The sequence below is a fragment of the Desmodus rotundus genome, chromosome 2 (genome assembly GCF_022682495.2).
Source record: "Desmodus rotundus isolate HL8 chromosome 2, HLdesRot8A.1, whole genome shotgun sequence".
Classification (NCBI taxonomy): domain Eukaryota; kingdom Metazoa; phylum Chordata; class Mammalia; order Chiroptera; family Phyllostomidae; genus Desmodus; species Desmodus rotundus.
The window spans coordinates 161,325,472-161,396,666 of NC_071388.1; the positions used below are offsets into that span (position 1 = coordinate 161,325,472).

General features: G+C 46.4%; 2 protein-coding genes and 1 pseudogene across 5 annotated transcripts in view; all 3 read right to left on the reverse strand.

The window, feature by feature from the left end:
• Nucleotides 1-20,997: 20,997 nt before the first annotated feature.
• LOC112305856 (U2 spliceosomal RNA) lies at nt 20,998-21,218 on the reverse strand (annotated as a pseudogene).
• A 1,035-nt stretch (nt 21,219-22,253) lies between these two features.
• Nucleotides 22,254-39,067, reverse strand: CHRNA1 (cholinergic receptor nicotinic alpha 1 subunit). Its single transcript, XM_024561551.4, has 9 exons — nt 38,948-39,067; nt 33,199-33,344; nt 33,045-33,089; nt 31,859-31,968; nt 29,991-30,186; nt 29,073-29,310; nt 26,046-26,269; nt 24,639-24,878; nt 22,254-24,087 (listed from the first exon to the last, which is right to left on the reverse strand). Exons 1-9 carry the CDS (start codon nt 38,988-38,990, stop codon nt 23,956-23,958), a joined length of 1,374 nt encoding a protein of 457 aa, XP_024417319.2. The 5' UTR covers nt 38,991-39,067; the 3' UTR covers nt 22,254-23,955.
• A 30,517-nt stretch (nt 39,068-69,584) lies between these two features.
• Nucleotides 69,585-71,195, reverse strand: part of CHN1 (chimerin 1) — a 156,340-nt gene continuing 154,729 nt past the window's right edge. For all 4 annotated transcript variants that reach the window (XM_053918791.1, XM_053918793.2, XM_053918792.1 and 1 more), the window contains one exon: nt 69,585-70,459. In XM_053918791.1, the coding sequence (XP_053774766.1) occupies nt 70,288-70,459 (172 nt within the window). In that variant the 3' untranslated portion in view covers nt 69,585-70,287. The remainder of the gene's footprint in view (nt 70,460-71,195) is intronic.

Below are 71,195 nucleotides of genomic sequence, written 5' to 3' on the forward strand. Positions count from 1 at the left end.
AGAGCCTTGGTAATATGACCAGTGTTTCCAATTGTGACCTGTTACAGGAGGACAGATTCTTACTGTATTTAGTAAATAACCACACAGCCAGGAAAACAGGAATAACACACTTACTAAAAGTTTCCAAATTCTGGAGGGATCAGATAGGAAGAAAAAGATAAATGTTTCAATTCTGCTTACAAAGGTATAATTTACCAAATTGCTATAGGTCATAGGTAGCTTAGGAGAAAAATAAAGATAAAAATAACCAGTAATAATTCAGATAAAGTCATAAAAATTATATTGCCCTGGCCAGTGTGGCTCCGTGGGTTGGGTGCTGTCCTACAAAGTGAAAGGTCGCCTGTTAGATTCCTGGTCGGGGCACATGCCTGGGTTGTGGGTTCCATCTCTGGTCAGGACATGTATGGGAGGCAACCGATTAATCAATGTTTCTCTTCCTCTCTCTCCCTGCCCTCCTCTCTAAAAATAAATAAAATCTTTTTCAAAAATTATAATCATTTTTATCATTTCATCCAGTCCCATGTTGTTAATTCTTATTGATCTGAATCTTTTTGTGAGCAGTTTTACGAATCCAGTTTTTCCTTAGAGTTCTGCACATCCTCACCCACTTTCATGGTCACATCTGAAAGTTTGTCAGAAACCTGTGTTTTACAGTGAGTGACAGAGTCCTCCCCATAAATCCACCTGAAGATGAAACATTTGTGAAAGCATCGGAGCAAGACAATGACTCTGTACATGGCAAAGACTTAAAATGACATGGGTAAAAATCTGATTACAAAGCAATTGACATTTGTTTTTCTCTGCAACTCAGAATATTTTCAGGTAACTAGAATTACAAATGAAAACATTATGTCAGTACATTTCAGATTGTTAGAAACTTCACATAATTTTTAGAACATTTATTTTAATAACAATATATGCATATAAATACAACATAGTATATCTTATTTAACAATGCTTCCCATGCAATTTTAGCATATCAAATAGGCCTAATTAGTTTAATTTACCCCTTTCATTGAGAGAGAGAGAGAGAGAGATCCTTTGAAATGTTTCAGGGATCATTTAAAATTCCAAAGTTATTTTCCTGTTAAGAAAAAACGCTATTTAATTTTTTAAGCTTGGAAAGTTTGTCAAAAAATATATATGAAAGGTTTTAAAACACTCAGTCAAATAGGATCATAGGTCATGTGAAACAATGTAGTTATCCATTTAGCCTCGGCGATAAAGACTTTGCAGACAAACACGGAAAGTCACACAGTCGTGAGCAAAATTTAGCTCCTTTAATATTAAGAGGACTCAATTTACCCAGGTAATCAAAAACCTGATGATAAAGAACACAGGAAATAATTTTAATAAAAGACAAAATCTTTGCTTTCTTTATAATCTCTTGTTAAGAGCATATCAATAGTCAGGAAAACTTTGTCTTTTTAGCGGATTCAAAAAACATTAAGTTTTATTGATAGTAAAACTTATACTGAGTTCATTTAGTCTTACTCAGCTTGATTACATATAACATTTCCTTTCTCAAGATTCCTTTTCACAAGCCTTCTACAACTTTCCATGTCCAATTTAGTTTGTCTTGTGCTCTCCTACCCATTTAAAAATAATCCACTTATTTTAGGAAAAACCATTTCCTTTTAAATTCCCTCAAAGAAAAACATCTCCATACCTTATACCTTCTCTTACTGAAAACATCATTTTTCTCTCATCTTATTTAGAATTTTTAAGCCTTAGAAAACCTTAATTTTTAGTCAAAACTAAAAGCTAAGTAATTATGAGTAGTTATTTCAGCATTCTATAGATTGGCAAATCCAATCTAATTTCTTTGTGTAAAGAGCCCAACATAGGTAAAGTTATTTAGCAATTAACATTTCAGTGTTTTTTTCTTATTTGGAAATGATCTAAATACTCAATAAATTTCAATTTAATTTAGCTAGCAAAATTTTAAAGCTTCCAGTTACCAAAAGATTTCGGGGAACTATTTTTAAGTATATATACCATAACACATGTGGTTATTACACTAAAAAGCTTCACCAAAAACCCTTTTATTCCATATTCCATGTACACCTATTTAATTCATTAGTTCTTAATGATTAGGTCTAGATTAATTATGAGATGTTCAGCATATTAAGTTATTTTCATGCTGACAAATTTGTAAGCCTAGATAGAATAAAAGTGTTATAATTAATACTGATAACTTTAGAGACATGTCTCTTTAAATTAGCTTTAATGCCAAATATTTTCCCAGAACCTGAAAACGTTTGGGTTATTTTTTGTTATATTTCTTAATTTAAATAAGTGCTTAATTTCTTACAGCCAATTAAACAGAGCTCTTTACAAACCAATTTTAGTAATATCCTCTGGAGACAGACATATATACACATATATAAACAGACACAATCAGAGACCTGATAGTTTCTTTTTAAAATTTCAGCCATGAGACAGGTACAATCATGCAAAACCCACTGGCTTGTAACATTCATTATAAGTTAGTAAGTTTCATCATTTAGATGGCTAAGGCTTTTAGTGTTTTTAGAGAAGAGTTTTAAGGCTTGTATTTGTCTTCGACAAACAATATTTAGGGATGGGAAGAGGAGGTGGGGTGGGAGGGTAGGGAAGGGGCTGCTTAGGCAAAGGGAACCTTTCAGCTGCTTGTGCTTTTAAAGGTTCTCTCCTAATTTTTTTCCCTTTGGCTTGCTCAGTCACAAGCAGTTGTGAACTGTGTTTACATTCCTGATTTTTCACAGGAGGGCCTGGGAGAGTTGCTGAGGAAACCTTCAAAAAATTTCTATCATACTTTTAATTCTACCTACTTTCTGATCATGGCATTATTAAATTCCTTGAATTATCTTGTCAGGTCTCAGGTGGGACAAACAGCAAATATTTTTGAAGGCACAGAATGAGCCCATGGACCCAACAGTGTGCAAAGGTCACAACCATTCAGAGTCATTTCCTCTGGTGACTAAAAGAAAGAACTGACAGCTGGCAGGTCCCTTAAGCCCTTAGAACACAGAGGAGGGCAATGGCTATTCCTGGGAGAGAGAAGATAAAAAACCAACTGATCTTATCGTCTTGTTTTAGGATCCTCTTATATCTTCAATTTTTCATTAGCCCTCTCTAGGAGATGTTTGCTTTTAACCGCCTGAGTTATAATTACCTGCGCAGATGGGCGCAGTTTCCTGTAGATCCTTGTAGAGCTGTTTTGAAGTCATTTTGTACCTTAGAAGCTCCTACATATCAATCATGGAATGCATTCCATTGTTCCCAAGATATTTGAAATTCTTTCCTTAAGGAAAGGCCATTGAGGTAGACTTAAAACTAAGGTGTTCCTAAATTACTTTTGCTACGTTGGTCCATTGTATTAAAAAGGCACAAGAGGACAGAGACCAAAATGTTTATACATCTAACTTGCTAAATTCCCAAGGAAGGAACTTTGGGGGAATTTTAGAGGGTGAAGATCACTTGTTAAAAAGACTAATTTCCTGAAAGCTTTAAAGGATGGACAGAAAGTCAAAAGAGATATTAATCTAAAGCCACAGGTAGCTCTGGCCGGTGTGGCTCAGTGCATCGGGGGTGGTCCCATAACTGAAGGGTTGTGGGTTTGATTTCCGATCAGGGCACATACCTAGGTTGTGGGTTCAATCCCTGGTCTGGGAACATACAGGAGGCAACCAATCAATGTTTCTCTGTCTCCCTTCCTCTCTCTCTCTGCCTCTCTCTCTAAAAAGTAATGAGAAAATGTCCTCGGGTGAGGATTAAAAAAATAAAATAAAGCCACAGGTAGCTTGACTACCAAATGCACACTGGTACATACATTTTCTGGATGGCAGGGATCAAAAGGGAATTTTGAGGATAAAAGTAAAAGTCCATGTTATTGATTTATTTAATCACATGCATGTTAACAACTGAAACTTGGGTTCTTTGGAGCCACACTAAGATCTAAGAGGGATGTACCATGGGGTTGTGGAATGTGTACCCTTTTTAAAATTCTCATTGCAGGGAATTTTTCTTGAGGTTGTCATTTTTCTTGAGATTTCTGGTGTCAATCTAACCTATTCTGTGACAAAGGAATTTCTATTGGTGTTGATAAGTCAGGAATTTCTGTTGGTGTTGATAAGTTATGGAATGAACTTCTAGAGTGACCAACTTATTCTATCACGGGAGGCTTTGCTTGAGGTGACAAGTGTCCTTAAGAGTCTTAAATGCTGGATCCATGCCCATCAGTTTATGGTGTTGACTTCCAAGATTTCCTCCCTCAGTTGCCTCCCTCACACGCCCTGTCCAGGGATCAAACCTGCAACCCTGTGGTGCATGGGACCACGCTCCAACCTAGCCACCAGGCCAGCGCTGGAATCTCTTTCTTAAGACAGTACAACAGACAGAGTCGAGGCAAGGAAACAAAAGAAAAAAACGCACCCAACAAAATGAGTACTTACCCAAAAGGGATAAAACTCCTGTGAGCCGTTTACCATCCCCCCTCCCACCCAAGGGCACTTCTTACCAGCAAGACAGCCATGAAAAGTGCCCCCTGAGGCAAAAAGACTCTTTCAATGCAGTAGCAAGCTCCGAGTTGCTCACATCCCAGGAAACCTTCACCAGGTGAAGGAGGAATCCCCTGAGGGAGAAAGTCTCACGCCGTAGCAAACTCCTGGGGCAGCAGCCACACGCCAACACTGGGACAAGTGTTCCTGGGGCCATTGCCCTCTTTGAGGGGGATCCCGTTCCAATCCCAAATAGAGGCACCGACCTCAATTTAAAAACTTCAATCAAAAAGGAGGGAGGACTGATTCTGAGAGGGTTTTATGGTTGGGAAGGCTACGTACAGTTCGTGGAAGCGGTTCATGGTTCCAGGGTTGCTGGTCCGTGATGGCAAGGCTGCTTTAGCGCCCACTTCTGACACTAGCCATGTTAACCTAAAAATAAAAGGCCAACGTGAAAGTCAACAAGCATTTGATTGAGATGCAAAAGAATGGCTATTTATGAAGCACTGTTTTAGATGGAAACCCAAATAGTTTTCTGGTTTAGGGGGTAAAGGCAAGGGGATTTTGAAGAGAAAGGAATGGGGAATAATTACATTTGTAGAAGGAAGGAATTTCTATTGGTATTGACAAGTCATGGAAGGAACTTCTATAGTTACAAATAAGCTGAGTTGTTCTTTAGCTGTACACAGTGGTACTAATTCTAAAGAATGCCTTTAATTTTCAGTCTGGTAATCAGAATATCTGCTTTCCTGTTAGCTTTCCATATAGTTGTTAGGAATACACTGTTGGTTTGGGCCAGTCCAAGGTTATTTTGCCCAGTTTAAACATCCCCAAGATTTGAGGAGCAAGGCAGTTCCTCTGGATGGCAGCTCTGACTCCATTTTGAAGTGGCTCCATTTACATTATTTTTCATACCACAGAGGCCCAAGGTCCACATGCATCTGTCTGCCTGGCCCACTGCGTGGGGACAAGAGTGTTGTTCCTCCCGTGAACAGATGCCGGTTACCCCCACAGAGAGGTAGGGAGTCTTTGGTTAGTTTGTAGTCTGCTGCCAGTGGGGGCAGATTTATCGTCAGCCACCCATATCCCCAGGTACAATAGCATCAGGAGCAAACATCTGGAGAAAGCTGAGGCTCCACTCTGTTGCCAGAGCTGACTGTACTGTCAGGCTCTGACCAGCTCCGAAAGCCCAGCTCCTGGCCACAAAGAAAAATTGCCACACACTAAGACAACACAGATATTAAAATATGTGTGTTTGAAAAGAACAACAAGTTGTGATGAATATAATAACCATTTAACCATGTTGTTTAAAAACCTAGGCTGTGTATTCCTTTGAATAAAAGCATAAAAGTGGGAATATGTGCACTTTGGAATTGATGTCCTAGGCTGAGGAGGCTGTTCATCCTTGACTTCAGGCTGTCTCTGCTCCTACACCATTCCCAGGAGCACACCTGCACCTTGACATGCCCTTAACAGATACAATAACCCCTCTGGGAAGGAGATTTTGTAGCATGGGTGAACTCTTCTCAATGACAAACTTTTGTCCCTAGAGGTACCCATCTTTTTTTTTTTTATTGTTATTCAATTACAGATGTATGCCTTTTCTCCCCATCCCTCCCATCTTTTAAAGGTCCTACATATATATTTGTCTTTTAAAACCATTTCCATCTACTGTGCACCTGTTATGTTTTATATAAAATGAAGACATGTTATTTTGTATACCAATTTTTGTATTATTCCAGTCTTGAAAGCAAATCAGTAGCACTGATCACAGTGTGGCGTGGAAGTTAGCCCAGGAACTTCCCGGTCTCCTTGCTAGCTCTCTAAGCCTAGCTTTCCCTTCAGCCCAACAGTTCTTACCACCTAGGGTTGCAGTAAGGATTAAACGTGATAATCCCTCCCAAAAGGACCACAGCAGTGGCCCACCGTTTGGGCAGGAATCTTTAGATATCTTTGATTCCCCAAAACTCAGCAGAGCTCCTGGAACCTTTGAAGGAATTGATTGAATATTCGTTGGGGTAAGAACTCTCTTGAGTTTATGTCTTTCAAGAATCCATGTAAATTTTTTGCGTTAGTATTCATAAAGTAAAATTAGGAAGGTAAAATACATGCCCCTCCTATCATTTCATCATCGCAAGCCAAAAGTAAATGGTGTTCTGAATAGTCCACTGTTTTAAATCACCCATAAGGCAGGTCATCCGTTGTCCAGAAAGCCCCCTGCTCTTTCCCCTCAGACCCAACACTTCTCTCCAGTAAGGTCAAAACCTGAGTAGGATTTTATCAGTGGCACTTTTTCTAGTTTCAATAAGTTGGGTGTGGTTATATATGTATGACATTAACCTTTGGGAAAGGGTACATCTAAACATTTTTTAATGTTTTTTGCAACTTAATTTTAAGTTTGAAATAATTTCAAGCTGAAAAAGTTTAAGTTTCTTCTATTAAAAAGATCAAAGCCTAAAATTTTACAACAGATACCTCCTTCCCTTGGGTTAGGTCTCTGTTATACCTTAATTATTATGCCAAATTAAACCTTAAAATGAAGGTACTGAATGAAGTTAGCAGTGGGCAAAGGCATTATGCTAAACCTTTGCAGTCATGTGCAATACGCTTTGATACGAACGAGGTGACAAGAAAAATGGCTTCTGGAATGCTCATTGAAGACAAAGATAGGCTAGAAATGTTACTCTCTTGGGAAAGCTGGAGTAGGGAGGGAGAGAGAAGGACATTGTGATTAGCAATACTAAGACAAATTTATCAGAGCACAGTATTACTAAATATATATTTGCTTTTTTTTATAGCTATCATTTTGGGACGCACTCTGACCTCTAAGCTAGCCCCATGGTGCCTTAGAACGTCTCCGCTTTTACTATTTGTTCACTGCAATTTGTTGTTGAATGCCTGTCTTGTCCCATTGACAGTAGTTCCAGTTTGGGGACAGGCGTGTGAAAAAGGAACTGCCTGTCTGTTTCAGCACAGTATTCCAGACATCTGGCACATTCTCAGTACTCACTGACAGTTAATTAATGAATGCTGAGCACTGAGCTAGGCCTTTTTACATGTATTGACAGCATCTCATTTAAATCTCACAGCAACTTTGTGAAATAGACATTTGTCGCCATTTCGCAGATGAGGAAACTGTGACTTGAAGCGCTTAGGTAACCTGCCCAAGATCACTCAGTTTGTGAACTTCAAAATCCAGGTTATTTTCACCCTAATGCTCTTGCTCTAATTAGTATGCATTCTGTCTCTTGACTTTCTGTTTATTCCACCACTGAGCTTCTGCTGGTGTGAATGACCTGAATTGACTAGCATCTAGATTTCTTGGTGTCAAATAGCAAAAGAAGAAAATACTATATTTATCTTGGTAGAGAATGATGGGGGTTTAGGTTGGTCTGATTAAAGACTTGAGTAATGTGGCTGCTCTCTTTTGAAGTAACGCGGGGAGGAAATGGAACGCAGTGTGGCGCAAGAGCGCATGCTCAGCCCGGGGGTGGTTTAGAGAAGCAGGGTGTGTGTGGGCTGAAGCGGGTCATCTTCCTTACTTACTAAAAATGTTCATATTCTAAACAATTCAAGTATTCATAAGCATAAATATTATATATAAAGTGAAAGTCTTCCATATCTTATTTTCAGAGATAACCACTGTGATAGAGGATATACCAATATTCTTCTCCATGTTTTTTCTATGTATCCTCATTTAAAAAAAATCAACAAATACTTATAGAAAGCCAGGTAAATGGGATCCTACTATACATCTTCTGTAATTTACCCTCTTTCTCTACTAAATAATCTATTGCTTTAGGTTTTTGTGGCTTTGAAACAAATTACCATAAATTTATCAACATTGTTTATTATTTCGTGGTACTGTAAGTCAGAAGTCTGGACATGGGATGGCTGGGTTCTCTGTTCAAGGTTTCACAGGCTGAAATCAAAGTTTGAGCCTGGCTGAATCCTCTGGAGGCTCTGGGAAAAAATCCACCTCCAAGCTCATTCAGCTCATTGACAGAATTGAGTTCCTCCTGGTGGCAGGACTGGGGTACCTGGTTCCTTACTGGCTGTCAGCTCCCAGAGGCCACCCGGCCTCCTCCACCTGCACAGCCAGCAGTGGAGAACCTCCCTCAGAGTGAATCCCTCTCACACTTCCAGTGTCTGGTGCCATTCCCTTTCAAGGGCTTAACTGATTATGTTAGGTCCATTGAAGATAATCTACCTTAAACTCAACTGATTTGGGACCTTAATTACATCTACAAAATCCCTTCACGGCAGCAGCACCTATGTTAGTACATGACTGGACAACTGGGAGAAATTTTGTGTACAGGGCAGGGGGAGCAGGAATCTGGGGGGCCAGTTTATAATCCTACCACAGATATCATGGGTTATCTTTCCACTTCTCTAACTATAAAATGATGTCATTCTATTTAATAACTACATAGTCTTTCACTGTGTGATATGTTATAATTTAAACCAATCCCTTATTAGTGGACATTTTTACTACTTCCAGCTATTTGCCTTTTAAAAATGCACAATAAACATTTCAGTTCTTAAATGCTTACATACCTATAAGTTAGCATCCCAGAAGTATTGGGTTGGCCAAAAAGTCCATTAGGATTTTTTCTGTATGATGGCTCTAGTAGTGCTTAGCTGTCTTTTAACTTCGTTTGAAACAGATTGTATTGTGACAGCTGTCATATCATCATGCGTTTTTTAAAAAACTTATCAAAATTGGTGATTTTTTGTGCAGCCATTTTAATATTAAAGATGCAAGAAGATACATAACATTTTTGGCATATTATGCTTTATGATTTCAAGAAAGGTAAAAACACAACTGAGATGCAAAAAAAAGATTTCTGCAGTGTATGGAGAAGGTGCTGTGACTGATTGAATGTGTCGAAGTGGTTTGCGAAGTTTTTTGATACTATTGACATTTTGGCTGAGTAATTCTTTGCTGTGGGGCTGTCTCGTGCATTGGAAGATGTCTAGCAGCACCCCTGGCCTCTACCCACTAGCACTCAATAGCGGGAGAGAGCCGACATACTCAAAATGCCCAATCAATAAAGTTATTGGTGAAAATGAAAAATGTATCTTTTATTTTAAGGGAAAAAACAATATGGACTTTTTGGCCAACCCGCTAGAACAGCAAGGTACAGTTCTACACCTTTGATAGATACTTCCAAATTGCTCTCCAAAATGAGAATATCAATATCTATGTCCGATGACATTATATAAACATGGAAGTCACTAATTCCTACATTTAAATTCCCTTCAAAGACTGTTTCATCAGGAGGCTGAAAGTGTAATGGTTAAGGGCATGGATTCAGTCTGTTTGTCTGGCTGCCAGTCTTGGCTCTTTGGTTTCCTAACTACATGATTTAGGAAAGGTGGCTAAACCCTGGCTTCTGCATCTCCAAAATGAGGATGTGGGGGTGGGTGGAAAAGGTGAAGGGGCCCTAGCTGATGTGGCTCAGTGGATTGAGTGCCGGCCTGAGAACCAAAGGATCACTGGTTCAATTCCCAGTCAGGGCACATGCTTGGGTTGCAGGCCAGGTCCCCAGTAGGGGGTGCACAAGGGGCAACCAAAAATTGATGTTTCTCTCCCTCTCTTTCTCTCTCCCTTCCCCTCTCTCTAAGAATAAATATATAAAATCTTTTTTATAAAAGGTGAAGGAATTAAGCAAAAAAAAAAAAAAACCCCTCATGGACACAGACAACAATGTGGTGATTACCAGAGGGAAAGAAGGGTGCGGAGGTAGAGGAGGGTAAAGGGGGCATAAGTGGTGATGGAAGGAGACTTGACTTGGGCTGGTGAACACACAGAACAATATACTGATGATGTAGTATAGTATTGTACACCTGAAACCTATATAATTTACAACCTTCTGCAATGTCGCCCCAATAAATTCAATTAAACAGTCTAAATAAATAAACAAAATGAGGATGATAATAATGACGTTTCTTTGTATTACTTATCAGTTGCTGTGTAACAAATTACTCCAAAACTTAGGGACTTAAAACACATCATTGTCTCATCATTTCTACCTGTGGGCTGGGAACCTGGGTGTATCCTCGCTGGCTGTGTCGGTCACTGTGCCTCACTGCTGCGGTCACCGTGGGCGCCCGGGCTGAGGTCATCGCAAGGCTTGGCTGGAGGAGGAGCTGCTTCTGAGTGGTCCTCGGGTGGTCTTGGTGGTCCTCAGGTCCTCTCTGCCACCTGGCATCAGTTTGTTGCCACGTGGGTGTCTTCATAGGACAGCCTACGACATGATACCTGTTTCCCTTCAAAGTGAGCAAGACGGAAGCCGCAGTATTTTTGTAACCTAATCTTGAAAGTGACATCCCATCTCTTTGCTGGGTTCTAGTCATTAGAAACAAGTCACTAAATCCAGCCCACACTTAGTGTGAGGGTGTGACACAGGGTGTGATTATCAGCGGGCAAGGGTCATTGGGGTCATTTTAGAGGCTTACTAAGCCTAGGCGGGAAGGGGAGGGAATGGTACCCAGAACTTGGAGAGGGGAGCTTCAGTTTTGGGGAGGGGTCACTGGCAGGAGTTGTGACCTTCAGAAGAATAGTGCCCAGTGGGGCAAGACTAGAGGAATAAATACCCTGACTTTTCTCCTCTCTTGTGCCCCTCATCCTGTGAGCCCAGTCAGGAGCCAAAGAGCAAGGCGCCATGCTGCCTGTGGCTCAGCCCCCCAGGACTAATGGGCGAAGGAAAAATGTCCAGCGTGGGCAGACACAGCTTTTCACTAATGAGATATTTCCTGGGGACATGACACCATGGTCCCTTCACATAAAAGGAACTGAAAAACAGTTGATCCTGAGTTTCCAGGGTAGGGGTTGGGGAGGGTTGGCAGTGGGAGCACAATGTCAGGGAGTTTATGGTGCCTCTATAGCGGCTTCCATCTGGGCCAGTGACGGACGTACAGGGATTTAAACTCAGAGCTGGCAGGCGGGTCCGGAGTAAATGTCTCAGGAAGCCAATGTGGGATACAGGTTTTATTTATCTGGGGAATGGCCTTAATGACATGAAAGGCGTTTGTTCTGCTTGCTCAGTCTGATGACTCCGACCGATGATTAAACTTTGTTTCGTTGGTCAGGTGCCAGTGCAGGTACCTGAGAAGACCTTAGGGGCTTCCAGAGACGCAAGGTTTTCCAAATGTCATTCTCCTCCCAGAGCAAGGTCCAGAACCTCACTCCAGTGAGACAAGGCAGCGCAGCTGGAGGAGAGAAACCTTCATACCATAACCAGGAAGTGGGATGAACCCAGAACTCAGGGTGGGCCTTTCCCTTCCCAGCCACTGTGTCCACAGGAAGCTCCTGTGGAAGTCTGGGTGTGTTTGAACAGTTGTTTCCAGGCTTCCAGCTTGCTGAAGCGGAGGGCACTGGGCGGGGCAGGGAGGCTGCATTTATTTAATACAGTTTTTGTGGCAAATTTATACTTATTTTTTAAAATGCTTTACAAAGATGCTGCTAAATATTATAGATCTGAAAGACAACTTTTCAAAAGATGATGAGGGGACTTGCTGAGACGTCCCAAGGACATTTTGAAGAATGATAATGTGTCACAGATCCAGAAGAGTAATGAACTCAACCTTCTGCAATAATGTTTTAAAGATTACAAAAGTAAAATATATATTAAACTATAAAACATCAAAATTGCAATACTAACATTAATAAACAGAACTTATTAGATGGGAGTGGCTATAAAAATCTATAATTTGCAATGAGTTCTTATCTGTGTTAAAGTACATAAAGGTGTTACTAATCATAAAATTTTTAAAAACCTTGAATGTATGTAATTCTTGTTTTCTGTGATGATAATGGTGGTTAGCAGTATGCTAATTAAAAATATTTAATGGAGCATATCCATTATAGTCTTTTTAGAAAGAATGCTTTTATTGCATTTTTAAGTTAGAGTAAAAGTTTTTATACCATTAATGAATAAAACACTGTAAAATATTGTTTACCTTTAACTCATTTACTTTAGTTTATATTTTTGTGTATGTCTAATAATGTTTATAACAGATTATTGCAGTAATACGTGGTTATAATCTATAAATCACCCTCAAACATTTTTATTGTTACTGTGCACCTTCAAAATACATGGAGCTTTCTGGACTAATGCCATCCTGGGAAGAAAGTAAGCTTCCTGAGGCTCCTCCGTGAGTCCCTTGGGAGGCAGTGCTGGAGGGCGAATTGCCAGTTGCTGTCGTGGGGGTGGAAGCAGCACCTGAGTGTGTGAAGCCGAGGCAGACAGGGCAGCAGCCATGGTGAGAGGCTGAGGGCCTTGGCTGATGTGAAGAACGTGGAAGAACCAGAATATTCACGACCAGGTGACATACAAGCCCCGGAGGCAGGTGTGGAGCACTGGAAAGCCAGGTCCTCGGGCAGGAGGAAAGAGGAAACCAGCTCACCCGGCTGAAGTAAGTGATAGTGGGCACAGGGAGGCCAGCAAAGCTTTAAAATGGATAGATTTCATTGGAGAGGCCAGTTCTGGTGTCGCTGTGGGGCCTGTCAATGCCTGTAATCTCCAGCTTCGCATCAGGGGTCACTGGAGTGACAACCCCCCATGGGCTGGCCCTGAGGGAGTGGACTCAGAGGAATCTGAGGGGCCGCTGAGGCTGGTGAGGCTTGTGGGGTCAGTGGGTCCACCCGGGTTAGCCAGCCTGGGGGGAAGAAAGCAGCTCCAGGTTTCTGATCACAGAATGAAATTAGGAAATGAAATGGCCACTTCCTGGCCTGTGGGGAGAAAGCATTCCTGGGGCATCCCCAGTTGGGTAAAACCCCAAAGGCAGCCTCTCCCCTACCCCTGAAATCCGGAGATCCTCTGAAATGCTGCCCCATCGGGTAATGTGGTGGCTTCACAAGTCTCTTGACAACTGAAGTCTTTCTTTACTCACTGCGTGCAGAGCACCATATACGTAAAGCAGACCAGGGCACAGCTGCCCTGGGGTTGGGGGTGGGGGGCAGCAAAGCCTACAAGGTGGGCACTCAGGTGTCTGTCCATGCTTGGTCTTCCCAAATGGTCCCCAAGGCATGATTTGAGAAATGCTGGAGAAGCAAGTCAATCTTCTTGAGGTGACATTCAAGGGGACTCCCTTGACATTTCCCCTATTTTATTCTCCCATCTTATCTTTGGCCACCCCTTGCGTTGCACTTTATACCCCAGAGTATAGAACTGCATCAGCACATCTGAGCTGTTTCGTGCCTCCATGCCTTTGCTCATTCTGTTCCTTATGCTTGGAATGCCTTTCCACCTACCACCTCTGGCTCATCTTTAGAATTCACCCTTGATAGCATCTCCTCTGGTAAGTCCTCTGGGCTGCCATGGGATAAGCCCTTGAGGTGCCTACCTATGAGAATTTACCTCTCTGCTGAAATTCTTCTGTATGTGTTACACTCATAAAGTGTATCTTTCCCAAGGGCAGGAACCTTTTGAATCACTGAGTTCTTCATTCCCATTCCCAGCACCTGGCTCAATTGATGCAATTGTTTAAATATTATCAGTTTGGAATGCAAAGGATCTTTCCTGAAAAGCAAGTTTGAGAAAAGACGGGAGGAATGTACAATCAGGGAGGGGCACAATACCTGAGGAGAGAAAGGAGAGGAGCTGAGGACGAAGGGGAGGGCGGGACTGGAAAGTAACTGTGCCTGATGGTACTTAGTGTCCCTGGAAGTTCACAAAGGGCCTTGGGCTCAACGCACCTGGCAGGCTGCAGCTGATTGAATGCATGATAAGTAATGCTGGGAAGATGCACTGTGGTCTGCAGAGGAGGGGCCTTGCAGGAGCTCTGGAAGCTTCTGAGAACTTGCCTGAGACGCAGCAGGCCTCTGGGTACTCTAACCAGTATAATGGACTTTGCAAAGACAGACAGCGAGCTAGGAAAGTTAGTTCAAGTCCCTGGGGGGATGATGAACTGGTTAAGGACGACCTCAGATCTGTCTAAAGGAAGAAATCTCTTCCTGGAATCATTTGCTCACGGTTAGGGAGGGGGAGATGAAAAGGCATGGGATTTTTGTGTTATGAGAACCAGATGTTTCCAGGCCTTACTTTAAAACGCTGAATGCACTCCACCTTGGTGTTCTCCACATTCACAATGAGTTAGCAACACTCCCACTTCCTCCTTCTCAGGCACGTTGCCACTGGCTGGCTTTGTGACCTTGACCAAGTCATTTAAATTCTCTAGGCCTCGGTTTTCTCATATGTAAAATGGGGACATTAATTGTCTCCTACTTCATTTAATCAACGAGATGACCCATGGAAAGTGCTTAATACAGGGACTGATATAAAGTAGATGCTTAATAGTCCTGGCTTGTGTGGCTCAGTGGATTGAGTGCCAGCCTGCAAACCAGAGGGTTGCCAGTCAGGGCACATGCCTGGATTTCGGGCCAGGTCCCTAGTGGGGGACACATGAGAGGCAATCATACATTGGTGTTTCTCGCCCTCCCTTTCCCTCTCTCTAAAAATAAATAAAATCTTTATTTTTTAAAGGTTTTTTTAAAAAGTATTTATTTTTAGAGAGGGGAAAAAGAGAGGGAGAGAAACATCAATGTGTGGTTGCCTCTCACACATACCGCCACCCCCCTCACCTCCACTGGGGACCTGGCCTGCAACCCAGGCATGTTCCCTGACCGGGAATCGAACCAGCAACCCTTTGTTTCATAGTCTGGCACTCAATCCACTGAGCCACACCAGCCAGGGCAATAAATAAAATCTTTAAAAAAATAAAGTAAGTGCTTAATAAAAATTTGCTAAAATGATGACCGCTGATACCCTGAGCCATTTGGAAAAGCTTAATGGAGGATAAAAGGTAGTCAAACTATCCATAAGTATAAAGCCTTGCTACTCAAAACGTGACCATGGGCCAGCAGCTTTGGCATCTGAGGGCACTTGTTAGTGCACTCAAAGGTGTTCCTGTCCTACAGGAGCTCACTGCCTCTTGCCGCCCAACCAACACGTGCAGGAACTCCCTGGCTAGAACCCTTACACACAAGGGAGGGTGAGAAGGCAGGCTGGGCCAGGAGAACACATCAGCCTGACCTCTCCCTGGGTGACTCACCTGATTCTCCACTGGACCTATGATGGTCGGACCCCCTATCTACCTCATCAGCAAGTTTGGGGGTATCTAGTGTTTTGCCTGCCACGTCATGACTGCATACTCCAGGGTTTCTGTGAGGATAGATCAAAGACAGGCGAATTTGTGGTTATAAACATGATGACCAAAGGGGAGGCCCTTCCCTGTCCTCCGTCTGTCCCGGGCCTGCTACACTGTGCCGCTGGGGCTGAAGGGGGGCCTCCATGTTATGCCCTTCGTGGTGCTGCCTCTAACACCCTATGCTCACAATTTCTCTGGGTGATTCTGGCGTCACCACAAGAGCATGTTCTTTTAAGGTATGAACAGTCTCCCCAAGCCCCAGGTGGGTTCTTTCTGTGAGGTTAGCCCAGAACCTTTCATCTACTTCCAGCTAAAATGGGCGGAGGGTGGAATCCCATTGCTTGGAGAAGAAATTGTTCAGTTTTGATTCCAAGTTGGGAAGGAAGGGAATGTAACTCTTCAAGGGGCTGAGTCCCTGTGGAGGTCAGGGACTTCTGTCTATGCGATCTTCGCAGCTTCCCTCCTCGGGGGGACGGCGTCCAGCTGAGAGGGGCTTTGAGTGGCCAGACCTGCGCTGGGTTCCTGGCCCTGCTGCTTCCTTGCTTCCTGCGTGACTTCACACTAAATTATTTATTTCTCCTGAAAATCGATGGCCTTGTCTGCAAAATGTAGATAATAAAACCTCCTTCACAGAGTTATCATGGGGGTTAACATTCAAATGGAAGATGGTATAAGTACCCAAAATGGGACACTGGAGAGCGTCAGTGGGGGTGCTTTCCATCACTGCTTTGGGGCCTCCAGGCGACCACAGCGTCCCTCACAAGGCAGCTCGTAGGGGCTCCCTAATTAAAGGCACGTGCTAGGTGCTCTGTGAGTGATAATGTCATGTGTACTGTTCCATCGGCTTGCCATGCGATGCCAGTGCTAGCAAAGAAGACTGTCTGGGATGCTGCCTGGAATGTACTTGTACTAAAATATTTTGTGTTTATCTGAAATTCAAATTTAACTGGACATACTTTATCTGGTAACTCTTGTTTATGAACATTGGGTCACAGGAGGTTAAATTATAAAGGGAAAACTCTGTTACAACAAATGCCACTAAAGACATTGCCTACTATAAACAAACTGTTGCATTGGAATTTTTTCTCCCCAGTAGTAACCGGGGTTATTTCAAAGTTGGCCTTAGGAGAAGCGGGGGAAGAGGAACCGGATGAGGGTGAGGGAGGATGGTGGAAGGGGACAGAGAGCCGGAGAAGCCAGAGGGCAAGGTGACTAAGAGATGTGCTGAGGAGCGAAGGAACACACTCTCTGACCCTTTCAGGGCTTGGAGGTTTACTGAACAGACTAAGGGCAGCATGGCACCCGTGGGGGAACGATGAAGAGCAGATTGGACAGCCAAGAGTCCAGGTGAAGGGTTGTGTTTTCAATGCCCTGAAGACACAACTGAGAGCCTTTCCCCTTGCCAGTGAGTCTGCAGTGGGAGCAAGAGAAAGCCAACCTCAGCCCCTTCCTGGAATCAGATGGCCTGCTTGTATGGAGATGACCTGGTGCAACAGGCTGTTTGAAAGGCTTTTGTAAAAGCAAACCAGGAGACCACCACCCGCTTTTACTCTGTGCTGTTTACCTGATGGTCCGGAGGAGAGAGAGACCCCGCTCGCAGCAAATGGGGTCAATTCCTTTGTCTCTCTTTCCTAGCCTCTCCCCACCCCTGCCCCGCACCCGCGTGCAAGGCTGTCCCACACACTCCCCTACTACCCGAACAACCCGTGGTTTCCACTCTTGCTTCTGTTCCTGGGGACGGGAGGAGTTGTTCATTAGCACACACCGGAAGGCAAACCTGAGTGAGAGAATTAGCGAGTGAAAAGAAACTCTTGAATCCAATGGAGGAAAAAGGTGGGCTGAAGACAGGTGTCAGGTGTGAGCCTTCCCATCCACCCTCCACATTCTTTCTCCAATGTCTTGGTCCAAGTGCATGGTCTAGGGCTTGAGTGTAAATGTGTTCAATAGAAGAAACTTCTTTATTCTGAGATGGTGACCTTCCTGCTTTTTGGTGTTAAAATGTCATGTTTTTTCATAAATAAAGGTCATAATAAATGATCATTTTTAAAACTGCACAGTTAGCAAAATAAGATTTTGGCAACCTCATATCAGTGAAAAATGATAAATGCTTTAGGAATATTTAATGTGAAATCCCCAGATCTGAGAAGCGCTGATTTGGAACCTTGGCCACCCCAGATGGCTCGGCCAGAGCAGGTTTGCGTTCAGGTCCCTGGCATGGAGCCCACAGGGCACCCAGCGGCCCTTCACGACCGGCAGCAAGGCGATGGAGCCACCTCTTTCTGACACAGTGGAGCCCAGGAGGAAGTAATTCTTACCTTCTATTGGTGGCCTTACTATACCACAGACATTGATGAGGGAAATTCAGCATGCGTTTTGACAGCCACACAACAGTGGCTACGTATGCCATTTTTGAGAGTTATATGTTCAAAGCAGCTGAAATACAATTCTCTCCAAGGACCTGTTTTTAATTAGCTCTGGAGCCCTGCTGCTTTTTATTTTGGTTTCATTACATTAAATTGAACAGATACGCATTTGGAGACCAACTGGACAAGCGCAGCACAAGGAGCTGTGGGAAAGGAAGAGCGGGCCAGGGGAGGCTGCTGCCTCCTCAGAAGCTGCAGTCCCGCGGGAGAAAAGACCAGGAAATGACTGATGATTGAGAAGGTGGAGCTGACTCAGTCCCTGGGGCTGGGGGGAGGGAGATAGGAGACAGATGGGAGGAGGCAGACAGAGGTCACAGGTGACAGGGACCCGGAAAAACGTTCTGAGAGAGGTGGCATTTAGATGGACGAGACCATGCGGGCAACTGGGGAACAGTGACTGTGGGATCACCCCGGTGGCCCTGGTAACTGGCACCCAGTAAGGGCTCGATACCTGTTCAAGGAATTAGTTAAATAAATACTAATGGCAGTGCATGTGCTATTTAAAATAGTGTCTAAGCACCATGCTTCTCGTAGACTGAAAGCATTTGGGGAAAGCTCTTAGTTAAAGCAAGTTTTATGTGTGTTGAGGGATGCTTTCCCCCATTTTAATTCAGTGGCTGCAGTACTTACTTTTAAGCACAAGAGAGAGCTGCTGCCCAGTGTATGTAACCAAGATAGTATTTCTTTAGGTTTGCTCACTTCTTCCCAAATTAAGTGTAGTATATTGAGCCCCTTAACCATCTCCCCCCCAAATAACCCACCAACCAAAAACTCTGTTATAATACACTAAAATTATCTTTTACAAATCTTTTTATTTTTACTGATTTTAGAGAGAGAAGAGGGGGAAAGAGGAGAGAGACAGACAGGCAGACAGGCAGACAGACAGACATCTATTTGCTGTCCCACTTATTTACGCACTCATTGGTTGCTCCTCGCATGTGCCCTGACCAAAGATCAAACCCTCAGCTCTGGCGTATCGGGACTATGCTCTGACCAACTGAGCTAACTAGCTGGGCGATAAATTATTATTGGTGGTGCACCATTTTCTGAGAGGAATTTCTCCTAAGTTACCTGATTAGTAGGGGAAGAAAGGTAACATTTAAAGTGTTTTATAAATGGATGTTCTAGACCAGGCCAGAGGGTTCTTCAAAGCCCTGACTAGACTCAGGGTTTCCCAGTGACAGAAGCCCTACGTATAAAAATGCGTCAGAGCCTCGCGTGTGGGCAGCAGATCTGAGATAGTAGCATTTTCTAAGAGTCTAAGGTCTCACGGGGGTCGAAGTCTGGCTGAGATGCTGGCTGAGTCCAGGCCTTCAAACTTAGGACCTGCAATTTCTTTTCCAAAGTGCTGCAAATAATGGACTATGAAGGAGCTGGAATTCAGGTGTCTCTTAAATAAGAACACAGAACTTAGGGGAAAGTTAGCAAGTAATTAAGTGATTTTAAGGGACTTCTTGCTTTACTAAATGATTCTCCACAGATTTCTCCCCATAGCAAGCTCCCAAGTGACTGTACATTTTTTTAAAACTTAAGTTACCAAAATGAAATCCACTCACCATTTCTATCAAATAAAGTGTAAGATAATTTAAATATGGGAGGTGGTATTATTAAGGTAAACAGTGATCAGTGTGCTTTCCGCTCTCTGAGAAGAAAAGAAAAGAGCTTAAAGTGAAAGAACATTTGCCTAATTCATGACCCAATTCAACCTATGTTAAGAAGCCAGCACTAGCTGGTGTAGCTCAGTGGATTGAGTGCTGGCCTCTGAACCAAAAGGTCGCTGGTTTGATTCCCAGTCACAGCACATGCCTGTGTCACAGGCCAGGTCCTGAGTAGGTGGCTCTCCAGAGGCAACCACACATTGATGTTTCTCTGCCTCTCTCTCTCTCTGAAGATAAAGAAATAATCTTTAACAAAATTTAAAAAAAGAATCTGAATTTTATCTTAGAGAAAAGAACTATTTCATTATGATTCTTCTTGTAATGCTAAGTCCCAGCTTTCTGCCATCATCAGCGGCCAGACTCCCAAGTCTGACGGCCCGTGTCTGGGCGTCACCCGCCACCTGCGCTGTTGTTTCACACTGTCACTTCTGGAGGGTGACCTCGGGCCTTCTGGGGTTTCGCGTCACCTGCATAGCCTAGCCTGGGGCCCGCAGTGGACAGTTCTCTCACAGTTAGAAAAAGTAACAGCCAAGGGTGACTGATAAATATGGGGGGCGGGGAACAGGTTCTTAATGCTTAAGGGTTATATGTTTACTTGGTTTTGGCTAGTTGTTTGTGAAACCCTCGTGCTCTGGTCAGGAGGGAGCAGGAGTGCTGAGGAGCATGGACTGAAGGAGTCTTGGGTTCAAATCCCATCTCTGCCACTTGGAGCTGCGTGGTGGTCCTGGCAAGATTCCTGCCTTTCCACGTCTCAGCTTCTCCATCAGTAACAGGATGCTGATGCTGATGAAACTTACCATACTGGGTTTATTACTCATAAAGTACTCGAGATGGTGTCTGACATACAGTAATTACTATTAGTGATTGTAAAGTAGAATAATTATATTTAGTGTAATCTAGTCAAAAGATAACTGATTCATCAAAAACAAAATAAAGCTTAAAAGAAATATAACACATGGGTGGATGAAAATGCACTACAATTATACAGTGATGATGGTACACTGCCTCATGAATATACTAACAACCACTTTCACATGGTGAGTTTTATGGTATGTGAACGTCTTAATAAAATGTACGGAGGAAAATTCGACAAATATTTGTGGACACAGTAGGTAATGCAGCCTCTCCTGGGTTCGGTGGGGGATAGAAAGCAGTTCAGGGCATGATCTTTGCCCTGAAAGGTGTGATTTAAGGGGCCTCTGCAGAGTGTCTCCGCCTCCCCAGGGCCTCGGAGAAGACGTCTCCATCCACATGTCTTACTCTGAGACCCAGCAGGGTTAAGTAATTTGCCCAGGGTCCCACAGGAACTATGGGTAGCAAGACCCCAGCGTCCTTTGTCAGGTAGGGACAGTCTCATTGAAGACAGAAGTTGACATCCATAAAGTAATTAGTGAAGCGGACATCACAGGGGCTCATCAGGTCCCATGTATGTGATAAAGAAAATTTTAAACTGATAAGAGCAGATACTACACTTGATCTTAACCAAAAGGCCGAGAAGTGATAATAAAGGAAATTTTAAACAGCCTGGCCCAGCATGGGCAGCCAGCGGTGGGGAAAGTTTTCTGGAGGCAAAGGCCTTTACAGCTGGGTAGGGCTCTGACATGTAGGGCAGCTGTGCTGGGAGAAGCTGTCTTTAGAGATGTGTGGGAAGTGCTCACAGACTTGCTTTGCCTAGAATTATGCACATTCTCAGGTTGTGAAGCCTGTGGCGATCCTGTGAACAAGCACAGAAGTGTAAGAAACTCGTACTGACACAGCTGAAGCCATTTGTTTTCACCAATTACACCAATCGGATGTTAACTAGAGAATGAGGGGGCTCTCAAGACAATTTACACTGCTTACCACTCATTCGCTTATCTCTTAATGTATTCAACACATTTTCGAGCATTTACATAACCCGAGGATATAAACATAAATAAAATACAATCTTTGTTCTCTGGGAAGATTCTAAGTGGGGAAATGAAATTGGGCTCACCAGAAAAGACTGTAAAGAGACACGTGGTATGTAGCAGAAGGCTACTGAAAGGAGAGTGGAAACCCAGGCTTAAAACTCTATGTTTGGTTGATGTTCATAAAATAAAGATTGCTCAAGAGGTTTATTTTTCTGGCTAAAAAAAACCAACACAAAACTTCTACACAAAGCACCTTAGCAGGGCTTCCCTGGCAGATAGAGAGGAAAGAAAAATTGGGGGGAGAGGTGCCCCGAGGGCTGGGCAGGGACAGGGAGCCCCTCACTCTGCTCACTGTGCCACCCTCAGGGTAGCCCCCCGGGTGGTGGATGGGCTGCTCTCCCAAAAGTGGTTTAAATTTGAAGGGGGGCGATTTCCCTGTTCTCTGTTTCCAGGCTGACCCTCTGAGGGAGAACCTGTTGGGACTTGGTTCTAGGAGGGAGCTAGAGCCCTTACGGATGTTGTGGAGAAGAGGGGAATACTCCTTCGAGATGAAACTATTTTCTCTCTTGGTGACCCATTTTCAACTAATCCTCACCCAGGGACCAGTTTTAAGGATAAGCAAGGAACAGTTTGGGATTTTTTAAAAACAACACTTTTTATTGTGGTAAATATTCATAACACAAATTTTATCACTTTAACTGTCCTTTACTGTACAATTCCGTGGCACTAACTACATTCAGGAGGTTGTACAACCATCAGCACGACCCATTTCCAGAACTTTCTCAGCATCCCAAACCGAAACTCTGCCCATTAAGCAATAACTCGCCCCTTCTGCTGAACCCTGGTAATCACCACTCTACTTTCTATCTCAAAGAATTGCCTACGCTGGGTACCTCATGTAAGTGGAGTCATATGCTATCTGTCCCTCTGTGTCTGGCTTACTTCATTTAGTACGTTTTCAAGGCTGACCCATATTATATGTCAGAATTTCATTCCTCTTTAAGGCTGAATAACATCCCATTGCGTGTCTATACTATATTTTGCTCATCCACTGATGGACGCTTGGGTTGTTTCCACCTTTTCACATGCTGCAGTGAACACTGGCACACAAGGGTCTGTTCAATTCCCTGCTTTCAATTCTTTTGGGAGTGGAATTGCTGGGTCATATGATAATTCTGTGCTTGGTTTCTTGAGGAGCCACCAAACTGTCTTCCATTTAGTTTAAGATGGAGGCACTCAGTCTTGCCATGGGTGCATGAGCGGGATCCCCACGGAGAAGTGGGTTGAGGCCTCCTGGGTTCTGTCAGGCCACCCAGCAGGGCAACCGCCCGCTCCCCTGATATGGGCAGATGTGTTCTGCTGCTCTGAGCCCAGAGCGGCACATATTCTAGTTCTGGGTGAATTACATTGTGGCGAGAAGGTCGCTGTGGAGAAAAACAGGCAGGAAGGGTAATTGGGAAGGCAGAAAGATGGTTGACACTAACGCCAAAGCTCTGGAGACACTGACCAGTTACAGAATGGCCTAGGTTGAGCCAGGGGTAGCCAGGAGAGCAAGGAACAGGTGAACTGACTCAGCCCAGAGCTGCTTGGAACACAGATTCATTCTAGGTTTGAATCCCAGCTCTTTTCTTTGATAGTTTAGGCAATGAACTTAACCTCCCTCAAGTTCAGTTTTCTTATTTGTATGATAGTTGTGAGGATGAAATAAATCGTGTACGTGAGACAATACCCTCAGGGCCTGGCCCTTCCACTCCATACAAACCCAGAGCGTCAAACTCCGGTGCCGTGTTAGACTGAGAAACACGTCCCTCACCTCCCAGTCCTAGACATGTACTTTAAGACATGGGGGTTTGATGCAATTTGCATTTTAGTGGCCATTCTAGAATTCACCTATTGCCTTTCTACTGCCTCTTTTCTCTCCAGATCAACTGCTTTATCTATTTGGGACTGGTAAATGGGGCTTTCCTAGTGGGCATAAAACTAGCTTTTAAGCAAAGGATACATACTTTGCTTAAAAAAAAAGTAGAAAAACAAACCAACAGAAAACCTCAGCTATTCTGGACAAAACTCTTCCAGATGCCATTGGCAGTGAATACTTCTTGTAGGGACCCTGTTTCCTTTATTGAACAGGGTTCACTCTCCGGGCTGACTCAGATTGAAGGGAGAAGCAATGTGAAAACACTTTGAGGCCACAACCTCACGTAAGTGTACATTATTATCATTAATCATAAATACAGAAAATGTTCGATAAGTGAACTGATATCCAAGTGGACAAGTCTTCCTGTTTGCCCCGCCTTTCTCTCTCTGCCTGGTGCTGGGCGGAGCCGGGCTCAGCTGAGCTCTCTGCTCATCCTTGCTGATTTAATTCAATGAGCCGACCTGCAAACACAGCCAGGGTTCCGATGATACAGACGAGCATGAAGACTCCAAGGAGAATGTGGTCCATCACCATTGCAACATACTTCCATTCCTCGGCCGCCTGGGGGAGAAGGGAGTGTGAGAATCTCCTTGAGGTGGTCATTAGGCTCACAGTGTTCGTCTGTGCATCCTCTCCAGCCCGCTTAACCATAGATCTCAAAGCCCTCGACATCCTTTGGCTGGCATTATGCTCTTTATTTTTTTTTAAATATTTTATTTATTTATTTTTAGAGAGAGGGGAAGGGAGGGAGAAAGAGAGGGAGAGAAACATCAAGTGTGGTTGCCTTGTACATGCCCCCACCTGGGGACCTGGCCCACAACCCAGGCACTGGGTTGTGCCCTGACTGGGAATTGAACTGGCTGACCCTTTGGTTCACAGGCTGGCACTCAATCCACTGAGCCACACCAGCCACGGCAAGATCTTTATTCTTTGAATAGATCATTCACAATGATGACTTACCAAGGTGGCCTAGAGGTGGGCCCCAAGGCTTATCTTGGGTCAGGTGCTGCCTCTAAGACCCCACCCTGTCCATCAAGCCAAACCCATTCACCTGTGCTCAAGCCTTTGGTTATTCAAACCCAGAGGTGTGGGCTTCATGCCACAAAGCTTACATTGTTGGACTCCTGGTCTGACTTCATGGTCTCCGCGATGTATTTGACGCCCTCGATGGCGCTTTTCACCTCGGGGTGTTTGATCAGGGGAGAGTGGAAGCCCATGGGGGGAGGCCCAGGCTTCCCAGAAATGTCAGAAATATCAATGTCTTCTGTAAAAATCTTTTTGTCTTGTTTTTCTCTGGATGGTCTTTTCATTGTGGAGAAGAACATGATATTTGGGATGGTGTCGATAAAAACCTAACATAAGAAAGAAATCCACTTATGAGAATAATTGCTAGCGGGGTGAGCATCAAACTCTGACTTTGAATTAGCAATGTAACTTTAGGCAAGCCGTTCGGCTTCTCTGCCTCAGCCTCTTCGTCCTGAAAACAAAAGGACTATACCACACTTCCTCAAGGATTCCTTCATATACCTAGCCTGTGGCCTGCCAAATTACTATGGTTAACAGTGGTGATTCTGTCATGTGAGCCTTTCACCACTGGAGGGAGCATGTGCGCAGCTCTCGAACTCAAGAAACCAAAAGTGCTGGTAAGAAACCAGTGATGCCTAGTTTGGGAACCCCCTACAGGTATCTGCTTCTTTCAAGGCCACGAGCTCTCCTGATCCTATGGTTAAGGAAAGGGCCCCTCGAGCTAAAAAATGTATAAGGTTCTGGCCCCACAAAACAGCTGGACTATTTTCTTTTGTTTCTTGTTGCTGAAAAAATGCAACATAGGTATTGCTGGGAGTCACTTAACAGTCTTAATAGAAACAGGGACTGTTTCTTCTTCAAAAAATACATTGTGAGCAGTAGTTTCTCTGTCAATTCATGACAAATCTTTTGAATTTTACACAAAAGATCCTAGTTATTTGTGTGTCTGTGAAGTTTTATTTTTTAAAAAACCTGACATATTTGAAATTTAACATATTTTAAATTTCAAAAACATAGATACTTGAGACCGAGATCCCCACTAAAACTCACTTTTGGACAATCTCTCAAGCCTCTCCTCCATTTCTAGCCCTTATTCTATGCAGATGATTGTACCAGCAAAAATCAAGCAACCTGTTCACAGGCCAGAAGACATTCACGCAGAAATCTCAAGAATTTCACAGCATTTCAATAAAAAGACAGTTATTTGTATCTTCTCTAATCAAAGAGATTCTTTAAGCTTGAATTACAGGTGAGCTTTGTTAATTCTGTTTTTCTTCTCTCTCTGAGGAAGCTACATAAGTTCTTTATCTCTAGAAAGGGGCCCAAGAAATTTCCTTCCAAAAATCCCCTAGAGCCCAGAGAGGACTTTCAGTTCCGAGCACCACAGGGATGGCCAGAATTCCGCAGGCCATGGTGTTTGGGGTGGGGAGCCCACAGAGTCCTCGAGGGAACGGCTGCCCTGTGCAGAGTCAGCAGGGGCCTCGCTCACTCACCCTCCGCACCCACTCCGGCATGACGTGGGTGCTGGGGGAGCGGTGGTGTGTGTTGATGACGATGACAGTGATAATGATGGACGCGATGACAAAGACCATGGTGAAGAGCATGTATTTCCCAATCAAGGGCACGGCACTGGAGGTGGAGGGGATCAGCTCCACGATGACCAGAAGGAACACGGTTAAAGACAGCAGGACGGAGATGCTCAGAGTCATCTTTTCTCCTGGGCAAAATGAGGAAGAAACACAACAGCCACCCTGTCATGGCCCGAATGGTTACTCCTCCCCAATTTAGGCGTTGAAGTCCTAAGCCTCCTCCCCTCAGTGACTGTACTGGGAGATATGGCCTTTAAAGAGGGTCTCAGGGGTGGGCCCTCATCCAATGTGGCTGGTGTCCTTATAAGTAGAGGACATTAGAACACAGATCCACGCAGGGAGGGAAGACCAGGGGAGGACACAGGGAGAAGACCAGCGCCTGTAAGCCGAGGAGAGAGACGAGACCCCAGAGGAAACCAACCCTGCTGATACCTCAATCTCAGACTTCAGCTTCCGGAACTGTGAGATCCTAAATTTCTCTTTTTTCCAGCTACCCAGTCTGTGTCCTTTGCTATGGCTGCTCTCACAGACTAAGACACCACCAAAACCCCAGGGTGAGAAGAATGTGACAGGCTCTTCTCAAATCCTCATTCTGGGGAAATTTGTTGGGTAGAATTTCCTGTGACACCTTGGCGCCTTAACTCTGCTGACAAGCAGGAAATGACTACTTCATCTCATGCCTCAGAATTCTATTTCTTTTTTTAAAATAAAAACAAAAATAGCCCTGGCTGGTGTGGCTCAGTGGATTGGATGATGGCCTGCAAACCAAAAGGTTGCCGGTTCGATTCCTCATCAGGACAGATGCCTGGTGTTGGCCTGGTCCTCAGCTGGGGGCATGTGAGAGGCAATCGATCAATGTTTCTCTTGCACATTGGTGTTTCTCTCCCTCTCTTTCTCCCTTCCTTCTCCTCTCTCTAAATAAATAAATCTTTAAGAAAATTTTAAAAAATATGTTTATCAATTTTAGAAAGGAAAGGGGGAGAGAAAGAGAGAGAGAGAGAGAAACATTGATTGGTTGCCTCCCCTACATGTCCCAACCAGGAATTGAACCCACAACCCTTTGGTGTATGGGATGATGCTCCAACCGAGCCACACCGACCAGGTCCAGAATTCTATTTCTTGGCAGAGCCCAGAGAACCGAGTTACACAAGCTGGGTGGCATGCTAGACCCCAGGTGGCAGGTTTTCCATCTGCAGCAAAATGTCATAATAAACCTCACAAAACTGAACCGAAGCCTGGCCTCCTTGTGACCCTGCAGATGGGTGGGCAGTCCAGAAGTGCCTGTACAATTTTCTCATTATGGGAGCAAGCTGTAAGACCCAAGCTGAGAAAATGAAATCAATGATTTCACACCACTTACTTTCCTTTGAAGAGGATAATTTGGTTTTGGTTCTGTTTTTCATAGTAAGGAACTAGAGAGTCCCCTGCCCCCACCTTTTCTCCTGGCCCTGCAACTGCAGGATCAACAATTCCCTGTTGGAGTCTTAGTTAGGCTAGTGTGGCAGACAAGAAGGGCAGGGACTGACTGGCAGTGAGATGTTTTTGTGGGGACTGACCACCTTAGAGGCAGAAGAGAGCCATTGGTGGGGACTTCCCTCGGCTCGTCTTGCTGATTGTGTCCTGGGAAACCCTGCGTTTCCCTGCTTGCCAGTATGGAGCTCTGCCCCCGTCCTGGATGCTTCTAGATGCTAGGAGTACAGAGCAGGATACAGAGCAAGTGCAAACGAGAAATTACCAGTTCTACCTAGTGAGGAGAAAAGCCTTTAAAAGTGAAAATGAAGACAGAATTATAAATATTAAATATTGATCATGTTCCATTACGTTTCTTGAACAATAATAGCACTAATAGTAATAGCTACCATTCGTGAAGCAGTCTCACTGTTCTAAATGCTTTCCAAGCATAAACCACTTAACATTTATAGAAACTGGGATTCACTTCCATAGTGCCCTGACTAGTGTTTTCTCTCTTCCCTTTAAGGTGCTTTGTTTGATTAGAAAGCTGAAAAAATACTTGTTTGTGATCATGTGTTTAAAAACAGATACAATCGCTAGAACATACTTTCTGTAGGGGCAAATTCTGCCTTGTTTTCTACGGTATTCCTGCTACGTAACAGTTCTTGAGCAAGCGCTGTGTGTCAAGTGAGTGAACGCATCATCTTTTTTTCCTTGTCGGAAAGTCGGATAAAGAGTTGTGTGAGGTCTTTTTTTTTATCACTTTGATAAAATTGTGACCTGTCGTAACTTTGAGAACTGTCTGTGCCTTCTCTCTGTCTTCCCCACACGTCAGCCACACGTTGTTCATGAGCAGGGGCTCGCTGGCAGGCATACATCCCCTCCCCCTGTTTTCTGTGCATCGTTGTTGTTTGGTGAAATTGTGTCACAGATGTGATGACTCAGTAGGAGGTGCGGCATCGTTTGGGCTGATATGTGAGAAAGCATTGCCACTTGGGAAGTATGGTCTTGTGTATAAAGATGCTGCCATCTGGAAAACAGACAGGCAGAGGCTACTTTCAAGTGGCCAGTGGTGAACAAAAGAGGCAAGACCCGGGTCAGTCAGTAGAGAGCAGTGACCGCAGAGTGGAGGTGGCGTGAGGAGTGCCTGTGATCCAGCACATGTCCGGGCACATGGTAGGTGTTCAACAGATAGGTATGGGTGGCTATTCACGTTAACTAGACTGAGCTATACATGTGCATCTTCAGGGTCATGCTCAACTCTCGGCCTGCTCTGCAGTCTGCTCCAGCTGTGAGCTCCGTCCACGGTGGCTTTCTCCACTGGACACGGCCACTCGGTAAGTATGTCCTCCCAGTGATGAGGATTTCTGTCTGTCTGCCTGTACTTGCTGACTAGCCTATAATTATTTCTGGCTTTCCCCAAAACAGCAGCCCAAATCTGTTAGCATCAGCAGTTGCAGCCATGGCAACTGTACCCACCTGAGTCTGTGGGCAGGTAGAACACCAGGCCAGTTAAGAAGGAGAAGAGCAGGCAAGGAATGATGACATTGACAATAAAGTAGAGGGGCAGGCGCTGCATGACAAAGTGGTAGGTGATGTCCAGATAGGGGGTGGAGGGGCAGCAGGCGTAGAACACCCAGTGCTTCCAGCCACGGGCCTCCTTGATCACCCATTCCCCGCTCTCCATGAAGTTGCTCAGGTCCGGCTGGTCGCTTTCCTGAGAAGATGAAATGAAACTTTCAAAACCCAGCCATGTCACCCTGAGGAGGGGCAGGGTTTCGTAGTCATCTGTGACAAGGCAACAGATTCCAGTGCTCTCTCACACCCAGGTGGGAACCCGGGTCACTTCCGCTTTGGGGGCTCAGGTTACTTTCCTATAAAATAAGGGGGTTGGAACTACTGGGATTCAAGCCACCTTAGGAGCTTTAAAACATATTGGTGCCTGCCCTGGCTGGTGTGGCTCAGTGGATTGAGTGCCAACCTGTGAACCAAAGGGTCACCAGTTCAATTCTGAGTCAAGGCATATGCTTGGGTTGCGGGCCAGATCCCCAGGAGGGGGTGTGCCAGAAACAACCACACATTGATGTTTCTCTCCCTTTCTTTCTCCCTCCCTTCCCCTCCCTCTAAAAATAAATAAATAAAATCTTTAAAACTTATTGGTGCCCCAGCCTCACCCCAGACTGATTAAATCCAAATTCTTGGGACTTCATTTAAGCTCCCAGGTGATTCTCATGTGCAACACATCAAGAAGCTTACCAACCAACTGAGAACCATCTAGCTAGATGATTCCCCAAGTTCTCGATGGTGCTGAGAGCCTGTGATTGAGAAGGGGCAGAGTGGAAGGCCTGAATCCTGCCTTTCCTGCACCCACCCTCACTGCACGGGGTCACCGCCTACCGGGTCGATGGCCACCACAGAGCCATCGTAGGTCCAGGTGCCCAGCTTCATGCTGCAGTTCTGCTCATCAAAGGGAAAGTGGGTGACGATGATCTCACAGTAGCTTTTAAAGATGGCCGGAGGTGTCCACGTGATGTGGCCAGTGTGGTCCAGCAGCACTTTGGTGAACTTGACGATGGCAAAGTCACCATCTGCACTACGATGGGACCAAAGAAGAGATAGCTGTTAATTATTCAGGTGCTAATTATAGCTTTCTTTCAGGCAGTGTTGCTTCTTACCTATGTCAGGGTTTCCCAGATTTGTCTGGTGATAAGAATCACTGGGCTGTATGTTAACATAGAGATTCCTGAGCACCCTGTAAGCACCGAACCGCGTTATCTCGGGAGGAACCTGGGAATCTTCAGTTTTAAAGAAATAACAGGGAACATGGATCCATTGCATCCAAGCTTTTTTCTTTCCAGTGCTTAGTAGTATTAGTCATAATCTCCAGATTATTGGCAGATTATTGGATTTTTCCTCAGAAGCTAAAACTCCCCATTTCTAAATCCAAAGTTTCCATATTTTTTAATGTGGGAGTTTTCTAGACAGGCTAAAACCTCCCAGATTTTGATGTGATATTTCCCAATTTTCAAATGTTGGCAGTGATTTCTCATTAATAAATATCTGCCATGGTAGATATTAAAAATCACAAAGGGCCATTTCTGCGGTGTGGGCCGTACTCAGCGAGCGGGTCCTGTCCTGCAAACAGCTTTCGTCCCCGGCCACGGCCCAGGGCCGGACACCGGTGTCAGGCAGGGGGTGGGGTCGTCTCGGTGGGCTTTCAGGGACGTACAACATCTGTTGCCACCTCACTTCATAAGTCAAGAGATTTTCTTCCCATTGACTTTTCCTTGGGATGGAGTTCTATCCAGAAAACTTGCACTGTCGGGCCTTTCCAAAGAGCAGAGGGCCACGTCATCAGCCTCTCCCTTTACGCGGGTCACACAGGGTCCTCTCCCCGCCAGGTGTTCCTGAACAAGCTGGTCAGAAGGAGAAGAGGAGTTCCTCGCTTCCCTCACATTCTTATTGGGAGAGAAACTTTACTAAACCAGGACACTTTGCCCTATTAGCACAACTGTCCGAAAAGTTTACAGAAGTGATTGGATCATTTGACTCAAGCTTGAATCCCAGTTATAACGGGAAAATAAGTGGGTAGAAAATCAAAGGAGAGGGGGTTGGCCATAAAGGGCATCCTTTCCACTCACTGGCCACTGCCACCTCCCCTGGTAAGTCTGCCACCTCGCACCGCCGGCTTACCCCACACACGAGCTGCAGCATGTCAGCCGTGAGCCCTCTAGGCCAGTATTAAATGCTCCTGCCTGGGAAGGGTGTGCTTTGCGATGCACAGGCCCTGACAAATGAAGGATGTATGGTAATGAACATGTCATTAGAGCAGAGTGTCTTGAATCACATTATAGTTTTGTGACATGCAGTCTGTCACGGAGCCCCCGGGTGGGCTACACGGGCGTCCCGGGCCGTCAGCAGCACGGCTGCCGTGAGGGTGTGATGAATAATGACCCCGGGAGGCTCAGACCTACTGGCAGGAAGGACATTCGGTTCCAAGGAACTCAATCATAGCAAGTTTGGGTTCCTTGGATAGTTGCCATCCACCCTTCAGGAGCTCTCAGGGATTAAATGTCCTCCACCCACAGCCCTGACTCAATTTGGCTCTGATAATTGTTCCTCTTCATAACACGAGACACCATATGGCGCCCTAGCAGGGCAGCTTGGCTCTCGGTTTTTGAAGCATACCGACAGGGGCGGCCCTTCTGCTAGGGCACTTGGGCTCCCCAGGAAAGTCTCCTTCCCTCCCTGGCTGTTTTGCTTACTTGTTATAGAGCACGATGTCTGGGCGCCAGATCTTTTCCGAGGGAATGTGAATTTTCTTCACGCCGCCATAGTCATCTGGATTCCATTTTAGGTTGTAATCTACCCATTGCTAGAAATGAAGACGCTTAGCTGATTAGAAAGCTCAAAACATTTTAAAAACAATGTAGGGTTGTCAAGAGCTCTGGTGGGTATGATACTTCAGATAGCAACAGAAACTGTGCTACCATAAGAAAGGCTGCGTTCAGAATTCAGCTTTCACTTTAGTTAGCAATTTAGTTACCAGCCAACACTTCTGCTGACTGGCTACGTGCAGGCGCTATTGTAAGCATTTCCTGATATTGGTCATTTCGTCCTCAAACAACCCTGTGAGGTTGGAATGGCCACTGACCCCATTTTACAGATGGGGAAACAAAGGTGCCCCCAAGTCATGCCACTGGGTGGTGGCAGATCAATCATGCCACAGTGCCCCCAGCCCCCAGGAGGGAGAATGTCCCTGCTGTGAACATCTTTCCTGAAGTAGGCAGCATCATTTTTCAAAAGTATATTTTTCTACATTATAAAAGTAATATATGGCCAATGCAGCATAACCGTAAATACACAATGTTATGGATTGCATTTTGTCTCCCCAAAACTCATATGTGGAAGTCCCAACCCCTAGTACCTCAGAAAAGGACCCTATTGAGAGGTAGGGTCTTTAGTGAGGTTATTAAGTTAAAATAAGTTCAATAAGGTGGGCCCTAACCCAATGAGTTAGTTACGAGAAGGGGACATTTCCAACAGAGGCACAGTCAGGAAGAACGCCGTGAGGACATGAACCCGGCCAACTACCTGCAAAGGAGAGGGGCAGGGCAGACTCTCGCCCACAGCCCTCAGAAGAACCCCTTCTGCTGATACCTCGACTTTGGACTTTTGGCTTCAACAACTGTGAGACAACATATCTCTGTGGTTTTAGCCACCCAATTTGTGGCTTTGTTATGGCAGCCCTGGCAAACTAATGCACACAGAAAAGGCACAAAGTAAAAACAAACACACACCAGCAAATGTGACCCATAATCCCACTGTCCCAAAATACTCACTGTACCGTTTTAGTATATATCCCTTCAATTGAAGTTGATTTACTCTGGGTCCAGGTTCAATTTCAGAGTGAATACAAACAACATAAATGCAACGGTCTCACTGAAATACCTGTTTCAGCCGAACGTTGGTTGTTACTATCTGATTCACTTCATCCTGAAAAAAGATAAGACCCCATCTTTAGGGGGCAGGGAAGGGAGTGAAGGGGAGGGTGCTCTGGGGTGAGACTGGGTGCCGTGGGGGGCCCAGAGGCCTCTGCTCTCACCACGCTGATGAGCTGTATCAGCTGCAGGCCCACGGTGACCTCCACTGCCTGGCGGTGGTCTTCCACTGGCCGCACCACGCTGTTGTAGTGTTCGAATAGCTTTGCCACCAGACGGGTCTCGTGTTCAGAGCCCAGGACGAGGCCGGCTGAGGCAGCAAATGACATGCACACTGTCAGACTCTGCTCCCCGCCTCCACATACGCTAACACGAGGAACTGAGGTGCGGCCAGCTAACGGGAGGCTCGCATCAGCCCTTGTCGAAGGGCTCCCAAACGCAGCTAGGGTTTCCTGGAGTCCCTTCCAAGCTCAGCTGCTGGTGTGGTCCCTTCCCAGTGGGGCGTGCCAGATTATCATGACACGTGTACTTGGGACAGAGGACATTTCTTAAGGCAGCTTCTGGCTGAATTGAGATTGCTAGAAACATGTGCACACGGGAAGAAAGATCCCCCAAACCTACTCTCAGCATTTCAGAGTCTGGGCATGGTGTAATGACCAGTCAGATGGGCTGGTCTCGGATGCTAGGGACAGCCGAAAATCAGTGCTGTTCACACCCATCAGGTTGGCCATAGTGAACAAAGTTGACAGTGACAAGTATTGGTGACACTGGAGAAATGGGGGCCCTTATATATTGCTGATGAGAATATAAATGGCGCAGTCACTGTGGATAACATTTGGGGGTCCCTCACACAAGTTAAGCACAGAGTTAGCATACAACCTACCAATTCCACTTCTGGGTGTATCCCGAAAGAACTGTTCGCACAAAAACTTGTACCTGAGTGTTCTTAGCAGTACTATATACAAGGGCTAAAAGATGGAAACAACCCAAACGTCCATCAACAGCAGGTAAGTGGATGAACAAGGTGTGGTATAACACCATTCAGTGGAATACTATTCAGCCAGAAAAAGGAATGGAATGTTGGCTCATACAACATGGATTCGCCTTTAAAACCTTGTGCTAGATGAAAGAAACCAGACACAAAAGGGCACATATTGTATGATTCCATTTATATGAAATGTCCAAAATAGGTTAGCCCGTAGAGATAGGGAGCAGATTAGGGGTTACCAGGGACAGAGGGACAGGGGAAGCGGGAGTGACAGCTAATGGGTACAGGGCTTCCCTTTGGGACCATGAAGAGATACAAAACTAGATAGTGGTGGTGGCTGCATAACGTGTTAAATGTACTTAATGCCACTAAATAGTTCACTTTAAAATGGTAATTTTATGTATGTGTATTTTACCATGGTCAATTTTATATCATCTGCATTTTACCATAGTTTTTTGAAAAAATCACTGCTGGTGGGTCCATGTCCCAGTTGTTATTAAGACAGTGCTTTGCTCACCTGGGTTTGCGCACGTGGGTTTGGGGCTCCTATTTGGAGCATGAGCGACCCCAGGGAATCTTGACTGAATTTTCTTTCAGAGTGAAGAGCAACATCATCAATATTCCTGGGGCTCACAGCCCTTCTATGGCCAGTGTTATGTGGTCCTCGCCAGCCTCCAGTGAGGCAGGCGGGCAGGCATTTTCGCCCGGGATTCTGAAAGGCTGGACAACTTGTGCAAGGCCATGCAGCTAGGGCCGAGCTGGGATGACAGCCCTGTCACTCTGCACTGTGCCCTGCACTAACTCCTGAGCGTACTGCGGGCTGTCTTGGAAACTGTACAACGTTATTCGTATTACAAAACGTGTTTCAGATTCCAGAGACTGCCTTACGAAGGATCTTTGTAACTCAAGCCTTGCGTGGATTGGGGACTGCTGGTTCAGGGCTGGGAGAGGAAGCAGACACACGATCCCTTTGCCCTGATTCATGTCACCAGATCTCCCCTTTCCACAGGTTATTGCTGAAATCCTCAAACCTCCTCCCTGGACCAAGACAGCTTGAAAAATTAAATGAAGAGATACTTTCTCTTTTTTCCCCAGGAATAACCTCCTACTTCTAAGACAGGTTATTACTTTTCTTTTTTCTTAAATTATTTTTTATTGATTTTGCTATTACAGTTGTCCCAGTTTTACCCCCTTTGCCCCCCTCCACCCCCACCCCCACCCCACTCCCTCAGGCCATCCCCAACCAGTGTTCCTGTCCACGGGTCATGTGTGTAAGTTCTTTGGCTACTCCATTCCCGATACTGCACTTTGCATCCCCAGGGCTCTTCTGTAACTGCCTGTCTGTACTTCTTACTCCCCTCACCTCCTGACCCATCCCCCTACACCCCCCTCCCATCTGGCAGCCATCAAATGATCCCTATATCTATGATTCTGTCTTTGTTCTTCTTGTTTGCTTAGTTCATTTTTTTAGATTCAGTTGTTGATACATACGTATTTATTGCCATTTTATTTTTCATAGTTTTGACCTTTTTCTGAAATATCATTTGTATCCATGCAGCTTAAGTTTGTCAACAAATAATTATAAAGTAAAAAGAAATTACTCTTCCTAATTTTATTAATAAAAATAACTGACATGTCCGCCTTACGTGCCGCTCTTCTGCATGCTTTATGTATACTACCTCTTTCCAGCCTCATAATGGGTGTGGCAGGCATTACTTTGGTCCTCGCTTTACAGAAGAGGAAACTCAGGCACAGAGAGGTTGAGTGGCTTGCCCAGGTTTCCTAAGCGGTGGGGCCAGGGTTCAAACCTGGAGCCTAGGCTCTCAGCTGCTATTTCTCATCTAGAACTTTGGATCAGCTTGAAGTAACCAATGTTGTGCCATAAGCTGAAATCATTTTCATCCCCCCAAAAGTGTGCTTTAATTAGCCTATAGAGCTTTATTAAAGGCCCTGTATTTGTTTTAACTCATTACATGCTTATAATAGTCCTATGAGGTAAGTCTTTATCCCTGCATTACAAATGAGAAAATTGCGGTTTGGACAGTTGAGTGATGTTTTCATGGTTCCCCACAGGACTGTTAGAGGCAGGACTGTGAATGGGTGGGCTGCCACCTGGGCCCGTGCTCTTTGTCACCTCCCTAAAGGTACATGTATCATTTCCATTCCGGTTTTTGAAGCTCTCGGTGCAGCTTCAAGCTGTCTGTTATGACCTCCCTGGACTCTCTGTAGGGAACCCCCGACCTAGCCTGCCTCTCCCTTTCTAGTTTCCAAGTTTCCTGAACCTAAAAGGATCCATACAGAGGTTTCATATGGCATCTCTCCAAAACCACCTGCATTTGAGGACGCTTCAGAGGAGCATGTTGTCCAAAGGCCCAGCGTTTGCAGTCACCGCATTGAGCCCCTGGGACACGGCAGTCCTCTGTCCCCCATGCCTGTCTATCCTGGGCCCCACTCATCCCGCAGGGTAGGGGACTGGCATGGGTCACTGAGTGTCTTGGTCGCTGAATTTGAAGCTGTTGCTTTGGTATTGCCTTGGGCTGCTTATTTTCAAGTGATGGTTTATTCCGGTTTGACAGGAAGAACATACTGGAAAGCAACAGATAGAGCAGATGGTGAGCATTATGTAGCAGGAAAACTATGCAGGCCAACCCCATGGCCCACTGGGGGGAGGGCAGGGCTGGGAGACGGGTGGGCACGGTCAGCAAGCCAGCGTCGCTCCTTCCCTCCTCTCCCACCTTGGCCGATAACAAGGGGCCTAGCTGCTTCCTTAATGAGTTTCTCAGGAATTTCCCAAAAGGTCTCCATTTCTTAGATTGGGTTCATTAGTTTTCTGTTCCTTTTTTTCCTTTTCAAAACAGGGTGGAGTGACAGAAACCTTACAGGACTTAAGGTCAGAAACATACAGTTCTATACCTAAATCCACTGTGAGCTGGAGAACTGGACCAATTCCCCACGGACTCAATGAATCACAGTAAGTACTTTCTTTAAAATGCAGAGTGTAAATTAATAACCATGCAGACGAATAAATAATGTCCAGGGCTCCCTGTTCAGCAAAATCATGCTTGCTCAGATGGTGTAACCTTAATTTGTTCGTCAGATGCTTGTGCACTCACTGTGTGCAAAGCGTGGTTTTAAGAGCTTTGAGACACTTGAAGGTGAATCTGACATAAGTCCTGTCTTCCTAGCCTCATGAAGACTGGCATTTGTCACTTACATAAATAGCTGTGAACAAGTTGGAAAGTAATATGCTGTAAGAGAGGTGGCAATAAAGTACTTGGGATTCTTGAGACAGAAGAGAGGAAAGGTTGTAATAAAAAATGTTGTATAAATAGAACAGGGATCATTATGTGTTAAGCTAACACAGGAAATGTATCCCTGATGTGAATGAGAATTTTGCCCACAAAGGATTGATTCTAAATAGGGGAACCCAACCAAAATGTTAAAGTTGTTTGCTTTTTTTTGTACCATACTGTTTCAATTTGTATTTTTAATGCCCACTGGGTTGGGCAAAAAGAATTCTTCACTAATCATCTTGGGTGATGCTCCTCTTGCCCTGCTGCTGTGTAATGTGCCACCTTTCGCACTTTCAGGCTGTTTTCTGACTGTGCACACAACAAGTGGGGTCTCCAAGAGACCACGATCCAAGATGTGTAAGCTCAGTGCTTTTGGGCAGGTCACTTCCTGTCTTCTGGCCTCAGCTTCCCTATAACACGAAACTGAAGACGTTGGAATGCCTCGCCCAGCTCTAAATTCACCAGTGGGAATTGATCCCAGCAAATCCTAGGGTTGATCTACATACATACGACATACTTTTTAAGGTAGCTAACCATGCATTTTTGGAGGTTTTTGGTTTCCTAAGAGATCTTCCAAGGATTTCTATGCACATCACTTAAGAATTTTCCCTGAGTGTAGTGTTTGCACGCGCACACACACACACACACACACCATCACCATCACCATCACCACCAGGCCAGATCTGGTTGGATCAAGTCCAAATCCCATAGGATAGAATTTATCTGAATGTATTCGGGTTTAGGCTATTTCCCTCAACTCTGCTATTGAAAAACATTGATCACAAAGCTCTTTCCCTCTTCTGCCCAGAAGGCCTGTCTGTCAGCGCAATGTTAGAGAAGCGACAGAATGCCAGCCGCCTGGTTTCCCGGCTGGGGTGATGTCACCAGTGAACTCTGGTGCGAAGCTATCACAAACATCTCCTGATTTCCTCTCCCGGAAGCGCGGGATTCAGGAGAGCGTTCAGCTGCTGTGCCGTGACTCATTCCAGAGCTGAACACAGGTCAAGGGCTCGCAAGGCTTTATGGTTTCAGTTCAAACCTCGGCCTTCTTAGAATAATGTACTTCCTCAAAGAAAAAAAAAGTAAGGAAGAATGCATTCATATGAACTTCTTTTAACTTCAGAAGTTGAAAAGCTACAAAATATTTCTTCTGGAGAGAATTTAATTACAAGTACGAATAGGTTTCTCTGTCCAGCACATGGAGCTGTCAGTCAATCCTCTCTATTATCAGAGCTCTCCAGGAGCGATAGAAGGGGTTGTTAGCCCCATTGTTTGCAGCGGTGAGTGGGCCCACTGAGTCCCGGTAGTCCCTGGAATTGGAAAGCTATGGGGGGGGCAGCGGTGGTGCTGAATGCGGTCGCACGGGCGCGCCAGAGGCCAGGCACTGATGGAGGGCGAGACCAGCACGTCTGCTTTGTAGCCTTTGACCAAGCAACTCCTATTTTATTTCGATAACACAAACGAGAAATCTTTATCCACAAACGCGATCAAGCCAGCATTGGTGAGAAACCGACGGCAGTCTCGGGCTGCTGATGCCCGCCACTCTGTGTTCCCAGCAAACAAGCAAGACTCTGGTTTGTGGGCGTCTGGTGCTTCAGCCTCAAAGGAGAGCCCCCCAACACCGGCACTTACCTGAGCAGAGGCCCAGGAGCAGGAGGAGCGGCCAGGGCTCCATGGGCTGGCTGTGGGCGCTGCTGTGGGCTGGCGGCAGACTGGCGGCCTGTGCTGCCGGCCAGCACTCTGGCTGGACACTTGGCTGCTGGTGGGTGTGGACGGAGTGTCGGCTCGGCGGAGCTATTGTTTTACACCACCTGTTTGTGGCCGTGACAGCTGGGCTGCCCAGGGCCCTGGAGGCCAGGGAGGCGCTGAGGCCTCACCCTGTTACAGAGTGCCTGTCTTTGCACAACTGCCACACCCTTGACACCCTTGAGTGTGAACTGCACTGTGTTTTACAGGCACCATGAGTCAGATCTTTAAAAAACTGACAGTAAGGAAGGACTTATTTTGAATGATGAGCAACCCTCCCCCTTTTGTGAAAACCAGAACCTGGCCGCTGTGGGTTGATTTGATTAGGGTCACTTGGTCCGAGTAGAGAGAGAGTCAGCTGTGTGTGCCAGACGCTGATCCGCCCAAATCACAGAAGTCCACATTCCGCACACACGGAATTCATCTGCTCTGGTTCGCGCGAGGCTGAGCGTGCCTGGGGCTCTGGTGGCAAAATGAACTTGAGAGGAGTGTGGCTGGCGCTGATCTGCTGCTGCAGAGGTCCAGGTTTGATGGCATTTGGTTTTAGCGGAGAAGGCGTCTTCCATAAGATTGGTTTTTCTGGCTTCCAGAGTGGCTGTTCCAACCCCCCTCTCTGTATCAGGCAATGCCTGTCCCACAGCGGGCCATTAGCCGGAGCAAAGTGCCCACGGCCCGCGTGCTGCTATTCACGCGAACAGTAATCAATGGCGAAGCATCCTGCTGCGAAAGCCCGGTGCCAGATTCCCGCTCCCTTCCACCCAGTCCGTCCTCCGCCTGCGCTCACTAGGGAAGCCGAGAGCAGTGGCTCAGCCTTTCAATTCCTTTGTTAAAAAAAAAAAAAAAAATCCTAAAAGCTAGCAGGTAGTAATTGCTCAGCTTGAGAGGTGGTTTTTCCTTTGTTTTTACCACAGCAGGGAAGAAGCTGTTAGGTAAAGGCACCCAGCTTGTTCCTTCTTTCCTTCCTTCCTTCCCGGTGGAATCAGGTGAGGAAGGCCCCTCACCTCAAGCCCAAGGACAGCATTCTGACAAACTTCCCACTCCAGTGAGTCCGAATAATTAGAGAAAGGAGTTGGAGGGGAGAGGGGAGAGCTGAGAGTTTACATTTACGGGGTTTTTTTTCTGTTTAAAATTATGGGAGATCAGCTAATTGTCTAGTAAAATATTGGTTCTCTCCCTTCAGCACGGCCCTGCACTGTGACTGCCTAGGAGTTATCCCCACCTCCACCCCAGCACACCTCGCGGCTTGCATCGAGGTGAGCGCATGTGGCTGAGTTCTAGAAAGTGAAATGTGAGAAGAAATTTTATGAGACTTAAAAGGACCGAGCCAGAGCCATTTGCTTTCGTGGCGCCATTTGCCGAGCAGGCCTGTGACCTTGTTAAACACGACTGCCATTTACTCTTCTCAGCTTGTCCCCAGGACTGGAAATTACTGGAAAGCAAGAACAGAATGTGACTAACTGCTCCCTACAGCCACAGGCAGGAAATAACACTGAATGAACTTGAGCCTCATGTTACAATGCTCCCATTAGCCCAGGGGCCTCACAACAGCACCCCTCCCACCACCGGTTTTAATCCAATTATAATTCAACACAAGCTCAAAGCCCCCACCCCACGATGCTGGTGTCTCTCTCTACACCATGCCCCTCTCCTCTCTTGGAGAGTGAATAAAAGCTTTACTCTGCACTTTCTTCTCTTGGTGAATTCTTTCACAGCCCGCCTCACTGGCCACCCTAACAAGACTCACAAACCTCCACCACAGCTGTGCATGCTCTTGTCATCTTCTGATGCCAGGAATGGACATGACTCCCCAGGACAACCTTGGAAACCATGTGTGGAAGGGGGCTTTGCTTTTGACATCCTGGATCTTGAATGATTTTGTGGAAGAGGACACCTGTTGTCCTGGTCACCCAGCTCTCTTTCATGAATGACAACAAAAATTTCATTGTGTTAAGCCATTGACATTCTTGGGTTTACTTGTTCAGAAGCTAATATTACTGTCATTAATATGAAATTCACTCCCTTGCATTGGGGTCCTGTGGTTATGAATAAACCCTAAAATATGGAGCACTGCAGAGGAAGGCAAGAAAACTGGTATTGGAGGCTGAAAGGGTGAAGACTCATGCTATGCAACACAGGATTATTTAATAAAATTGCTCCTTTAATTAGTGAGCAAAGTGTTACCGAGCCTGTGGCTAGCAGCAGAAGAGGTGGAAAACCCAAAGTTAGTGCATATAGCTTCTGAATGGCTTTGCTTAGTGAGTCAGTACAAGGGAGAGTGAAACTCGGGAAAGAAATGGCTGGTTCAAGAGCAGAAATGAAAGGGAGTAGAAGGAGTCCAGAACTCTGGAGCTTCTGTTTTGAGCCCCAAAGGGTACGTGATCACAAAGAGAAGAGACTTTGGGCAGCAAAAGCCCATTGAGAATGCTCATGAAGCAGACGGTTCCACCACTGCAGCAAAGATCAGTTCAAGGGTGCTTTCTTCACACTCAAGCCTATTTTCTCCAGACGGCTTCGAGATGATTGCCCTTGAGTTGAAGGAGAGGAATAGAGGTTCCAACGAAAGACGTTAATCAAGCTTGAGAATGAAGACCAGGAAAGAGCCCTGTGTGTACACACTGTCACATGGAAATGACTGCAAACAAATATTTCGGGAGCTTGCTAAGTGTTTGAAGGAATTGTATTGCCAAAGGATTCATGAACCCAGATTACGAAAACTCGGGTTACTCAAGCCTTAAAACAGTTCTTGGGAACCGCACACTTGCATTGGCGGAAATCAGGCCACCCTGTCTGCACAGGCTCCCAAGAGGGCACACTCCCCACTGTCACTTCAGGTTTGGCCTTGGAGGTGAAAGGCTGAGAAAGAACCTCCCAGGGGCAGAGCCAGGAGCCACAGGGGCAACAAGGGAGATCCTCCCAGAGAGCAAAGTCAGGGTCTAACCAAGGAGGTGCTGCAGACCCTCTCAGGAACACGCATCTCTCTGTGGCTCTCAACTCTGCTTGCTCTGCTTACTGCCCACACCCGCCCACGCCCGTAGCCCTCTGCCTGAGGGGTCGTTTTTCTTTCTGGCGACAGGAACACATGGGCCAAGTTACAAGTGCAAAAGAGTTAATGTCCCCAGAAATGGCCTTCAACCCCTGCAAAAGGAACAATGCCCCAGCTTCCTCACCCCCATAATGGGGTAACTGAGGCACACTATGCTGAATGGGATTGAGTCCCTGTTACGTGTGGTGGAAATAGCTTGATAACTCTCCCTTTACTGGCTTCCTTCTCTTCTCTGCCTCACTCTCCCCACCCCTTCCCCCGCCCCCAGCCCCTGCCTGCCACCTCTCAGATAAACTCCGTACAGGGGCTGCTTCTGGGGAAACTCAAATTGAGACAGAATTCCTCCCACTCTCTGGGCAGGGGTCTTCCCATTGGTGTAAATGGGTGCCTTTTCCACATTTCTAGAAACCTCCCAATTCTTTTCTGGAGGTGAAAAGTAGACCAAAAAATATATTAAGGCTTTCTCAGAAGTAAACCTATTTTTTTCCATTGAAAAGTTTACTATTCAGGTAACTTAAATTTACTCTAGAAAAATTGGAAAACAGATGAACAAAAAGAAAAATGTTTACTCACTGTCCTTCTACCTAGAAATATCCATGTCAATAGATTACTTTACACCTATTTCCATGGATATAAAGTAGACCTTTCCATGTGTGTGTCTGTGTATGTATATGCATATGTGTACTTCATTACCCAAGTCCCTACCTCATGTTACTTAAAGTCAGAAGATTTCCTTTAATTTTTAAGCTTTTGTGGATTAACCACTGCTAGGGAAATGCTATTTTCAGGAAATTAGTCTTTTTCCAGCTTTATTAAGGTATAAGTGACCAATAAAATGGTAAAATATTTAAAGTAACAGTGTGATGCTTTGGTAGGTATTGTGAACAGATCCCCCCCACGCGTTCATTTATTAAACTGTTTTTCATTGAGTGTCACTACATACCAAGCACAGCTCTAAGCATTTGGGATACATCGGTAAACACAACAGACAAAGATTTCTGTTCCTCAGGAACAATGCCTTCCAGTTGGAGAAAATAAATGGACAAATATGAATATAGTTAATGAGGAAAATTGTTTAGTATCTTGTTGGGTGAAAAATGCTATGGAAAAAAGAAAAAGTACGGCAGTGTGAGGGGGTCCAGGACAGCTGGAGAGGGGGTGGCTTCTCTGAGAACGAGGCATCTGACAAAGACTTGAAGGAGGCGCAGATATCTGTGGGTGGGCATTCCAGGCAGAGGGACGATCCCTAGAACTCCCTAAGGGGAATGGGCCTCGGGTGCTCAAGATGTAGCACAGAAGTCAGCCCGGCTGGCGCAGAGTGAGTGATGGGGACGTGGCCGGGAGATGGCGCCAGAGAGTAGCCAGGGGAGCAGGGGCGCAGCACACCTCGTAGGCTGTCGCTCTGTGTGAGATGGGAAGCCTCTGCAGGGTTTTGAGCAGAAGAGTGACGTGATCTGACATATGGTGTAAAAGGGCAACTCTGACTCCTGTGGTGACAAGTGGCTGCCGGGGAGACAAGTTAGGTGCCGCTGCAGCCATCCAGGGGCAGACAGCAGTGGACTGGACCAGAGTGGTGGCAATGAGGGCGGTGAGAAGCAGTTGGATCGGGGAATGCATTCTGGCACTAGGGCTAACAGGATTTTCTCAAGGATCGGATCTGGCTGTGAGAAACAAAGGATGATGATTAAAGATGATTTGCAGGGTTTTAGCTCGAACATCAGGAAGAATTTAGGTGCCAACAAGTGAATTAAGACAGGCTGTGAGTGAAGCAGGTTTTATGGAGGAGCAGGGCGGGTAAGCACGAGTTCTTTTAGGGATGTGATGAGTTTGAGATGTCTATTTGTAATGGGGAGGCAGTTGCATTTATGAGTCGAGAGTTTGGGGAAAGATGTAGGCTAGAGTAGATGGTGCTGAAAGCCATGGCTGGATAAGGTCAAAGGAATGAGTCTGGAAGAGAAAAGAACTAATGTTAAAAAACTGGGAAGAAGAGGAGGTGGCAGCCAGGACTCAGGAGGAAGTATGCGGCAGGAGGAGAGCTGGGAGAGGCTGGACTCCAGAAGCCAGCTGTAGACAGGAGAGTGGGGGCGTCCGCTGTGTTCAAGCTCCTGATGGAGCCACGAGGTGAGGACAGAGATGACTGCGGTCTTAGCGACATGAAGGCCACGGTGACCTTGACATGCACAAAACCTCACTGGAGAAATCAGAGGGGCTTTACTGCAAAGCGTGACAAAGAAGTGAGGTGATAGTGGGTGGGGGATGTAGGGTCAATAGAAGTGATTGAAGTTTCTGTTTTCTGCCCTTTTTTGGAAGGGGAAAAATAACAGCATATTAGCATATGATTATAATGATCCAACAGTAACAATAAAAATTCATTGCATACTGGAGAGCTGCAGGAAAACACATATAAAATGTTTTCATAAATGGGATTTACTGTAATACTTTTCTGTAACTTGCAAAATACATAATAAATATGTCTCTAGTCAAATGATGTGGCTCTAATCTTCATTACTAGTGGCTGCAAAATATTCTATTTTTGGATTGTACCATAATTTGTTTAACCAACACTTTATTACTGGATATCTCAATGTATCCTGGGTTTGGGGGGTTTTTTTGCCTTATAAACGATCATGCAGTAGACATCCTTATACATATAAATCAGCCCAATATTCTGATTGCTCCCTTCCAATAAACTCCTAAAAGTAGAATTGTTGGGCCATACAATGAAAACACTTGAAATAATTTTAATGCATATCAAATAGCCCAAACCTCCATTTTAGTATCAATCAAACTCATGTAAGCCAGCCCTTACGGCAATTATATTTCTCAATAATGCATGTCACAGCTGTGCACTGTTGTGTTTATCTGTGCGATTATGTGCTAAATGTCTCTCTCCCCCAGACTGTGAACCAGTGACGGCGGAGGTGGCACCTGCTTTTGCTCACTGCCTTCTCCTCAGCTTGAGGGCCTGCGCCTGTCACACAGTAGGCATTCATTCAGTCTCTGTTCATGAGTGAATGAATGAAACGCTTAGCTCAATGAAAAAGGCACACGATCACACTGGATAATGTCATTGGGGATAGAATGAGGTGTGACTATTAATCACAACCAGTGCCTTGCACAGTACTTGGTACACAGCTTCAAAGGTGTTTGTAATTGACTAAGTATGTATTACAAGAATGAAGAGTACCGCTTTTATTCAATATAAAAGTCCCCCTTCTTTTGTGGTTTAACTAATGAAAGTATTGTGGCTGCTCCCAAGGTCACTCCTTTGGAGAAAATACTCCGTCTAAGCCTATATTTTGATGCAGCTCCCAGGAGCCTGGCCACCTTTCCACCCCTTCCAAACCCTCCTGTTTCCAGTGCTGGGCACTTCCTCCCAGTGGCCAGCAGGTGGCAACAGATGGTTATTAAAGTGGCTGCGGAGCTTTAGAGGCTGTCTTTATGGGGTGTCTCTCCTGGCTAGAATACCACCTGTGGTCCCCAGGGCCCGTCAGGGCACTGTCCACATGAAAAAGTCCTGCAGGCCAGCCAGCGGGTCCCTTCCTGGGGGGCAGGCTGCTCAGGGCCATTCCCAGGGACCCCTGGAGCAGTGGTCTCCCCTCAGAAGAGGAAGGATCAGGGGCTAGCTCATAGCCTCTGCGAGAGCCCACCTCTGCTTGTCCATTTTGCAGGGCTCACAGTTCTGAGGGACTCCAGAGCTGACAGCTAGAGAGCCAAATGAAATTCACCCAAACATCTGGACTTCCTCAGGCTCCGGGATCTTATCCATCACGCAGGCTGACCTGCCTCTGTCATTGTCTCAGTCCGACAGAAATAGTCAGTTTCTTTTGCTGCTGCTGCTTTTTTTTCAGTCTAAGCTCAGTGCCTTGCAGTTCAGGCTGCTAGTCTGGGTAGTTATTGGATCTGTATTCACTGGGTTTGCTGCACAGACAAAACAGGTGGCTGCCCACCACGTGGGTCCTCTCCAGGGGGGTGCTGGTGTTTTCCAGGGGCAGAGATGGATGTGCCCTTTCCTTTGTTCCCTGGAGAGGAGGGGTAGGGAGGATGTCACCATTTGCTGCAGTCCTGCTGTCCACCATTTCACCGTCATGGCAACCAGGGGGAGGGTGTTAGCGTGATGTGTCCAAGCTCACGTAAGTCACAAGCGGCAGAGCTCACCACAAAAGCAATCTCGTGTTTCCGATCCCAAATATGGCACTCCGTCCACCCCACTTGTGGTCCAGACTGCACTCCCAGGAGCCCCTCGGAGTGACCACAGGAGATGGGAAGGTAGAATGCGGACGCGTGGCCCAAGGGGCAAGGCTTCTTGCCTCCCACCCTCGCTTCATTTAGAGCAATTGCATTTTGATTTTTAAAGAAGAAAGATCTCTCACCCCCTATATTTATATATGGTATAAAAAGGAAAGAAATCTGAGAATCCCCTCACAGGACATATGGTCTCAGGTACCTTCTGCCCCCCTGACACTGGGTAGAAGTGTGAACCAGGTTCCGTGACTCTAAGACAAGGCAGAGCTTACGGGACCTGCAGCTCCAGGGTCGAACCACTTGATTAGTTCAGGAAGTGCTCCGACAGCAGAATTCTTCTGCAACCAGCTTCTCATCTTCCCTGGGACAGACAGAATCAAGGGCAACAACTCTGCTGCACACTCTGACATGTACCCTACGCCTTCCCTCGGCCCATAGCAGAGTGTGCTTTGAACTTTTCTTGGCCAGGCAGAGTCTGGATGATAGCGATGTAGAGGAAAACTGAAGAAGCCTGGGAGGCCAAGTGGAAAGACCAGTGACCTGAGGGCTGAGGGAGTGGAGAGAGAAAGGCATCAGGCCCGGTCCCTGGAGCTGTTAGCAAAACAGGTGGAGAGAGAACAGGAGACTGAGAGACAGTGGTCCAAAGAGTATTTTCAAGGAGTTTTTTTGGATGTTTAACACACACTCCTACCTGTGACACTTCCTCAAGAAACAGAAAAGGTTTGATTTGAATCCAGGTATGTTTTTAGGCAGGTCTGCACCAGTGCCAGGACCGGACCACGCGGGACCCCGGGTTTAGGTCGGGCGCACAAACCGCAGTCTCCGCTGTGGTCTGGCCGACGCATGACCAGGAATGTGTTCGCTCCGTTTCGTCTGCTGCCCGAGTTTCTACTCTGAGAGGTGCTATCAAACACCGTTATTTGCTTGTGTTCCCTAAGTAACTTTCAATTAGTCTTCATTTGGACCAGGAATGTTCTGCTGTTGACGTGAGGACAGAAATTATCAAAAATAAAATTAATAAAGAACTCACTTCAGAAAAAACTTGCACCAATAGAGTATTTTATGATATTTATCTCAGCAAAGACATAATTTAAAGTTTGTTTTTTAATTGGTTCTCAAAGCAACGATTGCATTGGTAAAGAGGTCACTTAAATATTTCTTTTCATGTCTCCTGTATTTTTTACAATGGAATTTTAAAATTACCTTTCAGTAGAATTACCTGCGTTGGTACAAGAAATGCAGTCCGATCAGCAACTGTCCAAAGCCTTTGAAACTTCTTGTCTAGCTGAGTAATTACTATCTTCACTACACAGTGAAAACTGATGAGCAAGAGTCCTTTCGCCTAAAAAACTGCCAAGGAGAAGAGCTTGTCAGGGCTCCCAGAGTATTGTAAAGCAGGCAGTACAGACAGTACAATATTGAAAAAATATTGTTGGAGTTGTAAAGTCGAGTCTCTCTGCTTCCCTGGCCTGTCCTTGAAGACAATGATGCGAGTTTCCCTCTAACCATTAGTGCATTTTTCTAACAAAGACTCACACGTCCTCTTGGCTAAACAGTGGCCAGATTTTAAAGGGCCAGTAAAGTTGGTGCTGGTCTTCTGATTACTCTTGGGTGAAACATCTGGCCAAGATCAAAGGAGATTCAGTGAGGGTTTGGACAGGTCAGTGGAATATGCTGTGAGGAGTTTGCATGTGAGACTAACCCCAGCATGCTCTAGCGTGGGCCAGACACCTCTGCACGCACAAATGCGTGAGAGGGTTTTAGTGAAAAGCCTGCAAATAAATTTGCCAAGTGCAGTGTTCAACTGGAATCTTGTCTACAGCCTCGTTTTCTCAAGTACTGTGAAATTTGGTCTTGGGACCACTTAGCTAATTACATGTTACAAAGATGGGCCTTGTATGTTACAGCACAACTGACAGAATTAGCAGTTCGGTGGAAAAGAGTGTGGATGGGTTTGAATATTTATGGGGATTTAACTTCTCTGTTAGAGGGGCCTTATAACAAATTAGAACATGCACGTCAGCTCCATAATTATCTAGCTAGACTTTTAAAGATGAACTAGCCAAGACTGAGTTTTATTCAAATACTATTTCATTTGTCATACTAATTTTTTAAAAGATTTTATTTATTTCTTTTTAGACAGAGGAGATGGGAAGGAGAAAGAGAGGGAGAGAAACATCATGTGGTTGCCTCTCACACGTCCCCTACTGGGGACCTGACCTGAAACCCAGGGATGTGCCCTGACTGGGAATCAAAGCAGCGACCCTTTGGTCCGCAGCCCAAGCTCAATCCATGGAGCTACATCAGCCAGGGCCTGTCATACTAATTTTAAGTACATTAGCCCACTGTATGGCCATCAGAAACACTATTTAAATTGCCAACATCTAGGTACCTCTTCTCTGGGCAGTGACTCAATGCATGGGGGGGCACTAATTTCGTTTTGTCATGCCCCGGGGGTGTCTGGAGCTCCTGGATAGATATGGTGCATTTGCCTGGGGCTCTGATTCTACTTGAAGACTTGGAGAAAAAAAAGAATAATCATTTTAACCTTTTATTTAATATGCTGCCAATTCTTTATTTCCTATGCTGTGAAGCAAGCAAAATTCTGCATTAACTATGTTATGACTGAAACCCAAATGTTGGGTAATACTTAGAGTGATAGAATAACAACTTATAAAGGAAGAAGCATGTTTAGCTGTCAGAGTTCCAGCCAGAAACCAACTAGTGATGCTGAAGGAAAATATATGATGACATTCGTCCTGGGAGAGTGGTGGGACAAAGCCCTACCCCTCCTCCAGGTGAGGCAGCCCAGAGCTGCTGCTCCCATCTCCTGTCAAAGTCCTCGGTCACTGGGCAGGGGCTCCAAGACTACTGGAAGGAAAGGAAACCTCCAACCCAAGGGCCCAAACTGTTAGGTGAGATGATAAAGCACCTGGACTGGCTGAGCGTGGGCAGAGCCATTAATAAGGTTTCCTCCTACCTCAGCTAAGCCTGCACTGGGCAGAATCCCTGGCTCAAGGACATCCTCTAAGAACCGGCCCATTACTCTCCCAGACCTGGCCACGGCACCTCCCAACTCCTGATGCCCAATTCGCTGCCTTTGATGGGGACCACTCTATAGCACCCATAATGGTACCCCCACCCTCGCCAGCCTGCCCACTGTGGGCAACACAGCCTGGCTCAGGTCCAGGCCTAGCCTGAGAGAGAACTCCTGCCCTTGACCACGATCCAGGCTTCCAGTTCTTTTCTTTATGTGGTTCACTCCTAGGGCTACAGACTGGGTTCAACTAATGAAGAATTTAAAGTCGAATTTTTCTGCGAAAATGCATATGAATGTGGAATTCACATGAATGTCTGAAGTTGTTTGTGGCCCTGTTAGCAACCCCTGGGCCCCTGGGGGACCCGCTCATCTTCCTCTGCCATTCGAGCGCCACCAGCAGGCACGTTTGAGAAGTGAGACTCTGGGGTGCAATGCTGCAGAGTGAAGGGGACAGCCCACATGGGAAGTCCGCCCCAAAGTGGAGACAAGGCTCTTCAGAGGGTGCTCGTCCTGCTGGAGTCAGGAAATTCCACCCCGTGTGCACATCTGGCATTCCAGCTGTGCCTCTACCCCACCTCCCGGTCTGTGCAGAATGTCAGAGGAATAAAACCTTTCTTAATGAGCTGACAGTTTTGTGGGAACTGGTCCGTTTCTCTTTTTCTGTAATATTATTTTCAGAAGTACTTAAAGTTGTTTTGGTGAAATTCACTTTATATGGCTTGTTTTTCACTTCCAGAAAGATAAAGCCAGCGTGGCTGGTGCGGAGGAGCCGAGGAGCCGGACCTCCGAGAGCAGGGGGCGGGACCTGGGCGAAGGGGCTGCACTGTGGTCGCTGGTGCCCAGGCCGGCAAGAGAAGCCTGTCTTAGCCGCAGGCTGTCACTGAATGGAGGGGTCTGAGGATGACCAGGGCCTCCTCGTCCTGGGTCAACAAGAGCTGTCCTGTTACCTGGCCTTTCCCCCCTGCCTCCTGCCCCAGGCCTTTCACAAAACGTTTGGGTGGGAAAAAATGCCCCACAAGGGTCACTGATTCCAGTCTGAAGGTGAAAGTCTTTGGTTCCAGCCAGAACAGTTCCAGGCCCAATTTCAATTACGTCCAGAGGAGGGTTGAAGGACCTGACGGCTCTCAGAGAGCCCCTCAAGCCTGGCCTCTTAAAAACATGCTTTTCTGGAGACTGATCTTTGACTTCTGTTTCCTACAGAAGAATAATTAGCAGCTGGAGGATTGTGCTTCTGTGTTCATTTCTATTTAGGAGGCTAATTCACACATCAGCTAAGGAGGATCTTGTGCCTTTTCAGAGCTGTCACCTTAGGAATGTGTTTCCAGGGTCTGGCTCTGTGACAGGCACCCCACCCCTCGGTCACACAGGACAGGGTGTATATGACCCTTTTTGCCCTAAGCTGCAGCTCTCTCTCAGAGCCTGTGCATGAAGACTGACGCGTTGCAGATGGCAATTCACCCGAGGTGGAGACAGATCATCTGCCTCCTGCCACAGGGCTGAGGAAGAGCGTAGAAAGAGTCAGGGGAACTAAGCTAAGAAAACAAGGACAATGGGTTTGGCTAATTCTAAGAAAGAACCAGAAGCAGGTCCTGGGAATGGGAGGCCATTGTCAGAGACCCAAGAGAGACACACCAGGGAGCTTCCTGGGCATGGACCCGAATCATTCCATGGGGCCTGCCATCAGGGAGAACACTACATGCATTCAAGGATAAGAGGCTGAAGGAAAAACCTGGCTGCCTGTGTGTGTGTGGAGGGGGCTGGTTATGATGAAGCTGTGGGGTGGGGGTGGGGGCGGGAGTGGGGAGCTAGAGAGAGAGAGCCATTGGGATTAAGGGGAAAACTCAGCAAGCCAGGCAGTGCTGGGCTCTACCAGGACCTGTGACCACTCTAGTTACAATGTCCTGAAATTTAAAAAATAAATCAGTTTTATCTCCCCAAAGTTAGCTGCCTGTTCAGGGTCTGCCTTTATGCTCTCTGCATTTGCATTTTTAAAGCCAGGCTTTTCTCCAAAACTCCGCCCTGGCAGGAGATCAAGGGAGAGCCCCGTGCTCTCCAGCTAATGGTAAAATTTCTCAGTGAAGCTTTCCCAGCATCACCCAGAAATAACCCAGAATTAGCAATCTGGCTTCATCAACCGCAGCGCATGCCCGCACACGCAAGCCGTGCACCTTGTCTCTCCCCGCGGCGGAAGGACTCCCACGGCCTGCGTGGGCAGATGGAGCACAGCAGAGCACGCCCGAGGGCTTTTCTCTATTGCTGCCCGCAGGCCTCTACGCCCGGGCCTCAGAGCCCTCCCTGCATCCCCAGAACAACAGCCCTGCCCCTTGCCCCAGTGCTGCGGTTAGGTTATTTTGACATATTCATCCCCAACACATCATGATGAAAGGCAGGAAATGTGCAATTTCACTTCCCATAGCAGGAGTGGTCGGACCACATTGTATCACATTTATAGGCTGGTCATGGGATCCTGGAGGCAAACACAGCGCAGGGCGACTGACCTCAGGCGCAGGCTGGTCTGGCCCGGCTCCCGGGGCCCCTGCTGCCTGGAAACCTGCTCCCCGGCGGACTGACCGCAGCCTTGCTCCCTCCCACCGCGGCCTGTGACGATGGCCACCTCTTCAGAAGGGCACTCTCACTGGGGCTCCCCTCTGCCCAGAGGGAGCCACGTGCCCCAGACAGAGCCTACTTCCTCCAACCCACTTCCAGGCCCGGGGAGCCTATTTCTGAGCCAGTAATGTGGAGCTTTCCATTCCCATTTCCCTGTGAACAGGAAGTGACTCCAGGTCCTCGGGGCAGAGGTTTGGAAACCCCCAGTATTCTAAAAATGTGGCAGGAGTTGACCTAACAAGACCCTCAGGGGGAAAAAAAAAAGCCAAGGCCTCACTGTTTTCCGGAGTGTCAGTGGCCCCTCCTGCAGCACCCCAGCCAGCCAGTCATCTGTAAACGCACCGTCTTCTCCAGGAGACACAAGCAAGCGTCACTTCCACCTGTGCTCAGGGTGTTACAGCATTGGAAGGATGATCTGTTCTGGGCTGGAGAAAAACCTGGCGGGAAGAATTCCCCTTCTCCTGCCCCAGGTGTGTGCCACGTGGCTGTGTTAGAGGGCAGTGGGGATGGGCGGGTGTCCATTTCCTGGCTTTGGTGCAGTGAGGCCAAACCCTCCACCACCAGGCTGCAGGAAGAGCGTTTGCGTTTCATTTCCTTGGGGGTGATTTTTTAAAGTGGCTCTAACAGGCCTGACCACATTCACACGTGTTTCCCGGGAAGCAGGGGAATGGGAAGTGCAGGGAAGCCAGCTTGTGCGGGGCCCAGGCAACGCTCTGCTGCTTGTTCAACAGACGCCTGCAAAGACAGGCACTCAGGGACCATAATGTCCTTTTGTGCCTTTGTCTGGGGCAGTTCATTAAGGTAGAGACCACCTCAGCATTGACAGGACAACCCTGTTCTGTGTGTTCCTGGGCAACATAATTGACTACAAAACCTTTTAGCAATGTCACTGCTGCCAGATACAAACCCAATTAGCAGCAGAGTTAACTCCGATGAATCCTGGGAACATGGAAATAGCACATTCTACAGCTGATCAGACCCATGGAACGATGACATGTCTGGATGTCTTCCGGGAGCCGGGGTCCCAGGGACCACAGGCACTGCAGTCTCAAAGAGCCCACATGCTCCACTGACTCCAGAGACCCCTTGTGGGTAATTACACGGCCTTCGAACTGTTAACGGTTCGAGGCCAGCTTCTGTCTGCTCCAGGCATCTGGGCTGGGAGCATCGCAGTCAGAGTCATTCAGAAGAACTTATTAGGTCTTAATACAAGTACAGCCCCTCGGTGCCCACCCCCCAATACCCTCCCCACAAATCTGAACGGATTTAGAAACCTTTTGTTTCTTGTTACCCAACTCTTCTCCCAAGGACTAAGGAACCATGTGTTCCGACTCTCCTGAGAGCAGAAGCAAGCCAGTCACTTCAAGGGCACCGTGGGACGCTCTGCCCACCTACACGTCAGTTTAAATAATTAACGGTGCCAGGAGGGGGCTACAAGTACGTGCAGAGAGAAAAGTACCAGTGCAGATGGGCAAGCACGAAAGGAAACACTTGCCTGGTTTTCAAATTGTTATCATACTGGGATTATGGTGATTATTAATCATGGCAGGGTGGGCCGTCGTGCTGGAAAAGGCACTCTACGTCCTGGGCACCTTGCTTTTAGGAATAAAAGTCCATTTAGAAATCACCTTGGGACTAGAGCAGCCGGGCCTGAGTCAGCCAGTCAGAAGCCAGGCAGGAGGGATCCGGTTCAGGTGCCACTCAGGGCCTCACACTTTACAACAAGCCTTCACGTGTCCTCAACCACCCATATGACATGTCACCTCTCAGCCTACTCCAAGACCAGTGGGAAAAGCCCTCAGGTGGAGGAAGCCCAGCTATGGGCATAACAGGGGGCTGCTGCCAGGTTTAAAGGCATTTCTCCTCTTCATTTGGTATGTGGGGTGCTTGACAGGCAGAAAGCATTTGGAAAGCAGTAGGGTAAACATGTCTGGAATCAGGGCCCAGCAGCCCGGGGAGTCAGCTAGAGCTCTCACCTGTAAACAACAGAAACCAACACTGCTGATTTAAAAGAAAAGGAGTGTGTTGAATGGCTATGGGATGGCCCAGAATTAAGGGAGGGCTGGCTTCAGAGCAAGCTTGGGAACACAGAGGCATGAGCCGAGTTACAGCCAGGCCCACAGGCAAAATCACAGAACACCAGCCCTGCAGGGTCCACCCCCTCTGCTGGTGACTGCTGGGCATCACAACTCCTCCAGGTACTGCTGGGGCTGGACCTGGCCACTGTGGCTGGAACAGCTGCCTGGGGGCCCTGCAGACACAGGGCCCCACCCCTCTGCCTCAGTTCTTCTTCCTGATTTGTCACAGCTCTGGGTTCTCACGAAGTCCAGGGAGCCCCCAAATGGTCAAGGCTGACCCTGTGCCTGTGTCCCACTGCAAGGTGATACACACCCATCTGCCTGAGTATTGAAGCCAATTCTCCCAGTTTCCAGAAGGGACACTTCATGAGCTTTCATGGAGATGAAAGGAGACGGCATCCTGACCCTTGGAGTCTCTCTGATCCTCTACCCAGGCACCTTTGTGTCCGAGCCTGGTAGCCCATGTGGTGGATATCCAAGCCCTTCCCTTCTCTTTCTCAGGCTGTGGCCATTTTTATATCTCTTTGTAGAACCTCCATGGTGATAGATGGGCATATGAGGCAAAACCAAATGTGCCATTGCTCTGGGGGGAGTTTGCAGGGGGCAGGGCGTAACTTGGGGTCAACTACAGGCATAACCTGGAGATATTGAGGACGAGGTTCCAGCCCACCATAACAAAGCAACTGTCACGTAAAGCGAGTCATAATCTCTTTGTTGGCGGAGGGTCTCACCTTCAATTTGTAAAGGACGCCATATCTGTGAAGTTCAATAAAGTGAAGCTCAATAAAACAAGATGTGCCTGGAGCGACCAAGGCAAAGGGGAGCACTGGTTAGACAGTGCTAAGCACCTGTCAAAACTCTCGGTCCCAGTGTATAATCAAACTTCAGCTGGGGCCTGAAGCCCCCACGGGGAGCAGGAAAACCTCTACCAGCAAGGAGACAGACAGCATTTCGGATGCAGGATGGAGCGGTGGAAGCCAGAGTTCTTCCCCAGCAAGGTAGGAAGAAAACGGAGTGGGCTGGAGAATGCTGGGAGATTTTGAAAGATTATAACAAAACTTCTGTTTATCTCCTTCCCAGCTTCTGCAGCCGGTCTGCAGTTGGGATAAATTCAGCACAGGAGGAAAACTTTCCTCCCCCTCTCGCCTCCCATTTTAGGTGAGAGGAGGAGGTGGCATGGGGGATAGAGAAGGATCTAGCAAGCTCACCAGCTGGTGCTGTGCGTGGCTAGGCTGAACAGAGAGAGTGAGCTCAGCGCCCCCACAGAAAGGGGCTGAGACAGGAAAGAAGAGGTGCCCTCTCTCTTTTCTCCCTTTCCCTGTCTCCTTGGAATCGGGTTGGTCTCAGTCATGGAGGGAGTAGGGTCCCCACAGTGGGCACATCCCAAGCAGAGCCCCAGTAGCCAGGCTCAGGGCAGCAGCTCCTGCTGTGGGCGCATGTTTAGAGTACAGCATTGCTTTCAGAAGGACCCACTTGAAATGCAGCCCCGTTGCCTGGGAACCGAAATGCATGAACAGCTCGGTCCCCTCCACAGAGCTGGCCATCAGATGACTGATGGGTGGGTTATGGGGCAGTTCTGAGATGGGAGTTGGGAGATTCTGATGCGAGTGAAGCTCTGCGCGTGGGGATCACATGAGGCTCTTGGATAACCAGGGGCACCAGGGAGACTGGAATGAGTGTGGAATGAGGAATTGGGGGTGGGAACAATCATCCCACAACCTCAGGAGCCCCCCCCCCCGACACAGCCCCACCTCTCTGTAGCATGGGAAGAAGCTAAAAAGCTTTGGGTCTGGCTTTCCAAAGCCCTGTTGGAGCCTCTCATGAGAGCCTGGGTCCAGTCAACAGGCCCAGACGCCTCCTGGGTTGAGTGTGGGCCGCGGAGGTAGTGGTGGGAGCCCAGAGGCCAGCTCACTTCGTACGGGAGAAGTACCTCCCCAAACTGGTTCTAGGGACAGACGTAAGCAGAATTGTATTTATTGTTTCCATTTCCTAAGTGGTTTGTTTTAAAATTTGGTTCAAGGCCTTGTAGCTATGGAGACGAGATACTTGGCCTCAACTTTTGGCTTGTTTTGTGCTTTTTAGGAACCATATGAGGGGCTGCCACCTCTGCTCTGGGTGGACAGCCACCAAGGGCCGTCACTCTGAGCTGCAGAGTCTGTACTCTGAGAGCACGCATGGAGTTTATCGCCCCAATAGGATTCTAATTACAGTGTTAGTTACTATTAGAAAATAGTTGCCATTGATCTCTTCTATGGACTGAGCTACGCAGATCTGCAGACTGCTTAGGACCACGCATAATGGTCCGGTTCGGCTTTGGTTTGCTTCACGTGCATAGTCGTTTATGAGAAAACACGTGTGCCGCCACCTAGCATTTGACAAGCGAGGGCTGGTCCCATTGTCCTTTTGGCTCCTTATTGGAAAGGACAAGATTTCATTATTGTTGAGCCCTATGTGGGCGAGTCTTTCTGAGTTGGTCCAGCTTGGGACCTGGAGGCCCATTGCCAGGGAGTCCTTGGCCACTGGGCAGTGTGGACAGCTGAGAGGGAGCCACGGGAAGTGGGCGGGAGTGGTGCGTGGCTGCACTGATACAGGCGTCACAAATAAACGAGTCTATTATGTTGTATATGTACATGTATGCGCATGTGTCAATAGTGATGTTTTGGGGGTGGGACACAAATGGACTTTATTCATATTCTGGGATTTCCAGATTTCTGCATTAAAATATCTTACTGTTATAATTAAAGGAAGAAATCAACACACACTAGCTTGTAAAGAGAATACACTTTTATTTTCAACTACCATGGACAGTAGGTTTTTTTCCCTAAAATTGCATGTGTAACATGTGTGTCCATCCACCTACCCGCCCATCCATCCGCCCTTGCATCCTCTTACCCTTCCTGTATCTGTATATCTGCGCGGGGAGATGTCTGGAATGGTGCTGACCCAACGTTGTGATGGTTGTGTCTGGGTGGGGAGACTTCAGATGCCTTTGTTTGTGCTCTTCTTTGTCCTGACCTCTACTGCTTGAAATTTATAATAATGAGGTGCGTTCTTATAAAGAGACGCAGGATGTCTCTGCTCTAGTCCAGGGGGGAGCCCCAGGCACAGAGCCTGAGTGAGCCCTCCCAGCTGGCAAGGCCAAGCGAGACTCTGGCCTCACGGCCCTGCTGCTCAGGTTGGTTGCACTGAGGCTGGGTGCTGAGGCCCTGGTTGGGGCAGGTGTGCAGCTTTGCGGGAGTTGAGAGGGAATTTGTAGGCGACACCTGGGCTCTGTTTTAACCCACAGCCATTGGCATCCTGAGCCTCTGAGGTACATTATATGACTGGCTGGCTAGGGCTCTGTGGTTCATAGCTCCAGGGTGACAGTGACAAGCCCCTGGGTCACCCCTGCCCCTAAGATTCTTGCACCATCTCTCCCACCCCGTCACCCCAAAACTTGGGTAGGATCTCCAAGCGTCCTTGGGTTTGGAGGTTGTGGACCGTTTTAGCTCCAGCAGAGTAGACAGGCGGGCCTCCTGTGCGCACTGGCAGAGCGGTTTCCCAGTGTCAGAGAGCTGGGAGCAACAGGCCCGCCTCACCTGAGGTGACAGTGGAAGTGGCACCACGAGGCGGGCAAACGGTTTGGCACCCGTCGTCTAGCAGAGGTGACGGAACACAGACACTGCGACCAAGCAGCGCTGATCCTGGAGGTGGGTAAGGATGGTCGGGGACTTTTCCTAATAGCTCCAACCCTGAAACAGCCCTCTGCGGGAAGATCTCAGGAGAAGGAGCTCTGTGAAGGCTTGTGTGGTCTGCTCAGCTTCTGCGGCCCCTGAGCAGGGAGGGCAGGGTGGAGAGAGAAGTGTGAGGGGTGGAGAAGGGGGCGGCGATAAAGGAACGGGGGTGGGAATGCAGCAGGAGGCCACAGGCGCGGGTGTCCGTGGGTGAGTCGTGGGAACCGAGGATGGCCGGGTCAACAGGGCGGCCGGGAGGGTGTGGAAAACTGGGGCGATGATTTCCCCTGCTCCCATCCCCCCACTTGTTGCTAGTCTAGGTCTATCAATCGATCAACGTGCCATCAGTCTGCTCCCCTGAGACACGTGACAACCTGAACAGTCGATAGAAGACGACTGAACTAAGAAGAGGTGCAGAAGCCCTCAGCGAAGAATCAGTGAGTGGATGTGAGAGAATTAAACAAATAAATGATGCTCATTGCCAACTCCACTAGGAAATAACTGGCCCCTGCCCAGAAAACACAGCGGGGCTTGCTGTAGAACACGGCCTGACGGTTCTTCAGAAAGTTAAAAATGGGGTTGCCATGTGGCCCGGTCATTGCATGTCTGGGTACACGCCCCGAAGAACTGAGAACAAGGACTCAACGTACGTGCACACCCACGTGCACAGCGGCACTATTCACAATAGCCAGGAGGTCAAACGGACCCAGGACTCCATCAGCACATGAGTGGGCGAACACACCGTGGTGCGAACACAGCAGAATTGCTATTCCGCCTTCGAAAGGAATGAAGCGTCGCTGCACGCTGCCACACACACGAGCCCCCATCACGCTGAGCTGATCGGAGCCAGGCAGGCGCGAGAGGACAAGCAGTCGTGACGCTCCTCACACGGGTGCTTAGAACGGGCCCAGGGAGGGGATGGAAAGTGGGGCGTGCTCACCGGAGCCTGGGGGGGGAGGGATGGGGAGGCTTGTTTAACGGGTACAGGGGTTCTCTTCGGCATGATGAAACACTGAAAACGTTCTAGAAATAGAGTGGTGATGGTTGCACAACCTTGCAAATGTACTTAATGCCACTGAACTGCACACTTAAACATTTTATTATGTATATATTTTACCACACACCAGGAAAGACGTCCAAGGGCTGTTATGGACTGAATACGTCCGCCCAGATTTCATGTGTTTGAAATCGTAACCCCAACATAGTGGTGTTAGGAGGTGCGGCCTGGGGACGGTGAGTAGGCGGTGAGGTCGGAGCCTTCCCGACTCTGCCTCCCGAGGGTGCAGGAAGGTGGCCCTGCGTGAACCAGAAAGCAGGCATGCTCACCCGACACCCGAGCCGCGGGCATTTTGGGCTTGGACTTCCAGCCTCCAGAAATGTGAGAAGTAGTGTCTGCTGTTTAAGACACTCGGCCTGTGGCACTTTGTTTTAGCAGTCCAAACAGACTGGGCTCAAAAAAATTGTTCCTGCGAGCCAAGCGGGAAGAGACAGGGCTGTGGGGTCATTTACTGAAGAGTAGGAAAGACAGAAAACAAGGTAAAATCTCCTCACTGAAGATTGAAGAAGGAGAGGAAGGGGCTGCCCTTGGCCTGTCTCTGGAGCTCCTCCCACTATTGGGCCTCGGGTGGCGGCGGTGGAGATGCCCCCAGTGACCCGGGGACCTGGCTGCCGCTTGGAAAGCAGCCCAGCTCTCTGCTTCCTGCACTGGCGCCTAAACAAAGGCTGAACCCACAGACCCTCCAAGGAGCTGCCCTCTGGAAAATTACCTTTTATAACTCTTCTGTGTGTGAGCCCACGCAGGATGCTATTTGGAAAAGGAACTGAATTTAAAAACTAAAGATGCTGCAATATGTTGACATGTGCATGATGGAAAATTTTCTTCTCAAACAGCTTGAGCGGAAATCCTCACATCCCCATGGCAACCAGATTCCACCATGACCATGCATCTCTGGGAGGTCACCCACTTATTTCTAAGCCTCGGCGCTTCAGCCCCTCCCGGCAAACACATGAGGCCCAGATGATGCCACCACACCACAGTTCCCTGGCTGCAGGATTGATGGCCGAGGACTCTGTTCCAGTCTGTAAGGAACTTTCCTGGAGACCCATCAAACCTGGGGCAGGGGACCAGCTCTTCCTGGCAGTTGCTGAGAGATGGGGGGCTCTGGGACAAGTCATTATCCTGTGGAATTGTAAGACCCCTGCCGCCTGCTCAGGGGCTCAACATGCTGGGATGAATGGATGGGATTCAAAGGCGATGAGCACTGACCAGAAACTCTCTGCCCCTTGGTAATTGCAAGAACTCATAAGTATTTAGATCCTTAGTGCTTTATCCCCTTAAACAGATATCAAGACCCTCTTACAGAATTTCCATGTAATCTTCCCCTTTGATCTTTCAGAACAAGTACTTCTTTCAAAAGTATGTTCTCAGTACCATTTTCATGTCGCAATTCGGAGCGGCTGACCTGTGTGTGAGAAGGCCACCTTCCCCTGCCCTGCAGGAGTGGCTGGAGGCCCGCTTTCCAGCAGCCGCCTTCCCTGCTGGCACACAGAAAGCCTTGCAGGCGGTGTGAGCAGAAAAGAAAGCTTGCAATTTTGCCGTTTCAGGGCCCCCAGCCATGTGCTGGACAGCATTCTCTTCCTCTCTCCCGCAATGCAATTTTTATAATTAGAAAGTGTTGTTTTAAAATTCCACCCTTGAAGTCTTTTTCCCATGACATTGTAGAAAGCCACAGGCCCTCCGAGAACACAGCATGTTCGTCATTTGGATTATGCTGGAACAGGCCAGGCTTTCGGTAGGAGGAAGACATACATGAGAAAGCAACTGTCCGTGGTATTTTTCCCCTTTTCCCCTTTCTCCTTGCCCTTGAGTGGTACAAAGTTGGGGAGGGGAAAGTGTTTCCTAACAGGCTGAGTGTCTCTGCATCTCAGGCAAGAGCTGGACTGCACCCCCCACCCCTGGCCTGGACCTCTCAACACCCACTAGAGAGCATTTGGGGTCATTTGGCATTTACTCCTTGAGAGAAATCCCCAGCTCCCTCAGAACGACCTTCCACCAAACTCTGCTTCCCCCATCATAAAGTTGGAAAAAGAAGAAAGGACCGTTGTTCATGGGGTGCAGGCAAGAAAAAAGGATTTTGATGTAACCCCTATCAGCTCAGCAGACCTGGAGCAGTGTGGGTTTTGCAGGGTGAAAACCTCTGGCTAACTCTGTGCACAGACAGCTACACAATCTCAGATGCTGGCAGTAGCCTGGAGAAGATAGCACGGAGGAGAAGGAGGGAGGGAGAGTAATTAATATTAACGTCATCAATATTAATTTTGATTAATTTTTAATGAGGACATATCAAGGAATGCACTGGCAAATGCTCTTTGGTAATTGAAATAACCTTGATTCCGTGAGGCCACTTGTCCCCTTCGCCTGGTCGCCTATTTCACAGACAATACATTAGATCCTGAAGTTCTCTGATAAGTTATTACTTTCTTCTCCCAGATCTGGGACTAAACCAGGGTGTTTCCAGAATAGAAACAACAGGGAAGTTAGCTGCCCTGATTGATGGTGTCCCCACGTCTCACAGGCCTCGGAGACACTGGGTGGGAACTTCCTGACCTGTCTGCAGGAGCACCGGGAAGGGAGTTGCTGTACGGTGAGCTTCACTGAGCCTCCTTCTGGGCGAAGCCCAGCGCTGGGCAGTGTGCGCTGTCCGACGGCTTTGGGGATCCAGGGCGGAGGGCAGCCTGCCTCCTCCTGCTCTGACAGTGGATGGATGTCTTGCTGGAGGGTGCCTCAGGGACTGGGGCCTTTGGTAGGCAGACTGGTGGATTCTAATAAACCCTCCCTCATTAATCATGTAGAAACCACTAATAAAGTGGAAACCCTGCTCCTCGGGGCAGCCAGCCCAGCACACAGGCACAGAGAGTGGGGTGAGGCCCTCCTGGGGTGGAGAAGCCTGGTGCCTTCTCACTCACCATCCGCTTCAGGATGTCAGCGTTCTCCTTGATACGCCAGCGGTCCTTAATTTCTCACGAATTGTTCATGATGTTAATGTTTTAAAAACTGGTGCTAAGGGGGACATTTTTCCTAGAGAAATTAGTAAGTTTGCAGAAAAACTAGGCTTCCCATGAAAAAGGGGCTAGTTTATTTAATCTAAAGTTTTTGTTTTGAATGCAGAACCTTTCAGAAGCATTATTGTGCTAACACAATTGTTGTCTTCATAAAGGTGAAATTGGTATACGGTATTTCCCAAACGTATTTGACTATAGAGCCCTCTGTTCTTGAAATGACTACCCAGTAAGACACTGAGCTCCCCAATGTATTACCAGACGGCCTGCTAATAAAAATGCCTTGTATGTTGATCAGAACCCAAGGCAGCAATGGGGAGATAGCGCCACGGCTGTGAAGCAAGTGCGTCAGAGTGGGGATGTCAGAGGAGAATTTCCAAGGGCTTGGGGGTTCAGCTCAAGCAGTTCAGATGTGTCTTTCAAGGCCGTGGAATAAAGCAGGTTAAGACTGCAAGGGTCTTGTAGGGAGTTGTGAGCTATTGTTTGATAAGCAAGCTGTTTGCCAGGTGAGCAGTCTGTCCTCTCAGGTAGATTGATCTGCAGGACATTCCTGAAACTGTCTTATCTTCCTGGGCAAAAGGTTTCTTGGAAAAAACAGCTTGAGTCTGACAGAAGTTGTCTCAGTTCTTGGGCCTCTGGCTGTGTTAGGTTGATGCAGGTCATAATTCTCAGAGAAATTCATACTTCTAACATTTTGTGTAATGCAAGTCTCATCAAACGCAGTCTGGGAAATACAGAATTTTTTTGAAGTGATTTAACATGGTTCACATTAAACCTGTCTCCCTTTCTGATTGGACATCTAATATATAGGTTAAGCTATGCAATTTAGATTAAAAATTTAAAAATATGTGCATTGACTTTAGAGAGAGAGAGAGAAACATCTATCAGTTGTCTTCCATACATGCCCTGACTGGGGATCAAACCTGTAACCTTTCAGTTTACAGGAGCATGTTTCAACTGAGCCACACCAGCCAGGGCTAGAATAAAATTTGAGTAAGGAAAAGAAAGTATTGAGGACAGAGCCAGACTTAGGTTAGGAACCAGGAGGTGAGGCTCTGAAGTGAAGCAGAAGTAGCCAAGCGTGTGGACCATGCAGTATTTTCTGTGTTCTTGATGCTCTGGCATTTGAGGCCTTGATCCCGGAGAGGCTGCCACCACCAGGGTGAGCTAGTTCCTAGAGAGCGCGAAGGCCTTTCCTGCGGGCCCACCTGTGACACACAAATAACCTACCCAGAGCCCACATCTTCAGCTATGTCCTTTAGCAAACTTACACACCAAGCCAATACTCCCCCCTCCTAAGTCACCCCCGGGCCAGGAGCAAGACAACTAGGAATAGTCCAGAGCCTGATGAAATTCTGCAAACTAATCCTCAATTGACTCAAGGAACCTGCCCTGCCTTACCCATTCCTTCCCCAAAATGCCCAGATAGAGGCTCTGGGCCATTCTCTGCCCTCTCTTCTCTGCCTCCTGACTGACCCTGGTCCATTCCCACGGGGCCCTGCCTGGCATGCTGGTCCTCCTATTCCTGTGGATATGTGAGTTTAACCTTCCTCCTTCACGACCATCATCACCATGTCTGCGTGTGGTATCACACCTGATGAGAACAAATCTGAGGCGCATTTTAACACACCAACAAGAATGAACCTGAATTCAGTCTGCACACCAGGGACACACGAGAATCCCCAGGAGCTGATGGCCCAGGCCCTGCCCACAGAGCGTTTGATTTGATTGGCCTGCAGGAGGACCTTATGTGATTCTCATGTACATTCGATCTCCAAGTGGATCCTGGGACCAGCAGCAACACGGGGGAGCTCGTTAGAAATATCGAATTTTGTCCCTGTCCCAGAACTCCTCATTCAGAAACTGGAGATGGGGCCTCTACCAAGCTCTCCAGGTGATTCTGAAAAATGCTCAAGTTTAAAAACTGGTGCACTGGACTACAGCCAGGTAGACTCAGAGAGGCAGCCATGGAGGGGCCAAGAGCCTGCACATTTGTGGCTACTTTCAATGCAGTCTCCTGGGGAGGACCCACAGCTGCTCTGTCCTGGACCTGGGTATGCCTTAAATCTTGGTATGTTGTATTTCCATTTTTATTTGTCTCGGTATTTTTCCTTTCTTTTGATTTTTTTTTTGACCCATTTTTTTTTTTTGTAGCATGTTGTTTCTCTCCACAGATTTGTGAATTTTTGTTTTTGTCTTATAATTAATTTCTAGTTTCATACCATGGATGGGAAAGATGCTTGCTATGATTTCAATCCTCTTAATTTATTGACTTGTTTTGTGGCCTAACGATTTATCCTGGAGAATGTTCCATGTGTGCTCGAGAAGAATGTGCATTCTGTTGATTTGGGTGGAATGCCCTGCACAGGCGTACCTCATAGAGATTGCAGGTTCACCATGATAAAGTGAGCGTAACCTTTTTGCTGGTGAAGGTCTCACCTTCAATTTGTGTAAGTGCAACATCCGTGAAGCACAGCAAAGTGAAACACAACAGAACGAGGAATGCCTATGAAGGTCTGTTAAGTCCCGCTGGTCTAACCTGTTGTTTAGAGCCCATGCCTCCTTATTGATTTTTCTATCTGGATGATCTGTACATTCGTGAAAGTGGAGTATCAAAGTCCCCTACTATTATTTTGTTGCTATTTCTCCTATTAGGTGAGTTAATATGTGCTTTATATATTTAGGTGCTCTTATGTTGAGTGCATATTTACCACTATGATATCCTCTCATTGGATTGACCACTTCATCATTATTTAATACTCTTCATTGTCTCTCATTATAGTCTGTGTTAAAGACTATCTTGTCTGATATGAGTATAGCTATACTAGCTTTCTTTTGGTTTCCATTTGCATGAAATCTTTTTCTGTCTCTTCACTTTCAAACTGTGTGTCTTCACATCTGAAATGAGTTTCTTGTAAGCAGTATATAGATGGGTCTTATTTTTTTAATTTTAATCCAGCCACTGTATGTCTTTTGGTTGGAGAACTTGGTCCATTGCATTTAAGGGAATTGATGGGTGTGTACCTTTTGCCATTGAAATGTTTTCTGGCTGTTTGTAGTTCCTCTATTCCTTCTTCTCTTGCTCTATTCCTCTGTGATTTCATGATTTTCTCTAGTCATGAAAAACATTTTTTCGCTTAGATTCCTTTCTCTTCATCTTTTGTGTGTCCACCACATATCTCCTTTGTGGTTACCATGAGGCTTACAAAAAACATCCGGTAACAGTCCATTTTAAGGTAAGAATTTGAGTTTGAACGTATTCTGAAAGCTCGACATTTTCACTCCACGCTCCACCCCACATTTTGTGCTTTTGATGTCACAATGTTCCTAGACCCTTGGGACAGAGCACTAGCACTGATGTGACTGAACTTAACCTTTGCATGCCGACATCATCTCCTGTCTTACATAGTTTGGATAGAAAATACTTGAACAAGTTATTCCTCACTCTTATGAATTTTTCTTTGGTAAGAATAAAAACTATCTTAGAAAAATGTCCACTCACATGGAGAAGCCTCTTAATGTCAGGCCAGGCCCTGATTTTTCTGCATCAACAAGCCCCAGTGTGTGTCCAAGTTGTACCTGTGACATCGCCGGTGGACATGCACTGGCCTAATCTTCATACAATGAAAACCAAAAGGTTTTTATGTTTCAGGCCATTCCAAGTTTATAGCCTTTTACCTCTAGAAAGCCCTTTTTGCTGATTTCCTTCAGTGAGTCATTCTAATCTGTAAACATTACTTCCTCTGCTTGTTACCACTGTGACGTGGACAGTTAAGCAGTTACCTAACTAGAAAAAGAAAACAATCCCTAGATTTTTAGCCCATGTGCGGTGTTTCCTGCTACAGTGTCACTGTGGCTGAACGACAGTAAAACCCCAACACTTCCGAGTGTTCACCTGAGCTCCAAAAATGAGGTCAGGAATATGGGGCTTGTACTTCTGGTGTTGTTTTGTGATATTTGATAGAAAACATTTACAGTGTGAAATATGTTATGACCGAAAGACTGTTAAAATATAATCTCTCCAGTGGAGAACAATAACACTCAGACACCGGGGGTTTCCTTACACTACATGCTGATGAATGAATCCTAATTTTTAGCTTGGCTCTCTCTTGACTTTTGGCTTCAATCTGTGAGATATCAGTTGATGTGAGATCCCTGTGATATGTAGATCTAGTGAAATAATTTTACTTTAAAATTTATTTAGGCATTTGTTGAGAGGTCCCAATGACTTTACTAAGGTAGAAAAATGTGTGGAAACCAACAAATGTTTGAGTCTGTAATAGAAGTATTACTACAACCTTCATTAACACAATTGGTAATTGGTCTTGGTGGGCTAGTTATAACCTAATTCTATGACTGTACAAAGCCAGGGGAAAACAACTACTTTAGTTACATTAGTTCCCCCCCCCATAATTACTATTCAAGAAATGTACAGATTGTCAGTCTGTTTTTGATAAATGGTAAGTTTCAGGTTGAGACCATTTCTTGTTCCAGAATGACCACCAACTGTGCCTGGAATTGGGAAGTGCCAAAATGAGAGAAGTGCACTGGGCTGCAAGGGACCCAAAGCACCACTCCCGGCCTCACTTGAGGAGGGAATTAGGGGTTAGTGAACCCACGGCAGAGGATGACGGGCGGGGTTCTTTCATGCTCTGATGTCCCATTTCAGATACACACTCACCTACAGGGTCATGCAGCAAGCAGTGATCTTTTGATGCTTCCAAATAAGCTCACACCGGGCATGGGTTAAGTCATTTTCATTTCATCGGTCAAAAAGTATTTACAGTCAAAAGTACCAAATGGAATCGTAAGAGTGTGGCTTTGTGTGCTCACATCTCCCCAAAGAAAGGACCTACACCCATGCTGCTATGTTTTAGCTTTCTGTTGACTTCCAGGGCTGACCTCCATAGGAAATAAAATGCTCAATGAGAAAAAGGGCAAAATTGTAGTATGATTAGGCCACACTGACCCAGTAACTTCCCTGAGAAGTGGAATTGATCTTGTTCCCAGGCTTAGCACAGTGCCTGGCCCAGGGGGAGCAGACAGGAAATGGGTGTGGAATCAGATATACCCAGGGACACAGGTCTGGGCTTTATTCAGAGATAATGCAAGTGAGAACTAGTTCCCTAAAAATTAGAGCAGCAGACGGATCCCTGATGCTGCTGCATTCTTCGCAGCCTTCTCCTGCACTCTGCCATGGTGCCTGCCAAGGAAGGGTCAGAACCGTCCAGATGTGCGATCATGCCGCCTGTGAGGGTCACTATCACTGTAGCTCACAGAAGGAAATGTCTCCCACTGCACACTAAAAGGCACATGTGAGTGCCATGTAGTTGTTACAGGAAATTAAGTCACAAAGAGGCTTGAAGAGTTCCACGAGCAGTTGGCCTCCCAAGGACTAAAATAAACAGCTGGTAGAAGAGTTTTCCGTATCTTGCTTTTCCAATATTCATTCAAAATAACCTTTTTGTTCTTTAAATGGACTTACCAATATACCTAGTCAGTTTTGGGCCTGTAAATGTTAAACCATTTTGTTAAAATGAATAGTGTCGGAACCCTGCACCTAATTTATTCAGAGGCCGTCTATGTGAGCTCATCCAGTAAGCAGAAACATTTTGATAAAAATCCGTTCTTCCACTTAGAGACACTTAAAAATCTCAATTCAGTGAAGAACTGCTTCCTCTGCCAGCTGGTGCACCTAATTGGCATTAAAAACTAACAAAAAATGTAGAGAAAGGAAAACCTTTGATTTCTCAATAATTTCTGTGAAACTGTACATTTCAGGGCAGAACACCCCCAGTGCGGCTAAGTCTGTGGGTGATCATGGTCTCTCCTTCTCCTGACTGTGGTGGGAACAAACAGAAACCTCTGCCTCCTTGTTAAAAGGTCACAATTTAAGAAATCTCCCGTTAGTCATAAAAAGATACATGTAAATGACTCAGGCTAGTTGCTGAGTAAGAGCCTCCCTGAGTGACTGGGAATTGTCTCTTCATTTCAAGGAGCGCCACCCAACGGCCCAGGAGTTCTCACCAATGACATAGCTGCAGTTTGTGTCTGCACGTCCTGAGCGGGCGAACCACACACCATCAGTTTAAAACCATACCAGAGGGAGAGGGGTGTGAGGGGATAAATGGAGATAGGACACTTGGCGTGGGGTGGTGAACACACAATACAATACACAGATGATGTATTATAGAGTTGTACACCTGAAACCTGCATAATTTTATTAACCAGCACCCCGATAAATTCAATAAAAATTAAAAAAATAAAACCATCCAGTTCATATCAAACAAACATACCAGGTGCCCGTGTTCACAGCCCTGATAAACAGCAACCTGTCTGGATACGTACTGAGGACGTTATGTGAACATTTGCTTAATATTCACTATGATCAGGCATTGCTTCTGCTCTAGGTATACCTCTAATTCTAGTACATACCATATTTTTCAGACTATAAGATGCACTCCCCTCCCCGAAATTTGGGGGGGAAACGGGGATGTGTCTTACAGTCCAAATGTAGCTTACTTGGCTTGCGGGGGCGGGGGTGGCATGGGTTTTTTTCCCTATTTTCCTCTAAAACCTAGGTGCATCTTACGGTCCAGAAAATACAGTACCTATTCCAAAGTCAACCACATCAGTTCCTTTTAGAAAAACAAACCAAAACAACAGGGCGATTGCTCTCTAATAAAGCATATTTCTTTATAAATTTCTTTACCAAATTTCTCCTTTAAAAGGACTTTGTCCAAAAAGAACTTCAGCCACGAACACATGGAAATGCACTTGGTTTACCTAAGCCGGGGCAGAGCCATGTGGTCCAACTTCTCTGAAAAGGTCTCTCGTGAGTCAAAAGCACTGCCTTCGTGGACAGTATCTTTTCATGGCTGCCCTTCTAAAGAAAATTTCTGTTAGAAAACAAATCTGGGTGCTTCATTAATCTGTGTATCTGGCGCTGCGGGGCGCAACGCCGTTGCGCTGAGGGGCTGTGGTTAGGGAGACAGCTGTGAGGGACTGCTTCCTGAACGACCACTTTCCTGATTATAAACATTAAACACACTGCCAACTTCTACTATAGCCCAGGGGCAAAAATATGGAGAAAGTCCACATTGCTGTCAGCGCCCATTATCCTTGAGATAGTTTTGAAAGTATCAAGGATTGCAATAGCAAAAATGGAAAAAAGAAGTAAATTTTTTTTTTTTTACTTTTTAAGGCAGGGCCGAACTGTAGTTTGGCAAGTGCGCCCCGTTGGCAGAGAAACAAACTCTAGGCGGCTGGTAGTGGGACGAGGCCCACCCTGGGTTTCCTGGCCTCGAGATGTCTGCAGAGCCCACTCCTCCGGCCCCCAGGCCGCTGCTCTCCGGGACTCACCTCAGGCGGGGTTCTCAGCTCAGCTGCGTGTCAACACCATGCATAGCCAACAAACCAAATGTTTTGAAAAGCCACTCCTTTCAGTTAGCCTTTTTTCTTCTGATGATGATTCTAGAAGGAACTCTTACCTGTGTGCCGCCCGCACACCTTCAAGTTGAGAAAATATTCTAGATTTCTGTCAGAGTATGCAAGAAGAAAAATAAATCCAATGAATGGGTGTTCTAATTCTAAGCAGTTTGAAATTATTATTCTAGGAACTCAGCACAAAAGTTTCTAGAAGGTGAGAGGGATCACTCAGTGTTAAAGGGCCAAACACATTCTTCCAAATATTTTCAATCATGGGAAATAAGCAAGCTATCAATATTTTTAATTTCTAAAGGCCAAATTTAATAAATTAATAAATGCATGCCAGATAAAAACACAAAAGTACAACTAAAACCCAATAATAATTTAACAGAAAATGCTCTGCATTGTATTTTTTTTATTGGTATGGATCATTTACTAAAGCAACAAATCTGAAAACACATTTTGCTTTTTTGCTGGGAAGAAAGTACTATGTTAGAGAGGAACTAAGAGAACCTGGAAATAAAGCATGTGAGAAAAGTAGGCATATGTTATAGTCTATGGCAATGCGGGAGCCAGAGGTGCTGTTTTATTCACTGATGTGCATGTTTATATAAGCATCAGAAATCAATGACATAGAACCCAAAAGCGAAGTCACGACAGATTTACTCTGCGAAACATGCTGAATTACAACCACAGACTATCCAGGACGAAGAGTGGCGCAGGCTTGCTGTCTCCTTTGTACGGGTTCCCTTGCCAAACGGGGCTAATCATGCAATAGCCTGAGTTTCTCTTAACATGATAAACACCCAGGGTCACTAGAACTGGAAAGCGTGTGTTCACTGTTTTACGAGGACAGCTGAGTGGTGCTACGCAAGCAACGGAAAGTTCCTTCATTTTAATCTGGTTATATGCCCAAACTTCTAACCAAGGAGTAAGTCAGCTATAAGAGCCAATTAAATTACTATAAAACATTCCTTCATCTTTAAAACATTTTCTCCCCTCAAACTAAAACTTTAAAATAAAATGTCTTCATTTTTGATAAGCAGCTCTACCACCAGTCTCTGATATCGTATATCGTTCAAGGCAGCCATTGCATCTAGTTCTGGAGACCTCATAAGCGTTGGGCCGAAAACAATTCCCAGGTTTTCTGCATTCATAAGATTCTCCTTCTCATGGAGGGTCACTCTGAAAAATACAAGTAAAGGAGTATGAGTTTGTGTAAACCATGTGGTTCTTCACTGTGCTTTGGCACTAAAACAAAAGATTTCTGTGGGTTCAGTTCTCTTTGTGGATTCTCTGGCCACAGCCTAGAGCTGCAGGGGTGAGTCTGCAAACAGCAGAGAAGGAACTGGGTCATCTGGATCATTCCATCAGCCCCCCTCCCTCCACTTTGGCTATCTTGTTTCCTGGAGATTATTTTTGCAAGTGTCTAGGGAGAGAGCGGTAGTGACATTAATAGGAAATGGCTCAGCGTAAGCAACCTTGTCAGAGAGTGTAAGTGTTTATATTCTTTTTACCGCTACAGCCAAGGCACAGAGACTATCATTTGAGACTTATTTCTTCGTTTTAGTGTGGAGTACTTAATTGTCTCCAAATATGAAGCGAATTTGAATTTACAGATGAAGTTGTAAGCAAATCAAACAAAAGGTTTACCTCCTGGTGCTTTTCAAGAGAAGAAACATGTAAATGTTAAAAGCACCATGAATTAAATATTCATTTCTGGGTAACTCAGGCCTAAAGGCATACAATGTAGATGTCAAGTTCTGCTATCTTTTTGTTTCTGATTGGTCTTATATTTTGAAACCCTGAAACCACTAAATCTTGGTCCTATAATTTTAAAAACATTGCTTCAATGGTAGAGATTGAGGGTGACTGAGAAGGGAAATAAAGCTAAATCACCACCAATCACTTTAAAACATGA

What these genes read in the sequence shown, in the direction of transcription:
- CHRNA1 (XM_024561551.4), bottom strand. Translation starts at nt 38,990, where the DNA reads ATGGAGCCCTGGCCGCTCCTCCTGCTCCTGGGCCTCTGCTCAG. An exon ending in GCTCCTGGGCCTCTGCTCAG is followed by an intron (nt 33,345 to 38,947) that starts GTAAGTGCCGGT and finishes TTGCTGCCTCAG; the next exon opens with CCGGCCTCGTCCTGGGCTCT. An exon ending in TGATACAGCTCATCAGCGTG is followed by an intron (nt 33,090 to 33,198) that starts GTGAGAGCAGAG and finishes ATCTTTTTTCAG; the next exon opens with GATGAAGTGAATCAGATAGT.